The sequence below is a fragment of the Diadema antillarum genome, unplaced genomic scaffold (genome assembly GCF_040938485.1).
Source record: "Diadema antillarum isolate AM-2024a unplaced genomic scaffold, OU_Dant_1.0 seq00000550_RagTag, whole genome shotgun sequence".
NCBI lineage: Eukaryota > Metazoa > Echinodermata > Echinoidea > Diadematoida > Diadematidae > Diadema > Diadema antillarum.
The window spans coordinates 134-67648 of NW_027271495.1; the positions used below are offsets into that span (position 1 = coordinate 134).

Here is a 67515-nt window from a genome sequence, read left to right on the forward strand (position 1 = left end):
ATACAATGTGCTTTATTTATTTGCGAAGATTCAGTGGCTACAGCTCATATTTTTTGCATCTCTGAAGATTTCTATTTCATTACTAACACTGACAGAGGATACAAATGCCAAAGATGAAGTTTGATGTATTTAAATAATTCATTGTTATTGGGGGGGGGGGGGGGGGGGGGTGGGGGAGAAAAAAATGCTAGCAATATCCTGGCTCCTTTCAGAGAGAGGATAAAGACTTTGATCATATACTTCTGTAATAGCCATGATAATATCTTTTACATGTGATGTTGGCTACAGACATAGCTTGAGTAGGCCTACTGTATATGCCATGATATATTCACCGAATCTAATTTTTTTTTGTGAATCAGGATTTCGTGAGAGGTTGAATTTGAAATCCTCGAGTACAGTAAGAATAGAGAAATGTGTGTGTGCATGTCACATTCATATCAGGGTCGGGAGTTACTAATTTTGCATGTTTTTAAATGTGCAAATAGAACACGACTCGCAACATTTGTGAAAATGAAGGCCCTGCGAAATGTATGGCATGAACAGTATGTACGTACACATGTATGTTCACAGAGATAACAGTAAACAGCTGGTATGCCAGTTATGCTGCAGGTGGCATTTGTGGGCCTAAAACTTGTGGTGAACCAGAGCAAAATAGGAGATTGAATGTAGATGCAATGCTGTTTGATATGCATATTTTAGAGAAGGATGTATGGTCCAATTAGTGATGCTTAAATAAGGGATTGGGTCACTGGGTTCTGTCTTTGTATCTCAAACCATTAGATTACCTTCTCTAAGAGGGTTAGGCTGATATTTTTTGGTGTTTTGTTTGCTCGTGTGTTTGTTTGTCTGTTAGAGATGCATCGCTCCAAAAAGTTAGGGATTTTGTTGAAATATTCAGGATAAGTCTGTTGCAGTATTAAAGGGTGAGGTGATATGTTCTTGGAGATGGTCATGGTTTTATTTATGTTTGAGGAGGCATGCACAGTAGTAGTTCTGTGACATTAGTGATCTGATGTGCACGGTGAAGTTTCACCCATTTATGACAATCACAGCATCAGCCGTATTCTCAGCCAAATATTTTGTCGATCCCCGAGAGCTGGTACTCCTATGCAAAGCTTTCACTTTGTTAATTGTATTTTCCTTATGAGATATCATTTCTTTTTACATTTTGAGAGCCTCCTTTGTGATGAACAGAATTATTAATCACAACAGAAGCAACCACATTTGGTACGTCACAACAAATTCTTTTCTCTGTTTTTTGAATTGGCATTATTTTGTCATGTGACTACCAAAAGCTTGCCAATCCTCCCTGAGAAAGTGCCTTCTTATCTGCCACATATTTTGCAGCCATCTTCTATATGTTGAACCAAAGTAAATAGGGTTGAATTGATGATAGACATATGGCATATAATTTTGCTTTTATGTGCATATATTGTGTATATGTCGAGTAAAAAGTTCTCCTTTTATTTCAGTTTTGATTTGTGAAGTCAGAGGCCTTGATTTCTATGACATCTTTTGTTTGTCCCTTATGACGACAGTCGTTCAATAGCCGTTGGCCTTTCTCACATTTTTGTGTGTCTCAGAAACAACTTATAGGACCTATGGTGTGCACCTACTGGATTCCAAGTAATCATATTTATGCAATATCTAGTACACTCAGTATGATCAAAATAACTTGTTCCTAGGTCCTCGGATGAAAGATTTGCATTGATTTTGATTACATTGGTAGAATGGTCCATTTGACGTCACAAGTGTAATGATTACAGAGTCCCAAGTGCACATAGTACTATTTTTTACTTTACTCATAGTCCCATGCGTGCGTATATTTGTCTTCACCATGTTACCTATCCATGCTCTTGTCGGTGAGGTCATGCAGCAACACATATAGCCTTTTGACAAGGCTTTGTGCCTCAGATTTGACTTGCGCGTTCACCCATGATCTTGCAGTTAGTCCCATTTCAGCCGTGCCAATCAGTGGCAGATATAAACCTCAGTCATGAGGCCTTGGCAATAATATACAGGGATCATCTCGCTTTTTTTCACCACTTGCTCACGCTCTCACAGAACCTGCAACCTCTAAATACATTGGTGACGTCACATGTCTCCTCGTGATGATTCTCAAGATGAAGAATCATCAGATTTTTTTTTTGGGGGGGGTCTCCTTTTTTTGAGGACATAAAAGGATCTTCAACAACTGTTTACTCTGAAAACTTGTGTTGTGTGTACAATAATGACAATGTGTGCAAATTGTAATGATACATGTACATTGTAATTAGCAGTAGTGTAATGCAGTGACATTTTCTCCTCTCTCACTCTCTGTCTGTCTCTGTCTGTCTGTTTGTCTGTCTGTCTGTCTGTCTCTCTCTCTCTCTCTCTCAGATGTTTGCAGTGCAGGGCTTGTATGATGGCAATGTTTACGAGAATTCATCGTCTGCTGTGTACATGTCTACATGGTTAATCTGTTATTGTAAAACTGGAAATATTCGCGGCATGAAACTAATTTTCACGAATTGGAGCCGACAGCCTATTTTGCGGCATGAAATTTTCACAGATTGCCACTGGCATTAACTGCTGATCGTGCAGGTGAAGCCTTTCATGTGAAAATTTTACTTTTGCAAACCCTGGGTCCTAGCAATTAAATTTGCAAAACTTTCACGCACATGAACATTTCTGGTTTTACAGTATCTGTGTGGAATTTTGTAGTCGGTGTTGTGCAGTGATGAAATTATATGTCATCAACAAATGATGTGTTTGTGGAATATTGTCATGAGGAAGTATTCATGAATGTACTACAATGTAAACCATTTATTCTCTGATAAAACAGGTGAAGGTCAAGGGAAATATATCTAAACAATTGGTGAATTTCTTCCTTCACTCCCCCCCCCCCCAAAAAAAAAAAAAAAAAAACCAACACTCTGCCAAATTATAAATCCGCTGTGGTATTTGGCATCAGAGTAACACATGAAAACTTCACATTAGACAGGATGCAAATGTCGAAAAGAAAAGAAAGTACTGTATGTGTAGTTTCATCAATTCAAGACAAAATAAAAGTAGAGAAAGAATAATTTGAGCATCGTCCAGTCACAGAGCAAGAAGGTAAAATAGTACCAGGTAAAAGTTGAATTGCCATCCCAAATCATCTGTTTTTGTATCTTTAACCACATTAACTTACATTACTTTAAGCTGCAGTGAATGCATTTCCCCCCCCCCCCCCCCCAGAAAAACAAAAACATAAGGAGGGCAACTGATTAGCAGGACCTCTGTGAAATGAACTGTGCAGTGTACTCCCACTATAACAAAGCCCTTGGGACCGGCAGTCTCCTTTTGTTAAAATGAAATTTTGTTATAACTGAACAGTGTAGTGTATAAAGATATAGAGATGATAAGTTAAGGACCTGAATTTTGATGTTGTAACAACAATTTTGTTATAACTGTGTTCGTTAGGACGCGAGTACACTGTAATATCTTCTGTCTCCATTGTGCATTGCAACTCAAAATTAAATCCTGTGATATCCCCTATACTCAATGGCATACACGTAAGAACTGCACTGCACTATACCTGTTACCTGTTTCAATTTGGTAGTATTACATTTCTTTCTTTCTGGAAAGAAGGAAGGAACTTCATTTTCCAAAGGTTTATTCTTTGGGTTGATTCCCCCCCCCCCCCCCCCCCCCCCCGAACTTCTCATAAAGAGTACAAGCGTGAAAGAGATTGTTGTCGAGAATTCTATTCCTATTTTCTCCAGCTGTTAACATGAAAAGTGTCACTTTATTTTCCTATTGGTCGAGTTTAGTGAACTTTACATTTCCTATCATTCTGCTGAGTTATTTGTAATTTTATTGTTATTTGTAATATCAAAGGTGCACATGGACTGAATACACAATGGACTCAATATGCAGCACATTGCTGTCTTTCGCACTTGCATCTCATTGAATGAAACATGCAAAATTTTTGCTCTGCAAAATGTCCCACGTTTACGGTCTACACTGTCCTTTATCAGCAGGACATTGGCAGGTATGGTCAGAGCAATGCAAGTCTGAATCATAATCCTGTGTTGACTGGAGTGGGAAATGAATTTGTTTCAGAAAACTGTTTTCTTACCCTGAGCTTCCAGAAGAAAGTTGTTAAAAACTCTTGTGTCGCCATCACAAAGTGCAGAATTCTTCCAGCAGTGGTTCCAGATTTTGTGATATTCAGAGGAAATGCCCAGTGTTTGTCTCTTTTCAGATTCACTTCAACTCGTGTACAAGTTATGTAATACTGTATTTCCATGATGTGTGTGTAGTTGACGAGTGTAGTTGCTATGTCTGACGGTCGAGAGTCAACTACAAGTAATACGTGAAAATGAAATAAACTGCAGATTTATACGAGAATTTCAGTGTCTACGTCACCTGATTCAATTGCTTTATTGGTATATGAGGCCAGTGATGACATAACAAAATAAAGTCTATGCCCATATTTATTACTGGGAAATTATGTACATCTATTTACACACATACACACCATAGCTAAGTTTGAAAAATTGTTGTACATCATTAAATAATTGTAATGCTAATTTTCTTGCACATTTTGTCACAACATATATACACTGTACATGTACATACAGAGCTGCAGTTCTTGACTTTGGAAGAAATCAATTGATATAAGAAAATTATACAACACATAGGCAGTACACTGACACATTTTCTTGTTACTTTGGTAGCATTTCAAAATTATGACTATGAAAAGAAATAGTCTACTCTTCCATATCACAGTCTTGTAAATTACCTTGGAGGTGCAAAAATACTCAAATATCCATATCACAAACATAGAGCTACAGTGAATGAAAATCACTTATACAGCTAAACCATGCCAAAATGCATGGTGTTACCGACATTATGCGTCACACAACTTTTAGCTGGTGCCACAAAACAAATGTGTGCTTGTTATATTGTTGTATCTACACTTAAATCTCCATTCTTAGGAATTTTCCAGATTTTTTTTTCCTCATGATCATCTTCACTTTGATATTTAAACAATGAAAAAAAAAAAAAAAAAGATCGCCACAGTCTTTGGATTTTGGTCAATTATATACGACGCACAGAAAATTATCTGGCCCCTATTCTTTTCTCTCTCTTTTATTTTAAACATTGTTCTTCACAACCCGGCACACAGCCAACAGTACTGCTTCAGCATATTAAGAATCACCGGACTTGGGGTGGGGGGGGGGGGGGGGGGGGGGGGGGGTAAGGAGGGGAGGATTAACACAAATGAATAGGGCTGCAGTTTGGCTGCAGAAAAAAAAAAAAGCAACAAAACAGCATTTTCTTTTCTTCAGAGGAAGGATCAATTATGAAGCAGATGTGAAAACTGATCATGATCTGGACAAATGAAAAATGACACAAACTGCAAAGATCTGGCATCACAAAAAGACAAGAACAAGGTGCATTCTACAAATGTCAATAATGGGTATGTGAAGAATGTGCTACAGGCAAGCTACGGTTTTTGAATACCGGTATAAAATACTTCATCCAAGTTTCAATCCCAAGCCTGGGTACGAGACTATGGATGTTATTTCACATGGTATCTCCTTTTATCCAGACGTCAGATGACATTTTTAAAATAACATATCAACAAAAAGTGATATAATTATGCCAAATGCTTCTTAAGGTATAACAGCAACATCTTGGAATATCACCACAATTTTTATCACACTTTTATGAGGCAAAAGGGAGAGAGGAAATACAAATAAAGACCACCAAATTGAAATAAGATGTCATTACAAACCTAGAATGATCATTATAATCACAAGGACAGTACTGAACTAAAACTGGAAGTTTTACAAAAATCATTTCATCACTTGGAAACGGAACTAATGCATGGTAATCAGATAATCCCTCTCTTTACATATATGGTAAGGCAGGAACATTATTATCAATCTATTCCTCCTAAAATTAACTTCATGTCCCTATGCAAGTTGACAAACATCATAATTGTTTGACATTCACTCATAATCTATAATCTCCAGTCAATTAAATTATATCAGCACTGAGCAGTTGTATATAAGTACTTTTTAAAAGCCTACACAAGTAACAAAAAGTGCAAAATGATTAAATACTGCAAATTAATCTGGTATTTTAAATAGAATACTACCACACAAAACTGCGACAAGTACCTTCTATTTCTGCATTTGTACTATGTACAATATTGCTATGAGGTGAATTACGGTCACACATCATTTGTCACTACACATGATGAAGCACAGTTAGTCATACACATTAACACATGAAGGTAAAGGCGTGGCAGAAATATTGCACATCAACAGTGATGAGACCGCTATGAGAGTGACCTTTGACCTTTCAGTGCCTGAGACTGTCAAGTGCTGAGGACCAGTCACCCATTCTGGCAAAGCATCATGGGATAGGAGAGTTTATTCTGATACCTGCTCACTTCAAACATGGAATGACTCATATAACAGTGCAGATATTTGAATGTTCTCTCCTTACTAGGGTGAGACGTTACATGCAAATGAAGAATTACGTATGCTCATCCTTGGGCAACAAGCATTACATTTCTATGAAGCTTTCAGTGAAGTCACAAACAAGGGGAAAGAGGCAGTTAAAAAGCATTATGCTTCTTCTAGCCAAGCAAAGTGATGGTTTGATCTCCCCGTTTTGTTGGTACTTGGTACTTTCCCTCTCTTAAATGCTCCTCAAGTTCTGCTTAGCGCAATTTCACGATATTCAGAACTGAAAGAAATTCTTGTGATCAAAAGAATGAAGCATTTCATGGATTTCCATCAATCAAGTACACGATAGTAGAAAATTGTATTTGTTTCAATTCTATACTTTTAGCTACTTCTTATTCTACACATATATTGCATTTCTCTCTTCTTTTTTTTAATACCTGTAGACACCACAGTTAATTATGCAGGGAGCGTCCTGCAGAACCCGGGAGAGAAGACTTGGTATTAAGTCTGAACCTACAAGTTTCGGTGTCTTATTTTCTCTTCCTTATCTCTCACTCTCTATGCGCCAAGCTGCTGAACCTATCAAACGATTTGAGTTGGCACAGGTCCATCCAAGAATGACTGGTTCTCTTCTGCCCTCAGCCCTCCAAGTCCCTCTCCTGTGGCACCACATGGGGGCGCTAGATAGCAACAGCAAATAGCTCACAATTACTTGGAGTGTGGCAGACGTGTGTATATACTAGGTGGAATGCAGCCCCACCCACTCCCCAAGTGATAAAGTACAGTGAACGACACATCAAAGAGAGTCTTCATAATGTCCATAGCATGGAGTCAAAATGCAATTAGAATCCATTCAGGGTTACATGTACACAGAATAAGACTAACAGTCTGTGTCAATTCACTCTTTATGTGCCATGGTGGAAACCCCCTGTGTGCCACGTTATTCTGAGACACGAAGGTAGTCATGCTTCGAGAAAGAATTCGGTTTTTCCAGTTTGCATAACTTCTACAAATTTCTGTTAAGGTAGACACAATAGTGAGTAAAGAAATTAAAGAGGAATGCCAAACTTTGCTTCGATATAAATCGTATGACAAATTTATTTTCAATTTTTCTTTTGCATGACCAGTTGCTACATTACTGTAAAGGCATGACTTTTGCACATAAAACCGTGACAGAAACTTAGAATGTACACACAAATTTAGTTGTTAAGACCGCTTGATAGTCAATCACCACATAGAATGCAAGCCGTATGTGAGAGGAACAAAAGCGTGAGAAGCGCTTTCATCGTACTGCGGGATTAGCGATTTATCAATCGGTTTAAGCGGCTTTGTTTGTTGAGCAGAATATGCGAAGTTGGCATGCCGCTGACTGAGTCGGACGTGCGAACGTGGCACATTAAGAGTTAAAAGTGTGCCCCTCCCTTCACACATAGGCGCACAAGGAGTAAGTGGCATCTTATAATGTAGACTGTCTTTATAGACTTAGTGTAGATCTTGTTATGCATCTTTTATTTAGTCACCTTACAAATTTATGCATAGGGTGCTACGCGCCCACCTATCCACTTTTTCTCTCCCTTTTTTTTGTCTTCTTATGCAATATCTAAAAATCCGATTACTTTTGTGGCATGTATTGTATTGTATGTCAACCATCTATAGTTCATGTTATCATGTATGTTGTATATAATATCATACTGTGCTATTAGTAACATTTACATACTTTGCACTTGTTTAATGACAGAAAACAAATATCATGAACGTTTTTCATGACAACAATTTATCTTGAATCCTGAATCTTGCCCAGTGCAATGGTGCAAAGGAAACTCATTGCTGGTATAGAATGTGAGTGCCCAAATGCCTGTACATGCAAGGGGAGATTTGTTTCTCCTTCTTTTTCTTAAGTGAATATGTGACCCTGCATCACAAAACAAACAGAAAGTCGCCAGACATGAAATTTTAGTTAAGAGCATATTCTGAAAGAGCAGACTTTAAGCTTTAAAATGATGGATAACTCAAATCAAATGGACTCTCCTAACCTATCTAAATACTGGAAAGAAAGCACACACTCAGGAAAAGTGTGAACTGAAAAAGAGGCTCTGACGTACAGTGTCTATTCAAGCGCTTAATCTTTACCAAGCCATGCTGGCTGTGCGATGAATGGGACAAAAAACAGAATGTAAACCACTGGAGTAACAACAATGAAGGGATTATCACATTAAACTGAAGTTGAGCATGCCTTGTTAACACATTTTGTCCATAACTAATGCCAACTTTCAAAGCAGTAGCAACATCCTTTCAAAAGTTATTAGAGTTGAAAGTGAAGAGTGTGTACAAGGTTTTTAAGACATGAAGAGGGGAATCTAAAGACACACTTAATCACACTATTCTACCAAAAAATGTTCGAGATAAACTGCTGAAAAACACACTTTCCTGCCCGTTTTATGATCCCAAATTTTAGCATAACGTAGAAGAAGATTTGCTCTTTCAGAAAATATGAAAAAGTAAGATCGGCTCGGTTGATCCATTTCACCTACAAGTATTTTCAGTCATCACACAAAATCAGTGTGTGCGACTTTTTGTTCGTTTCGTGATGCACGGTCACATATGTATTTTTTTTTTTCAAGTGCTCTCATGAGTGGAAGTCATTTTGTCACATGGTGCAGTGAGAGCTTTTTTATAACGACTTAGCAGAGTACTTTGAGTCATGCCCAGCAGTGAAGTACATTGACTGAGGTAATCTGAAGCGCTTTACATGAGATACAGAAACACTGACTTGTGTTACAGATTTCAGATCACTACAGTGCATGATTTGTCTGGAAAGCCCAATACATAACAACAAGAGCTATGGGGATAAAAAAACAAACAAGCAAACTAAAAACAAAAACAATCAAACAAACAAAACATCCAAAACAAACAAATGAATAAACGAACGCATTTATGCAGCTATAAGCAAGAACAGAAAGTCACAGGAGCAAGTGGTGGAAAAATATATGTATGATGCAGAAATATGTAAAGAATGCAAGATACAGTAAACAAGTCATGGTGTAATTTTTCATATCATTTCAAGTTCTTTTCAAGAATGCTGTACAAACAAATTGCATCTCATTAAAATATAAATCTATACATTCTCATCATAAATAAATAGATAAATTTGTTACCTAGTAATGGTACCTACCAATGTACAAAACAGCAGTGAAAAGAGACCACTATAACAGTCTATTCCTCTCATTCAAGTTCCTTCTTTTGCAAAAATATATCACTAATTTATTATTTAATCAATGCCATTTAATCGTATTACTGTTATGGTGGATGATAACAATAATAGCCAATACATCTTGTCCATTTCATTTCACTAGAAAGAAGCATACAAATACACATTCAAAATGATCACACACTTATAAAAAAGAAAACCAATATACTGTAAAAGTGGTTTCTTTCGCGTACAGATACGGTACTTTCGCGGTTTCCATCGGTGCCACCTTTTTCGCGTGTGTCTAAATTCGCAGTCAGCAAAAACTGTTTTATTTTGCACATGAAAACCCAAACTATAATCCAATTATTTTTTTATTTATTAAATAGAAATTAAAATTAAATGCAGGCTTACCTGAAATTCCGTCTCTCGAGTACTTTATAACATGCTTGTACCTACAATGCGCGGTATCGCTGTGTGTGTGTTGACCATCAATACACTCAATGCGCGGAATCTTTGTGTGTGCATGTGCGCAATATTAGCGTTGTAACAAGCGGCGAGTTCAAAACATTTCCTTGAATGGTTAATTTTGCGCGACTTTTCAAAACATTTTCGCATGATGTTAAATTCGCGGTTCAACCTCAAAGCGCGAAAATAAAACCATTGCGAAAGAAACCACTTTTACAGTATTACAATACAGAGCTGAGAGAGGGCAATAGCGATTGTGAATACTAAGGGCGATAATCAATGTAACTGAACAAAAAACTGATAAAAAGAAAAATAAGAGGAAAGGAAGAATACATGACATTCAGTCCCTGAATCAAATGCAACTGTTTGCATACAAATGTTACTGTTTTCTGAGAAATCCGACAAAGTGTAAATTGTTGTTGCCATGGAAACCATATTTGGGAAAGGGTTGTCTGTGTTGCATCTTTTTATCATACCCTTTACAATTCATTGCTACTGTTTCATTAGGTAGAGTACATTTTCTTGTGTAAATACAGTCTTGGCCTTGGTTGTAGGATTACAAGTTCCTCTCAATTGTAAGATTTATCATTGACCCTATATTGGCAACACATGAGAGAAACCTAAAGTGAGTAAGTATGACTCAGATTTGAATATCTTCATATTCTTTTTTCCCCCCAGTTTTCATGAATCAAACCAGTTTCTTCTAATCTGTCTTCAATATAAGATACAGTGTATCAGTGACAGTCAAATGTGTTTAATTCAATGACAAGTTGATAATTTCTACAGCATAACTCTCCAGGGATTTGATGGGTTAAAATGTCATTACCTGCACTTGTTGACCTCTGGTAATTTTGGAATCTGGGAAATTTCTAACACAGCATTTGGTACAAAATTGTCTTTTTTTTTTAAAGATCTTTTCTTCTTCTTCTTCTTCATTTGAGGGGTGTCTGATGGGTGGTTGTGTTGACAGAGTTGGAAGAAGTTAATTATTATCACAGTATCATACTAGTATCATGACATCATTGAGTGCTTTAAGTTAATGTATTTATCTTTGAAATTTGCATTAATAGTCTGTCTCCATCCATAGCCAATATGCTGCTGTTGACAAAGGTAGGATTTTACTCTCTAACTCTATCATTGCTCGCAGGTAGCTGTGTGTAGTATAAATGTAGCACAAGCTGTGACCTGTAACACACAGCAATAGATACTACAGAAATCAAGGATAATTGATTTTAAAAGAATGATTTTGTAGCACAGTACATGTGTAGCAGAAGGAAAAAAAAAATAGACAGACTGAAAACAAGACTAAACCTCCCCATGGACTTGCTTGGCATCCATGATGGTAAACTGTGCCATTCACAAAAATTAAACATTTCTGAAAAATATCAAGCACAAACCTAATTTGTTTAGGTTTCTGAAGAGTGTACTTTTGATGCATTACTTCTAATTTTTTGTTCTCTTTTGTTCAAATGCCATCTCTTCTATTATCTTTGGTGAAAATATTCAATATCTACCAAAAGGGAGAGAAGGTTAGGGATAGTTGGAATCGAAGCAACATCATTGGCACATGATGGAGAAAGAAAGCACACGGCACATATGCTCAACGTCTTTTTTTTTAAGGACAGACGATTATTGTCGTCAGTAGCCCGGATCATTGTTTGGAATGAGCTCGGAATTGAGGGCATTGATGTCAACCAGCTCCGACATGGGGTGGTAGGAGTTCTTACATTTCCTCTCCCGGGGCGGCATGAGGAAGAGAACGCCCAGTCCCATGCACACGTGCCAGGCGCTGTGCACCCAGTGGTAATTGTCGTCCCGCTCCAGCGTGGCGTTGAACGTGATGCCTGCCACCGCCAGCAGCGTCCCCGGCACAATGAAGAGCAGCCATCGCCGCGGTGACGGGTAGAGCTTGCGCCGCTTGTATGCCTTTTGAATCTGTGGGTGGGGGGTGGGGAAGGAGGAAGGGAGGAAGTAGGGTAGGGTAGTTAGATGGGGGATAGGAAATAGGGAATATTATAATGATAACAATGTCATCTAATCTATCTGGGGCAGCCGTTCATGTGTGAGCACAGTATTCCCAGATGGTCCTGCTGTTATTTATATCCCAGGATTGCTTGGTACCTGGCTGCCCTTTAAGCGGCGGCACTATCTCTCCCAGAGGATTCCTGACATTATTATCACCCAAGCATTTTCAGCCATCCATTTCAGCACCAGGAACTACGCTGTACGCCAAGGTGATGAGAGACATACACACTAGCATGGGCAGTGCATTACAGTCAGTGAACTTAACCAACACAGGGCTGCCACCACTCTACATATGCAGCCAAGGTGTCACACAGGCAATACTTTAAAAGTTTAAGTTTTGAAGTCTGGCCAGTCTGACCTTAAACTTCATGAAAACTTCTCATGAAACTTCCTACTAAAACTAGGAAAATTTCCCAACCCCCAAAATCTTCTTTAATTTGTGCAGTCTGAATGCATGCAGCTGTAACTTCGCGAAGTACGTCACATAATAGTTTACTTCCTGTCTGCAGTCCCTCTGAAGCGGTTGGTGGCATGCATTTTCTCCTTTGTTGCGCATGTGCATCGGTGACCAAACTTCAACTTCAAGAAGTTATTGAGAAGCAAAATTTTGCGAAGTTTGGCTGAACGTGTAAACAAATGATATTTACTTTCTGTATAGCAAGATAATTTTGCGGCATGAAATTTTCACGAAATGGAGCTGATGGCCTTTTTCATGGCATGAAATTTTTCGCAAATTGCCACTGCCATTCAATGTTTATAGAATAGAGAAGAACTTTCCCGTGCACTTTAATGGCATGCTTCTTGGCTTTCACAAAGTTCACAAAATTAAAACGCCCATGAACATTTCTGGTTTTACATGTATGTATGACATCACAACCCAACGGGTAAGTACTCACCCATGATATAAGGAGAATACCAATGCCTGTACCAAGTGGAACTGCTATGGACCATAGACTGAATCTATCCCACTGGGCAAAGAAGGCTAAAACATATACTCCTACAAATATAAAAGGAAAACAAGATCAATGTCAATACACAGACGACACATAGATTAGAAATGCAAAGATTATCTGTAAGGTACATTCCAATCACAAGCATGGATGTTGGTCCTTGATAGAGATGGAGATTGAGAAAAAGCAGGCAAAACTTTTGACAAATCCCTTAAAAAAAGTTTTTAGTGCTTTTATGAATACAGTCTCAAACATTCTAACTCTGTATTGTGCATGTGTTCATACACACAAGACCACCATGCTCTTTCCAATTAACTCTTTCATTTAGTACAGAAATTCCATCTTGTAGGTGTCCACATCATTGGTAAGAAAATTACCCTGTATACTACAAATGAAGAAGCAACAACAACTACAAAACATATATTTTATTAATAGCACTGTAGAAATGATATGCAAACACACATGAAATGCAGTCATCGTACAATGACCACATGCAAAGAAAAAAAAAACCACACTAACAATACCCGTCCCAAAACAGTCACCTACCTACAATATGAAGGAAAGATTTGAGTTGCTGCGGTACCCTCGCCATGGCGATGAGTATAAGGAGGATGGACATGAAGGAGGCGAAGAAGTCACAGAACTGCAGCGTGTTGTAGTTGGTGATGCAGAGACAGCTGCCGGTGGGACAGTCTGTATCACACGCATGGTACATCTACAAAGAGAGAGAGAACATGTATGGTAATATGCACTGTGCCTTTAAGGAACGTGACTGCCTATACTCGTGGCTATTTAAAGGGGATGGCTAGTAACCGATCAGTGGGAATCAGTGGGAATGCTGAGGGATGATTGTTCCAATCCTTGTGGGATTCATTTAAGAGTACATTATATATCTATTGTTGTGTGAAAATTCTTTGCTTCAGAATGGTCTCATATTCAAGCAATGTGCAGTTTAATGTTTCCAGGTTAGCATGCCTGGTCAGTGACAGGAACATGACTGCCTATACTCGTGGCTATTTAACTCATTGAAGACCACTGTGAAAATGGACATTTTCTTGTAAGCTTTTGGGCTCATTCACGTAAAATGAATATCACCATGCTTTTAATTCTGCTGAATCACAATATGCAATTTATAGTAATATGTTCATAGAGCACAACATTTGTGTGTTTTTATTTTTATGCTAGTTTCACGTCTCGCGAAAATGCACAAAAAGTTCCACACTGCCAAATATACTTTTACAGTAGTATACTTGGGCAGGTGTCCATGGGAAATGCATGTTGTAACAAAATCAGCTGATGCTCAACAGCTTAATGCATTATCCACAGCCTCAAACTTTGCTACTACACTATTAAGCCTTGGCAAGCTGGTGGGTGCCTGCTCTATTGCAAAGGAGACAGAAGTAGCTGCAACAAGATATAGTAGTCCATCATTGTCATGAAATTCACAGCAGGGGAGAAAAAAATCATATAAAGCTAACATAGAGAAAGGCAGAGGGGTTGACATAAAACATACTGTTGGAAAGGACAGGCTACTTAAAAAACAAGGCACTGTATACGCCATATATTTCGTGAGTCTAAATTTTTGTGAATCGGGAATTCCCGACAATTTCGTGAGTGATTAAATTCGTGATCATGGAGTCCTGTACTGAACGGAGAAATGTACATGCATACGTCACATCCACATCGGGATCAGAGTCAATATTTTTGCGTGTTTTTAATTTCGCGAAAAGCACCCGACTCGCGACATTCGCGAAATATTCGGCGTATACAGTAAGTAAGAATAGTCATACATAGCTGCAACACTGAACATAGAAAAAAAAAAAGATACATCGCTACAAAAGCAAGGGAGGAATCAGCATCACTTTGAAACTCACTGTGGAGAAGAAACAGGTGGCGACAAAGGAGACTGACTCGGGGAAGTGCCGGCGGTGGATGGCCAACAGGGCGTCGACGAGGAAGATGAGGTTGCTGAGGGTCAGGAGGAGGACTTTGAGGAGGTAGTTGGAGAAGGCGAGCTGGCTGTCATCAGTGCAGCCCCAGCCGACGTAGCCTGTGAGGATTTGGAGGAATATCGTCACGGTGGCAACAATCATACAGGAAGCCCAGTTTGCTGTTGCCATAGTAACAGACAATAGGAACTGCTAGGTACTTTTCCGAAAGTCTCAGTGTATAATTCCTAGCACCTCAATGAGTTGTAGACGTGTGAAGGACAATTTCAGATCTTACACAACTTTAAAACACACGCAGTCTTCTACTTTTGGCTCTTTTTAGCCCTTCATATTATTTGCTCACAATAGCAAGCAAGAATGAGAGTCTGCATATAATATACTGACCATGTCAAGACAGTAAGTGATCTACAATAGTCACATGTAACTAAACTAATGATAAGCTAACTTACTGCTTTCTGAAATAGACATTCTTTATCTTTCAACAAGTACTAACAGATTTTATTTTGGAATATTTTCCTCTTTTTTTTCGAAATTATGTGCTCTATAAGGCTCCTTATGCCTGTTATTACTGAAATGGGTTATACAGAGTGATAAGTTTGGCCCTTTTGTCTACAAACATTACTACTTTACATGTACATCACCAGATATTCTGGCCCAAATTCACGCAGTTTGAACATAACTTTGTAACATCACAGGATGAACCAGTCAAGCTGCCTTACAAAGCTGCTGTCACGCTGTCAACACTTTGCAAAGTTTTAAGTTCTCAAAAGTTCTCAAAGTTTGGCCAGTGTGACCGCAAAACTTCCTGAACACTTTTTGATAAACTTCCCAATCAAACTAGGGAAATATCCTGAACCCTCGCAAATCTTCTTTGTACAGTTCTACACGCTCGCAGCTGACATTTGGTTGTCATGTGACCAGTCTACTGCCTGTTTTCGGGGGTGCCTCCAAAGCATGCGCACATTGGAATGTACGTGTGTGCATTGTTTGCATATCAAAAAATACCTGTAAGACGGCATGCACTTTCTTCTTGGTTGTGGATGTGCACCAGTGAAACTTTAGGGACTTTGAAAACTTTAACCCTAATCAGGCCGGGCTTTTTTGGCTATGCTAAGACCGGAGGGGGGCAGATTCCGCCACCCCCCCCCCCCACCCCCGAAATTTGGCATGCGTGACACCCACATCATAATCTACAAGATTGTGCCATAATATTTTTTGAAACAATCAATTTTTAATTTTAATTACACTGTAATTAATTATGCAAATTAAGCTTAAGATCATATTTTAGCCTAATTAAAAGCATTGAGAGCCTACTTTTTGGTCTGTAAATCTGTTTTGGCATATTCAACAATTGTACATCACAAAAACTTCCAAAAGTCACTTCAATTCTTATGTATTTAATTGTTTTCAGAATTTCTTATGTATTTCATCGTTTTTCAACTTTTGTTTTTTCTTTGTTTTTTTATTGTAAATTGTCACTGACCACTTTTCTACCATAATTAGCATAAAATTAATCAATGAAAGTAATCAATTGTAAAAATAATCCGGTTTTTATGACTTTCATGGCAGAGCACTGTTTTCCATAGGAAATGTACACAAAATCACAAAATTGTGCCCGTTTTGGGGTGACATGCCGTTACAAAAATGGGCGTGGCTTCGTAAAAATATGCGCGGACGTTGCACATTTGGTCACAAAAGTTGCGTGAGACTTGAACAAAGAAAGTCAAGAAGCCTCGCGATGAGGTCTTCTCATGTTACAGAATTATAGCGCGAAACGTTGAGGGGGGCGGATTCTGCCCCCCGGCCCCTTTAGGATTAAGAACTTTGGCTGCCAGTATGAACAAACAAGCAAACTTTATGGAAAGTTCTCAAAGTTAGTCTTCAAGAAATTTTGCCATGTGTGACTGCGGCTACGGAGTGTCAGGGGGGTCATACACCTACCGTTCTTACAGCTGCAGGCATACATCTGGATGCCATCTTGGGTGTGGAGTTGACACTGGCCGTTCTCCCCGCATCCATTGACACAGGGCTCCATGAACACGCCCACCACCAGGCTCATGTTGGCTGGGCAGGGCACCGGTTCGGGAGAGCCCGAAGAACTGGATATGGGAGTGGAGGAAAAGAGGTCACGATAATGATAATAATACTGGCAGGGCCCTCCGCTACAATGGTATCAGCACTGAAGAGGTAACCCTAGATAAAACTTGTTGTTGTTGTTACTCTTGCTATTATTATTTTTATTACCCTTATTATTATCATTATTATTATCAATACCTCATCATCATCATCATCACCATCATCATCATTATAGGAGTTGACTCTGAGCTTAAAGCCATTTACCAAATGCAGATGAAACAAAAACCCTTAAATCTTTAGTGCTTCAAATTAGTTCTAAAATGTGAGTTAAGGATAGAAACAACCAATGTAAAAATCTTGATCAGCATAGTCAATGTTAAGTATTGATAGATATACAAAATGTGAACAATAGTTATAATAAAATTGCTTTTAGAATAAAACATCTATGGTTATAGCTTATTGAGAAAAAATAGTGATATCTCCTTACATTTTAGGCTTTACTGCAATTTTTTTTATATGGTAAGATGTTTTGTGATACAACTGATCTACAAATATGCATCAAATCTGAAAACACATTTTTTAAATCACTGCTCCCAATGATAAACAATACATGTAAGTTTTCTTTATAGTGAGCTGTCACGCATTTTGTAAGTGGTTTTACAAAGTGTAAAACCTCCTCTTTACAGCTATGATGTAACATGTTTTTAAAATAATTTATTTTCTGGTGAAACTTTCACTATCTCAAGTCAAGCTCTGTCCCTTATATCTCAACCCAATGTCCCATCTCCACTTCCTTACCTACTCCAGGCTGTGCATGAAGCATACAAGCCCACATGCCAGAGTCCAGCAGGCGGGAAGGGGTAGTAGAAGGGGACGACTCTGTTCGTGCTGACATCGCTGGTCACCATGAGATCCCTGTCACAGTCCAGGGACCTTCCATTCCAGAGCGGGGGTGTGCTCCTCTTCAGACACATGATGGAGGTGACATTTTGGTCCTGCAGAGATAGAAATAGGAATATAAACAAGTTCATCTTCCTTCCTTTCATTCATTCATCCTTCCTTTCATTAATTAATTAATTGATTAATTAATTAACTAATTAATTAACTAACTCATTCATTCATTCATTCATTCATCCATCCATCCATCCATTCACTCACTCACTCATTCATTCATCCATCCATCCATCCATTCATTCATCCATCCATTCATTCATTCATTCATTCATTCATTCATTCGTTCGTCCATCAGTCTGTCCATCTGTCCATCCATTCATTCATCCATCTATCCATTTATTCATTTATTCACTACAATATCCCAGGTTGACACCACTGTTAGACACTTACAGTGAAGCTAATGAGTATGGTATCATTTGCCTTCTTTTAAAATCAAAACACAGTTCTCAGAAGGGCTCAAAATTCATCTTCTACTATTTGGAATTTGTCTGCAAGACATCAAAAGGAATTACCAAGAAACTTGTCCGGCTGACGCAATTTGCCAGGATAATGAGCTGTTTTGGAGCATTTTGAGATCAAATGTGCAAAATAATTTAGATCAGATGCATATGACTTTAACTCATATGACATGCCCTTGCTATTCAATGTTTGGTAGGTAGAACATTATATGATGCTAGATCATGCACAAGCAATCACATTTTCTAACAAGCCGCATGCGTTTCACTTTACCATGGAAGATCGGTGGATACTGCTGTGGCTCGACTTGTCAAGTACCGATAATTGATTATAACAAATTACAAAGCAACCTTGATTGGGTATGTTCTCAGAATGTAGTACTTCTAGCGAAAAATGTTTTAGTTCATATTTCACATTTTCCTCATTACCCAACTGAAATCATATAATCATGGCATTATTTCACACATTTCTATGCATATGAGTGAATTCTAGAGCAAAATTTAACAGTTATGCAGGCACATGAGAACTATAGTTTCCCTTTAATTGCACGAGCAGGATGAACCACTTTGTCTGGTTTTGCTCTGAGAGCAAAAACTCTTTGCAAACAGTAAAGCAATATCCGCTATGTGCGTCTTTAAGCTAGGCAGAGGCCTGCACAAACATTTCATACATGTATATATGAAATACATATGAATTATATTTTACTATACTGAGCCATTTATTTTTTGAAGTTTCTGAAACTATCAGCTTTTTCTCCTTAAAAAAAAGAAAAAGATAATTAAACAAACACCAATGCAGAGTGTACAATAGAGAAACCTGGGAAACATTCTGAACTAGTGACAATGGTTTCACTTTTTTGTTGTTTGTTTGTTGCTTTTGTCTGGCTTTTGCAACTTACTGGAGGTGCTTCGTCAAATATGCTGGACCGGAGCACCAGCGTCCCCCCGATATCATCCACAGCAAGGTCGAAAGAGGCGATGAAAGGAACCCCGTTCTTCACGGTGTATACCATGTCCGAGATGTTGGTCTTGGAGCTGAAGAAGGCCTTCGACACGGAGCCTCCGTAATAGTCTACCGACAGATGATCGATCTCCGGGCAGAGGTCGACGTCGTCTGCCGCTGCGCTCGCCGAGGAAAGAGGGATGGGCGTGGGCGTGGAGTCCCCGATGTCTATGACTGTTTCCTCCGTGAATTCCCCGGTGACTGTGACGGCGCTCTCCACCTCGGGGTTAATGGCGTCGCTGAATTCTCCCGGTTCGGGGAGGAGGGTGGAGGTGAAGGCGGTCAGACTGCTGACCGACGAATTTGGAGAAGGGAAGCACGTTTCGTCACCTCTGGATGGAGCTGGCTCAGAGCAATACATCGACTCATGGCACACTGGAATACGGTAGAGTTGGTAAGGAGGAACGAAGGAGAGAATGAATGGAGACAATAGAGAGAGAAATATAAAGACACGTCTTCAATTTTTCCTTGCTAGCTCGCTAGCTCAATCTTAAGATTCCGAAAATGATGAATGAGAGTGTGAAAGCTTTACATACAGTACTCGTGACATGGCCGAAGATGGCATATGAAAGCAAGCAATGAATGAATTCTCCTATGGGAATGGACACTCATTTAAATAAAACTCATGATTCTTTCCTTTATTGCCTTAAATATAAATATATCATTTAAAAAGAAATATCAACACAAATCCAATTCATATTTTATTGCTATGAAAATGAAGATATATGACTGTGTATTCTGTGATTCAGGGCATCCTCAATAAAAGCTTTCTGTGAGGTGTCATCCTCCATACTAATACTAATACTTAGTGCATTTCATCACATTAAGTGTACTTTCTGAGAAGAAATGTAGCAACGCTATTTAGATGTTGTTTATGCTATGTAATTTCACTGTATTGAAATAATAGAATAGTTTAAATTCCACAGGCAACATAGATTCCTAGCAGTGCAGTACAGCAAAACTAATGTGATGGCTCACCTGTAAAATCAATGGTGAGGTTCCCTTCGACATTAAGAGAGGAATCGTTGCCAAGTTTCCTCAGGGTCACATAGTACCACGTATCCCTGATGACAGGTGTGATGTCGATGGAGCAGCCGTCAAACTCTTGATCTTTGCGCAGACAGACCCTCGTTTCCGACTGGTCAGAGGGCAGCTTGGTGTCCTCGACGTACATCTGCAGCGGGCAGTGGTTCTGCAGTGACTTGTTGTGTGACCAGGCCTGGCACTCGTCCAGCTTGAACGACAACGATGATGTGCTGGGCTCAGCGAGGAACCTGGCACATGACATGCAAGATTGATAAAATATTATGCATAGCAACAAAGAAAAGGCAATGATGACAAGTGGTATCATGATGTTGTACCCATGCAGTCATACATTCACGAAAAATAGATAAATCAATGGTTGAAATGAAAATGAAAACGAAAAAAGTAATAACTAGAGAAGCACTCTGAGAGCGCAGACCTCCATCAAGCATTCAGCTCATTTCCACCACTGATCTTGTTCTTCCATAGAGATATCAGTGATTTCCACCCATACGTACTTATACTATAGCATGCTGAAAGTGTTTATAATAGTGTGCTGAAAGTCTCCCGATTTCCCAATATAGAAGCCTTTGTTACGTCATAGAGCCTCAGCTGCACAGCGTGCCTCACGCTAGCAGAAACTAGAGCACACACTTTGGTGCGCGCATGCAAACCTCAAATTCGCGCAGCCTGAACTCCCAAGTTCAGTGACCGTACCTGCCAAAATATCAAAAATCCTTCATAAATTCCCCCCAAATTCTCGGATCACTACCAAAGGTTAATCGTTTGTTACTTGTGTCATTCTCAACCTTTCCTGCAAGTTTCATCCCAATCCGTTATCTACTTTTTGAGTTATTTTGCGCACAGACAAACGAACGAACGAACAAACAAACATATGAACAAACCCACGGTAACGAAAACATAACCTCCCCCCCTTGGTAGAGGTAATAAAGCAATGAGAATAGTAGTTATAGCAGTGGGGATAGTAGTAGTAGTATCAGTGGGAGTAGCAGCAGTGTTCATAATAATAATAAATCATACTAGTAATGATGATAAAAGTCATATATTGTCATCATCTTTATTATTATTTTCATCAAATTTTGATAAAAATAATGATTTATGATTATAATAATAACAAAATTAACAATAATGGATTTGCTTTTGAAATCATTCTCAGGTTTACACTGAGACAAAACAGAAATCTCTACTGATGGCTACCTTTACATACAAAATGTATATCACATGATTTTCATTTCATTCATATAAGTTTGCTTACAGCAAACAAGGTTCCATATCCTATAAACGGTGCACATTGATCCCCTGAAAGCTCTAAAAGCTATTGATTCATGAGATTACATGTACTTTAACTCTACTGTAACATACATTGCATGCACTATGATTGTGTTGTCAGCATGGCGGACATTATGGTTGTCATGCGTACCCCCATGTTGCTGAATTGTGTTTCAAAAGTGGTCTATGGCATCAAAGCCAACACACCACCTGTCCATGTATAAATGCCACCTCTTTGCTTTCCTTGGTTAGTCTTTCTGGACTTAATTTTAACTACAGTATACGCCATGTATTTAGCGAATCTAATATTTAGCGAAATGGGACAATTTCGTGAGTGGTTAAATCTGCGATCATGAAGTACAGTACTGAACAGAGAAATGTATGCATGCATGTCACTATCATGTCCAGATCAGAGTTAATAATTTTGTATGTTTTTACATTCGCGAATAGCATCTGACTCACAAAATTTGTGAAAATAACAACCTTGTAAAATATGTGGCGTAAACAGTAATTTGTGGTTGGTTAATTACTTGAATATTGCAGTGTCCGAGTTGACTCCCATAGAAAAAGCATTCTTCCCGCCACTGCCCAACGTCTGGACAAAGGACAACCTGGTGTAGACCAGCCCCACCTTGGTTGAGTAGTGGCATGTGGTAGACAGGCCCTGTAGAGAAATTGAGGAAAAGTTATTTTTTATTTCTCTTATAAAGTCACTTGCTTAGCTTTAACAGGATGAAAATGTAGTCATGTACATACCAACCCAAATTAACAAGCAATGTTGCAATGTTTCAGCATTCTTATAAAGAGTTACATAGAATCTGTGGTTATTTACAGATTTAAACTCAATTCAATGTACAAGTCATAGATGTGCGCTCAGTGCAAATTGCATTTTGGTTGATGAATAGTTCCAAGTGGAATAGTGGAGAGCATTTAGTCACAAATTGAAGTGATTCCTACTTGTGTTGAAAGTAATATTGCTGACAAAATAGAATTTAAAGGACAAGTCCACCTTAATATACATGTGGATTGAGTGAATGCAACAATATTAGTAGAACACATAAGTGAAAGTTTGGGGAAAATCGGACAATCCGTTCAAAAGTTATGAATTTTTAAGTATCTGCGCAGTCACTGCTGGATGAGAAGACTACTAAAGTGTATGATGTCATATGCGTACAACAATATAAAGAAAATAAAAAGAGAATTTCACAAAACTTCACTTTTTTAAATAAAGTTCACATTTCTTCGACTTGTTACTGACATGTTAAGGGTAATATTATTCCCCCTGCCTTCTGAAAGAGAGAAGTCAAGTGTTCTTTTGTTATGCGAGAAAAGTGAAAATATGTTGAATTGTCTTTATTCTTTCTTTATATCGTTGTACACATGCGACATCACAAGCTATAGTAGTTTTCTCATCCAGCCTTGAGTGAGCAGAAACTTCAAAAATTCATAACTTTGAAACGGATTGTCCGACTTTCCTCAAACTGTCACTGATATGTTTTACTAATATTGCTGCATTCACTCAACCCAAATGTTTGTGAAGGTGAACTTGTCCTTTAACATCAGTGGTATATGAGATTCTGGCACTCAGAGAGTTAACTTCCCCAACCATCAAAGCTGGTAACCATAGAGGATATCAGTGAAAAATCAGGTTTCATTACCATGACCCTCTCGTTAACATGAAGACTGCATTTACCAGTAATACAGTTACCAGGTCTGCAAGTTACCTTCTCTCAGTATAAGTTATCCCATACATAATGCACTCTGCTCTCAAAGTCTTGATTTGTTCTTTAGTTATTAGTAGAAACAGGTAAACTGTGTAACTCACTATTATTAAAGGTTCTTGGAGAAAATGTCCCACAGATATTCTTGTATTTGTGTGTATTTTTTCATTTTTTTAATGAACATATTGTATTCTTGTTTTTGTTTCTTTGATATGTTTGTTATTGTGCAATGTAAGATGATGTATAAGTGATTTTATCGGGCACGGACCAGCTGAAGAACAGCCATTGGCTGAAACAGGTTCTGTGCGAAAATAAAATAAAATAAACTGAATGAATAAATAGATATTGATTTCCATACACAGTAACTCAGTAAACAATCCTACTATTCTGTGAAGTGTATCTACCTCCTGCAAATTCCTTCAGACTGGGTATGACTGCTTGGGGGCAGAAAGGGGAGGAATTACCACACAGAACCTCACCTTGGACTCTTGGTGTGCGTCAGTACCTACGGCATCCCGTGTAAATTTTTAACATCCTACCCACATTTAAAGCACTTCACTACATTGGCTGAGCCGGTATTAGAACTTCATTACTGAGTAGATTGACTGACAGCATCACATAATGCCATCAAAAGTAGTTTCAATGGCAGCCTTGCAATTATTATTATTATTATCATATTTTCTTGTGCTGTCTTCTAGCACCTATACTGATTAGAGGCTTCAATTTTTGGCTAAAGCTGTTACTATGATATTGATATTTGAACAAAGCTTTATTTCTCTGCATGCACAAGACTACATGATAGTTTTCTTTCAAAAACTGTCTCCTTTATAGGAAGGATGATGGAGGGGAATTGTTTGGAAACACCTGGCACACACTACAAATTCTGGTGGTTTTCTTCCTCTTTCATTAAAGGTCTACGTCCATACAATAAGCCTGCACTGAACAAATTTCACAGCATTCTACATGTTTCTACTTGAAAGTGCTAATTAAAAAGGCATCAGCCACATACATAGACTGTGTCACTGGAAAGGCAATCTTATGTATATTTTGAGACTTTAAACCAAAAAGTTGTAAGATTCAGAACTCCTGGTATGTGGAGGCAGGGTGGTCCACAACTTGAAATTTTACCATGTTGCAAGCTCAGAATCTGAGAATATTGCAGAAATTGAATATGCGCGGAGCGCACACGATGAGTACGTAGTACGCAATATTATGCTGCTTACATTCAATGTTCTCTCTCATGTTTTGCACACAAATATCTTAAGTACATGTACCTGGTAGTTTGATGTTTCTTATGTTACGCACATGTTTTGCACATTTTTGAATACTTTTACTTTGAGCTTGTTGCAAATTCTTGAGGATGTTGCATAGCATGTTGCTGGCTTTTTAGGATGTTGCACAAGAATTTTAGCATGTTGCAGCGACATGCTAAAACCCCTCGTGGACCACCCTGGGAGGTAGCAGAATGGGTGGGTGAATTTTTTGCTCCTGGATAACACAGTTTGGTGTTTTGACCCTATAGTATATAAATCTCCTGCCACTGTATTGATATGAATTGTCAAATGCTGTCATAATATTAGTTATTTTAATATGTGGCTAATGTCACATATAGAGATAAAGTATTGTGTGAAGGGATATATAACTTGTTTTGGTGCAGTGAAGACGTGTGCAAAACAGCTCATCTGAGTTGTGCACCCATCCTGATTATACTTTAATAAGCAATATGCGCACCTGCCTGCACACTTTATTCAGAGTAGAAAATAGAAGGAACTGATAAGCATAGATTATTAAACATGCTGAAAAAACTATGTCAAGTGATGAGGAAAATAAAGTGTAATCATGGACTTCCTTACGGTGCTCAGTTTTCAAAATACCATTCCGTGACACCCAAAATTGTGCGACACGCGATGAATTGATGTGGTGATCATGCAACCCAAGTTGGACACAAAGCTTTATTAATAACTACACATTGCGTAATTTGGCCTTTGACCTTGTGTACAGTATCATGCCGTGCCGTTTTGATTTAAATTTTGTGATTCACTGAACGTTATCAATCAATCATGTCCAGCTGCACTGATACAGCATAATTTTTTCACAACTTTCGTGATGCTTTGCTCATACATGTAAGTGCCAATGTTGGCTTGCATCAAATTAATTAACCCTTTCATAACCACAATTTTAAATATGATGAATAGCTTAGATGCACATGATGGCTGTGCAATTTGGGTGTTTACGCACCTTTTGCTGTATCTTGTTGTTCTGTTTCAGTCTGTAAACGGCAATAAACCAGTCACCCGGCTGGATCCACTTTCCCTCCAGAATCAAGGAACTCTTCTTGGGGGGAATGGGGAAGACTTTCGCCCCATCTGTGGGAAGTATTGTGTCCTCAGGGAAGGTGAAGTTGTAAGGATTTATGACTGGTAAGCTCCCTGCCTCCACAGCTCTGGAAAAAAAAAGTGACAAAATAGCAAGATATTTCAAATGAATTTGCAATTGATCTACAAATTGTTGAACTTGGTGCAAACAATTAGAAACCATGTCATCATTAATCATTAGCTCTTTTCAGCAATGACAGTGCTCATTGATTTAGATGACAATTTATGTACTCATTAGGCATCCTACAGAAAGCACTATGCAGTAAGAGTAGTATTCACAATGTCCCTTGATTATTAACATCGCAGATGCATGAAGGACAACAACTCCTTTCCAGTGTTAGCCTGGATCATATTTCTTGAAGTTAAAAAAGGACTGTACAAGATGTGACATGTAGTCATATTCTAAGGATGGCAATCTACGCATACCATAATGGAATAATAAAGCCCTATTGACATCTCGATCTGACAACACACATCATGACAAGGAGAGTACATGTACTACCAATATTTCTTATTTCTACATGTACCTGTATGGTGTATGTACCATCACACAAAGTTTTCCCCCAAAATGTAATTCCATGTACTTTTCTTTGTGTCTGTATGACTGCAGGGCACTGCTGGGCAAGGACTGTGTTTTTGCTATTTAACAGTTACATGTACATGTACTCATTTGTCACTAATAGTTTTCAGAAAGAAAAAAAAAATGCTGAATTCACCAGGGACAACATCTGTGCAATTTTTAGCTGGGTTCATGCTCTGTAACAAATCATCACTAGATGAAATCAATGTACAATTGTAATATACAGCAATATATTGCTGGCCCCTGCATGCACCCAGTCACAACCACTGCATATTACATGCAGGCATGATGATAGTTAGTCTACTGATACATACAGTTTGTATCATGCTTCACTAATTATTGATACAGTGGACCAGATAGTTTAGAAGGAAAAGTATTGAACGTGTAAAATGCATGTCTATTGCATTCAAACAGATGAAAGTCACACAGAGAATTATATTCAAAGATGTCCATATGACAGGAGTAATTACTTCCTTTTTTTTCTTCACCACAGTGTGTTTAAAGCAAAAACATAATAAGTAAAAGTCTTCCTTTTAACAGCCTAGCAGTCCCCTTTATTTTCAGCATTTTATTTTTCAATTTTATTTTCTCAAAGATAAACAATACATTATGGCAACACAAAATACATATCATGCACAACAACATTTTGAAAAAATCTCACAAAAGAAATTTAATATGCAGTAAATGTTTCACTGCCCCAGCTGATAAGAAAATTGTACATTTGTATAAAAGAGCAGGAAAACAAAACAAAAAGGAATCCTACTCATAGCTGTGATAAGCTAATGATTTCTTCTTAAACTTGACATAACGTTAGCAGGACATGCGATATGCCCCTAGGGGAAGTACGTATCAAGAATTCTGGGGTCTTTGGGCTTGCATCAACCGCTGCCAGCTGGCAAAACATGCAAACTTGTGGCTCGCGTGTGTCCCACCACAATTGAGTCACAGTGAGGGAATCGGTAACCCACTTTAAACCTGCCATCACAGATGGACAAGTGTATTTACAACAACAACAAGGGCTTAAAGCCCCTATCTGCCATTCTAGAGAAGTATATGACACACATACACAGGCACACGCACACACATTAACAAATGAGTTTAATGTCCACATAATCTGAATGACAAATAAGAAAGTATGTACCAGCACAACACTATGTTTTCATCACCACTGTGAATTGACCAAGTCTCCTTTGGACCCCATACATCTGCCCTTCTGAGTGCTAATTAGAGCATGGGATCACACTCTGCCATCTGTAATGTGTGATCAATTGGTTTAAGTAGAATCCATTTTTATTTTCAAGGGTCAACAAATTACCACATACAATTAAGTCCAGATATAAAGATCAATAGCTCAATAGCTGGACGCTTTTTAAGCTTAACGCTTAAACGCTTAAATAAAAACAAAGATAGATGAATGGATACAATGGACAATTACATTTTCTTCTAAAAAAGTAGTATGATTTCATATTGTCATGACATCAACCTTTATGGTCCTGTAACCAGTTCTACAGATGAGTTTACATGAATATCACATGAGGTTTCATTGTTACCTATTCTGTATTAAAGTGCAGGGTGAATTTTTACATGGAAGGGTGAGATTTTTATTTCAAACCTTGGAAGGGATAAAAAGGCAAAAATCTGCATGTATCGATCCAATTTGATGGGTAAAAGCTTCCCTGAAATACAGTGGCAAGCTAATATTGAAGCTTTAATTATGCATGTTATTATGGGGGTACAATGTACAAATCAATGATATGAGTTACACACAAGTGTCTATACAGTCACTGAGCACATGTACTGTCCCTACCATGACTTAGCTGAGCACTCATTTGTATTATGATGTACAAAGTGCAGCATGAATTCTATTTTTGTATCTTTCCACCTGTAAACAGTGCTGAGCGCCACTACATTATGGTGGCATTATACTGCAAATTTCCTTGCAGCCCCCTCTGTTTCCATGCTAAAAACAAGATGCGTGCATGAATTTACAGTATGTGTATACTGCTGGTTAGGCTGGCACTGAACACTATCACATAATATACTGAACATATTGTATGTTGTCAAACAATCAGAAGCAACACAGTCTGTTGAATTATTGTCAGCTTCGTGAGATGTGTATCTGACAATACTGTATACCCTATATATTTCGCGGGGGTTTTATTTTCGTGAATTTCGCGAGTCGGGAGCTATTCGCGAAATTAACAACACGCGAAAATATTACCTTCCAAAATGAATCCCTTGCCTTGATGATACGAACATTTCAGTACTAGAATACCATGTCATGGCTTACCGAACAGACCATACTGGCTAAGCTTGTTTACGCACGTCCATGTCTACTTACGAATACTGTAGAGAGCCAATCCATTATCGCAAGGGGACCAATCGTCAGAAATTTAGCGCGATGGACTTAACCACTTCAAAAATGTTGAATTCTAACTTACTAGTTCGCAGAGTTTGGCAAGTCTTTTTCATGCAGTGTATAACTAGTATCATTCTTATATGCTAGTAAGTTGAAAATTCACACTTTCTTTGCCACTTCATATTTTCTCTGGTCCCCCAATCGCGAATTTAACCACTCGCGAAAATGTGTGACATCGGCAATTCGCGAAAATTTATGTACGCGAAAATTATAGCGTATACAGTATCTGTTTACAGCAACAATTATTTCATATGACACAGTGAAATTCAAGGTTTCTAATCAATGCTGGGATCCACACTACATCTTTGCACTTTGATACCAAAGGTAGAAGATTTATTTCCCCAAGCTCATTATACAAAAAAGTGTGTAGAGCTTGAGCATGTCTGTGTATGCAGCAATTTAGCATATTTTGCACTTGGGGGAAAAATAGAATGTCTTGATGCAAGACTACCTGAGAGCATCTCAGCACTGTGCACAATGATAGGTCACTAATTTCCTGGATAGCCACTCATTTCCTAATAAACATGATTCTACAACCAGGAATGTCTGTAACAGTATATTATTGCAATGCTGTGTCTCATTGATGAAGGTTACCATACTTGTGGTCAACATGATCATGTTGAGCAGCTGCGATTCCCAGAATTTCGCATCAAACAGGATCTGTATGCATTAAATCACAGGGTCATGTTTTCTTTACATAGTACAAAATGCATAGGTATATGGATGTAAACTTACTGGATGAAAACCCTTGTATTATCCTCTTTGACCTGACTATATCACTGTCCCATTTTCTTTGCTCACTTTTCAAGTAATTTCATTGAATTATATTTGGAATAAAAGCTATTTTCCCTATTCCATCTCAAATGAACTCAGCTCCACAACTGATACAGTAATCGCTGTACAGTTGTATGTGATGATCTCTTTTGTGGAATCTGGGAGAATATATATAGTGGATCAGCTGTTATATTTTGCGAGGATTTAATTTTTATGAATTTTGTAAATCACAGTTGGACAGCAAATTTAACAACATGCGAAAATTTCACCATACGCAAAGTAATAGTGTGCTTTAGATGGCCACTGTTTCAATTCACGAAAACAACATCTTGCAATGGCGGATGTCTATGACCTAGTCCTCCTCATTTGCGAAAATATCTGTACTCAAAAATAACAGTCCATACAGTACCTGGTACTTTAATCTACTATTAAAAGGGAAGGTTATAGTCCACTCAGTCCACTCAAATTGAAGTTCACTACTGAACAATAACAACAAAAACCAACAAAGTAAACATTGGCAGTAGACAATCCTTTCTATGAAGATCACATACAGTTGTATAATCCTTGTTACACCATGGAGCTAGAAATCTAACTGTCTATGTCCATGGCAACACTGACAACGCTCTACGATGACTAAACGTGGTATGACTGCTTTGTAGTGGGTTGTGATTCACCGAACACGGCGCCTTGTCTTCCTCAGTCGCTACAAACAGGTTGTAACATATTTGCATTAGGTGCAAAGCAGGGTCACAAAATGTCAATGAGTGCGCAGTCTGCAAACCATGATGTGTATTTTGTTTACCACTTCATGCATGCTTGTACAATGTACAAATCTGATATACTCTGTACACCTTAACTGCTTTTCAATGATTACGGTGAATTGCTTGTCGTAGGTCGTGTAGAATGATCTTAGCAATCGAGGTTTGCTAAAGATCATTAGATTTATAGAATACATGTGGGACCCACACACATTCTGTCCATAGTTGGGGTTTGTGTGATTAAAAAGAAAAAAAAAATGAAACAAAATCTGGGTATATGGTATATATAGCAAGTACAATAAAGTGTGTAGATAGAACATATTTGCTGTGTATATCATAAAAAGAGATTATAAAAACATCCTATCAAAACTAACATACCTGATTATTATCGATTCATTCATTTTTTTAATCACACAGACTCCAACTACAGATGGAATATGTACAGGTCCCCCGTGTACTCTTTAAACACTAATCTAATGAACTGTAAAAGGGCACTAGGACACACATGATGGAATGAAAAAGTGCAAAGTACGCCGAGATGCAATTTGCTTTTTCCACCTCAAATTTGTATATACACACATTGGATCCAATTTTTCACAGTCTGTCCATTTCCTTGTTTTCCCTCCCTCTCTCTCTCTCTCTCTCTGTGAGTGTGTGTGTGTGTGTGTGTGCGCTGCAAAATCACTCCATTGCCAGATACTGTGATTTCCTTTTCCACTTTTATTGCTGAATGTATAACAATCTTTTCTTCTTTTTTTTATGTGTGCAAACAAAAAACTTTATGAAGGAGTTTAAACACTTTGTTTAAACAAGAATCAACTGTGAAATCATTGAGCAATTTGCATGAAGATTCATTTTCACACAAAAGAGATGAAAATTCACCATACTGTAAAAGTGGGTATTTTTGCAGCTAGAGTAATTTTTCATGCTCTGCCAAGTAGGATGAATTTCATATGTCTTTAATTCTACGAAATCAAGACATTACACTGTGGTGCATTGATACATCAACAAGCAAGAACATTTGCATGCTTTTATTTTCATGATAGTTTCTGGTCGCATGCTTGTTTCTGATATGCATGTAAGTGTCCACTTGTACAGTTACTGTATTTCGCTAAAAAAATGGGAGAAAATTAGAGTACCAGTAGCTCAGGCATATCAGTCCATGGTCATACATTGCATGGTTTTAGAGTTTTCTCATGTACACAAAGACATACTGTGCACAATATTTTAGCTGGAAGTATCTAACATATCTATTTGAAGAAAAAAAAAGCCAAAATAGCAAGATCCTAGTCAATGAGACAGTAAACCATGCTGAACTGTCTGAGTTTTGTCTCTTTGATGCACATCAGAATACTGACTCAATTTTCATGCCATCATCACATGACATGATGAGAGAGCTATCATTTGAAAATGTAATCACTTGATGCTACTTAATCCTGACTAGACTCCAGCTTAAATTCTTTTCCCCTCTGGTGATAATGAATGGCTTCCGGTGCAATTTGACAAGAACCATGATTATCTTAAAGGAAACCAAAGCCAAACTAGAAATGTGGATTGAGTGACAGCAGCAATATTAGTAGAATGCATCAGTGAGAGTTTGAGGATAGATTTAATCAGACAATCAATTAAAAATTAATGAAATTGTATAAGTTCTGGTGCTGTCATCACTGTACAAGGAGATGACTACTCTTCATGATAAATTATGGACAATTACATGTATAAAGAATTGACATACTTTCACTTTTTGCCCATAATGAAAGTACACATTGACTTACCTCTTCTACATAGAAAGCAAGGTGAATAATATTACCCCTAACAATATGTCAGCAACAAGTGAGAAATTCTATTTTCTCTACACATTACAGACATACCTCCAACCCCCAACCCCCCCCCCCCCCCCACACACACACACGAACATGTGCATGCATGCATTACACAGGTATAAGACATAAACAAAAGCCAATAACCATTTTGCAAGAATTTGTACATTTGTGGATGGCATAACCTGCAAAATATTGAACTACATTGGGGGTGTTTGTACATTTCTGGGCACTGTCCAATTCTACATTTGTGGGTAATTTTCTACATCTCAGTGGTTGGTATTCTCCTACATTAGTGGGCATTGTGATTGTTTCTACATTTTTGTGGGTTTATTAGGTGACTAGTGTATTTTGCCCATTTCTCATGTATAATGTAGAACTCCCAAAAATGTATAATATTATTCATCACATTGTAGGCATGAAAATAATTTGTGTGACTATGCATAGGCCCTTGAAGGGGATAAAACTATCCCCTTGTTCACACTAGTCCCCACAATGCGGGGAAAGTCCTGCACTGTGGGACTTTCTCCTCAAAAAAAAACCACCATAATGTGAACCCTCACTGGGACTTGTCCCCACCCACGACCCATCCCCACAAAGCAAGTCAGATTGTGGGGGGGGGGGGGGGGGGGGGGCAAGATTTGGAGGAGAGAGTGACACAATACCTTGGGGTATAATTGATAGTGTCAGCTGTGGTCATCAAATGTGCTCATGTGCAATGTCTGATTTCAAGTGGCAGAGCTTGCCCCAACCCCCAACAGCTCGGGGGCAGTTAAGATAGCAGTGTAGACGGTCAGTCGGGGTCTAGTTAACGCAGGGACTATTTATAAAGACATATATGGATGGAGTAAATGCAGCTATATCAATAGAACACATCAGTAAAGTTTGAAGAAAATTGGACAACCAGTTCAGAAGTTATAAATTTTATAATCTCGGTGCTGCCATCACTGGATGAAAAGACTACAACAGTTTGTGACATCATACATAGATGATATTTAAAGAAAATACAACAACCAAAAATTCCAAAAATGCTTGATTTTTATGAAAGTATGCATTCTCTCCCTTGGCTTGATACAGACATATGCTTGCTATTATGTAATTTCATTTCCTTTATTTTTGAAACATAAATCAAGTGCTTTTCATTATGCTAGAAAAATGAAAATGTGTTGAATTCTCTGTATAATTTCTTTAAATTGTTGTCCATGCATGACCTCACGAAATGTTGTAGTCTTTTCATCCAACAATGGAGGCACCAAAACTGTATGAACAACTCTTAACTTTTAAACAGATTGTCCTTTTTCCCTCAAACTTGACTGATTTGTTCTCCTAATATTGCTGACTTCACTCAATCCATAAATATTATTTGCCTTTCATTTTCCTTCAATATACCCAGTGCACATTGACAGTGCGCAAATTGCTAATTATTACCAAAATGTGTCAAGACATGTAGTTTCTCCAAGGAGAGTGAGAGACACTATGGCAAAATCATGAAATAGGCCCCACTGCAGTGCGTGTGCATCCGTGCGTTAGCAAGCAGGGTTAGTTTAGGTTCAGGGTTAGGGTTAGGTTTAGGGTTAGTTTAGGGTTACAGTATATCTATGGTTAAATTAGTCGAGGGACATCCGCAAGTCTTTACGAGAATAATAGGGAGAAAGAAAAGAAAGAACAAAGAAAAAAAAAACACTTTCTGTGGAAGAAAGCCCCACTGCTGTGCTTATGTACCATTAAATGCCACACAGTGGGACTGAATTCACGAGTATTTTAAACAGGCAAGCCACCATAGTATTAGTACGGACACGCAGTGGTGGGCCTATTTCACAAGTATGCCGACACTATATCGTAGAGAATGTAAAAAGAGAAGGGGTAATTTCTTACACCATCATTGTAAGATCTTCACAGTCCTCCGGGTGGTTGATGAACTTTCTGACGTACCATCTTGCGTACGTCACCTGCTCCGGCAGGCGGAAGCGAAAAAGAGCCACATTGCCGTAGTCCTCATACTCCCTCACCAACTTTTGACCGTACTGCTGCTCTCCCCCGAATTGCCCTGGAAACAGTGGATTCATACACATTAGCACAGTCCAGTGCAGCGGTCAATGCAGTGATTCTAAAAGAGTTGATACAACTGTATTATTGATAATGCTGCAGTGCAATGCACTTTTGATTGTGCAAATGGTGACCAATATTAACCCTATAAAGCCTAAGCTAATTTGACCCCTTCCAGGCCCAAAGGGGGGGGGGGGGGGGCACATTGTCACATTGTGCCCGCTATATGTAATTTCTTTAATGATGTATCACCATCATATTTGGCACATGGGTAGAACAACTCATAGTCATACTCTAAATGACCAAAGATCTGAAATTTCTCGAGGTCACCCACTGATGGCATTATTTACCAAAATATAAAGAAATACATGGGAAATATGCTAAAGTAATTTTTCTTAAATTAGAATCTCTTTATCCCCAGAATATGTTCTGATTTTATACCAATCATTTCATATTTGCCACTATGGTAAAGAAAGTCAATCTTCAATATTTGTTATAGTTGAAATGTCTAAAGGTCAACACATGGGGTTGCTACTCATTAAAATGTAAAGAAATATATGAGATCTAGATGATGTATTGTTTGGGATCTAGGTTCATAGGCCCTCTTGTTATCACATTTCATATTTCAATAATATTGGAATTTTAAGCTTGCAGATTGATATATAAATGATAAACAAATGATACCACAGGCAAAACTTGTGTGAAAATGACACAAAATAACAGGGTAGTCTTTGAAAAATGCTGCATTTTCAATTATTTCTATTACCTGGGTAGATCTAGACTAAATTGTTTGATGCCCATGTCATATAAAAATTAATAAGAAGACCATATCCGTGTCATTCACAACCAAAATTACTTTACATTTTGGTCTTTCAGCAAATAATACAGCCAAAATAATCCCTATTTCATCCATCATATTGTTAGAAAGCCTAACTGAAATTGGAACAGAAAAAGTACACGTATTTATGGTAACCCTACTCGTACATATCGACCGCCCTTATTGAAACCGACCGCGTAGTATTGACGCACAGAACGCTTAGTACGCACTTCACTGCGCGCAGAGCACATAAAAATGGATTGGCTTTGACTGTCAATGAGAATGTGTGGGAAAACGCGAAAATTCACTGTTCATTAATGGTTTGAATCAAGGACAAAATTTCGAGTGAATATTTTAACCAAATCGTAATGTAATGTCTATGGAAGTTTCTAAAAAGCTTCGTACAACACGGCGCGGTGTTCAATACAACTCCAACTCGTTTGTGTGCATTGTCAATGCAAAAACAGCGGTCGATCTAAATAAGGAGCGGCACCGCGGGGAGCTGAAACGAGGCCATGCAAGTTTGACAGCGATATTTTTGCACTGAAACTTCAAATCGAAAAGGGATCAACGGCATTTGATAGTGCTCGATTTTCTAAATCAAATGGGTAAAGTTTTTACGTAATTTTCAGTGGTAAATATTCTTATCAAGCAAATAAACATTAGGCGGTCAATGAATAGTTACTGTAGCCTGGTCCAACCATACATGTATACAAAATTTCACAGACATCGTTGTCAGTTGACGGTTGCCATGGCAACCAGCAATAATATCATGGGTCGCACTTAACTTTTTTTTTTAACTAGCCAGGCGGACTACTTAGAATCAATTTTGACACTGAAGCAATATTTTGGCTAGCCAGACGGACTAGAGTAAAATATCCAGTTTGCGGCAGTTTAAGCATTGTTACGAGTTTTTCCAACTTGTAAACAAATCAGGCAAATTATTTTCAACCATTTCATATATCATAGACAAGATTATTCATTAACGCAATTGTTTTCATGAAAGAAATTTACCATTGACCAACGCAGTTTTCATGATTTACCAGGGCAAAACCCGGCACAATTTTCGCCGATAAGGGCGATATGCGACGTAGTATTTCTGCTTGCGGCACGATGTACAATCCCTATGCAATACGCGCGTGCTCCGCGATATTTAGCTGAACGCCTTCACATGTCTCGCGAACATTGCGTAAGCGCCAATTCCCATTGCGAAAGCACGTGAAAATAGCGTGCGCACATGCATTGGCCGCAAACAAGATCGCACTTCTGGCGGTGTTGTTGATGTCTTTCTCGTGTTTTTCTCATTTTTTTTCGATGGTAACATCCACTTTCTGAAAAAAATGGCGGCCCACATCGGCTCGCGAAAATTCTATTTTACGTGAGGATATGTTTTCAAAATCCATGAACATCGAGAAAACGACAAAAAATCCAGTTTTTTGGACCATTGTTTCTTAACTGTTCTGTTAAGAAGTACCGAAAATTTCATTTTGGATGCGATATGTTGTCATTTAGGTGAGAAAATTTCACTTTCGTCAGAGATCGTGCCCATTTTATCGGTTGGTTTTTGTTGATTGCTAGTGTGTTAGTATATGTGTAGTGTGCATGTAACAGTGCAATGCTGTGTTTAGCTGTATATTACCGTGTATGTTGTACCTGCCGCGAACGGCTGCACGGCCGCTTACTGACGCAGTTACTCTAGTTACTTCAGAATTTTATGATTTTTAGCTAGTCCGACATGATTTTAGGTGGCCAATGGCCAGCGGACCATCGCCAATTTCGAACCCTGAATAGTCTATCAACATAGCTAAATTACATATCAAAAATGTTCACAATAAAATTTTAGGAAAAGTCATCAAATTTGCTTGAAATTGGGTAAGGGGCGTAGAGGTGGCAAATGAAAATATATGGTAGGGGGCATAGCACAATGTGCCCCCGGCCGCGGCCAGCTGCCTTGGCTTGGTTGGGCTTTAAATAACGTTAGAGGTTCTACCTACTTCAGTGCTTAGTTTAGGGTTATCAAATCAAATGCAGAACAATGCTACACAGGCAATTACTCAATAATGTTTCAAAAGAGTGAAGATAGAGAAAAGAGAAAGCATAGTCGGCATTCACTTTCTGAAAAGTCGCATTTAGATCAAAGACACACCAATAAAGCTCAAACAAGGCCAAGACAAGGGCCTCAAAAATACACCTTACAACCACCACACGGTAATTAATATACGGGACTGTCTCCCAACAATGCAAATGCAAGCGACCATGCCAGCAGCTGGCTGGACGAGATGCAGTCGCAGCGCAGCAAGCCGCGCCGCGCCTGCACGGAAGGGATGTCGTTATATCATACTTACCGGTGCAGTGCACTCGAGTCCCACTGACAATCGCTAAAACAAACAATAATCGCATAAAATTATAAAGCACCGGCGCCATCATCTTTTTCTTCGACCATCAACGGTTATTCTCCCAGAGCAAGAGCTGAATGCACTTTGTTATTGAGATTTATAAATCCCCAAAATTCCGAATATAATGTGGGTTAGGAGTGATCTCTAATCACCCGCTGCGGCCTGGCGCCTGTGTCTAGAGGTGTGTCGTGTACGTACGTACGTACGTCTGCTGGGCCGTGTGGGCTGTTATGTTACCGTCGCACTCGCGCGATCGCGTCGTCGCGTACGTATATCCGGTAATGTACTGTCGAACGAGCGTCACGTCCGTCCGTCGTCCAAGAAGCGCAGCGCGGCAGGAACAGCGGCAGCCAGCTGGTGATAGATGGGCATATGTTTACATGGGATGGGGGTGTTTGTAGTGGTGGGTGGTAGGAGAGTCAGAGGGTTGGTAGTGATATGATGATGGTAGTGGTGCCTGGTGGTGTTTGTAGGGGCGGAGTCTGGTGGGGAGAGTTTGTTGTCGAAATGGGCAGGTGTGGCAGTGGTGTCAGAAAGGGTGGGCTACGGGTGGAGTGGGACAAGTTTGGTAGAAATGGGGAAGATGGTTGCTGGTGTTGGTGGCATTTGCAGGGATGTCAAGTTAAAAAAAAAAAAAAATTATGAGTGAGATTTTCATGACTCGGCATCTCGGCTTGCGAATGTGCGCGCGAGCAAGGGTGTGGGAGGGGTTGCCCCCCCCCCCCCCCACCCTGTGGCCTGAGTCCCACGGTAGGGAGCTTTTTCAATTTTTAGCTCTTAATGGTGCGATCAGGTGCATACTTAAGTGACTTTAAGACAAAAGGGAAATATACCTTCATTTGTAACTATAACTTTAATCTTTTGAGCTATGCTCATTATCATAGGTCCAAGTTGCAGACTTCGCCTGATGCGTGAGAAAAATGGGTGCCATGCGTGAGATCGTGAGATGGCCCCTAGATGCTTGAGTCTCACGTACAATGCGTGAGACTTGGTAGTTCTGCATTTGTGGGTCTGGGGTGGAGAGGGTTTGGGAGTGATGCGAGGGTGTGTTGGCAGTGGTGTTTGAAAAGGGTGGGATGGGGGAGGTTGTCATGATCGAGGGAAGAGAAAATTATGTTTAACTGGGTGTGTTCTGTCAGTCACACTTAATTGCTCACATGCCATCTCATGGTCGATCAACATCATTCTTTTTTTTTTCAGATTTCTTTCCTAACATATTCTTTGTTATGATTTGTTTTTTAAATATAATGCATATATTTTGCCCACAGAATTTCAGAAAGACTACTGCTTGTTCAATGCAAATTCGTGATAGGTGTGATGACTATGAGAAACACCAACACACTTGATTACATTGAGAACCTCAAAAAAGTATTTGATGAAAGATAAAGAGCATATCTTAAACACTGAAAGCACAAAATTGAACATCTTTTACAGGGATATGCCAACCTTGTAAAAAGCATTCCAGTGTTCAGAGAGCTGAAAAGGCATATTTTTGGAGGAAAACAGTATTTTCACCTTTCTTCCAATAGACCTGCATAGTATCGGTAATACAAGCTTGGAAAAAGATTTTTTTTTTTCCATGAAATCTGCAGTATTTTTTATTTTTAAAAAAAGAAGGAAACAGCATAAAATACTGCAAAAAAAAAAAGAGTAACAGTTGCCATCTCTGCTATTTCATCAACCACCACTGTTGTGCCTCTTCATGTCGATGGAATTTTCGAACTGTGCCACACAGACAGCAATCATGTCATACTGTAAAAATGGAAATTTTCGCGCCTTTCGCGCAATCTGAAACTAGCATGAAAATAAAAATACAAATATTTTTGCTTGCCATATGTTCCAGTAGTTGATGTCTTGATTCCATGGAATTAAAAACACGCAAACTTCTTCTTGCCTGTGGCCGAGCGCGAAAAATTAGTAGTGCAAAAATATCCACTTTTACAGTATTTGCTGGTATGCACACACACTAAACATACCAACTTCTGGTCTGTACAGCTGCACTGTATGGTCTCCCAGTAGTGTAATGTCCCTGTGCCTTTGACCTCTTTACTGCCACTGTCATGAACACAGCTTGCAACATAGAACTAGGGCATAGCATTCATGCAAACACAGACAATACAAATCATTGTACATATATCAGCAACACACATTTCCCACATACACTGTACATGCATAATAATTCTCTGGTACATACAGTTCAGCCAGCGATCAAGTTCCCCCTAGATCGCGATCATGGGCGATCAGTGATCGCATACGTGATATGTCCCAATCAATTGATTGTATGCCGAATTGCATACAATCAATGATCGCGTATGCGATCACTGATCGCCCGTGATCGCGATCTAGGGGGAACTTGATCGCTGGCTGAACTGTACACCTGTCCATTATACACATTCACACATATACCAAACACAGGAACGAGAGCAAAATTTACAGAGTAGCTCCTAGAGCTTCATGATTTTGTCTTATCAAACAGACTTTTTCACAAATACATATTCAAAAAATACATAAAACAAAACTGTGGACATATTACACAGCACAAACTTCAATAACCAGCAAGGTGAGACTTTTAACACATGCATACTGTTGTTGATAATAGTACCCTGCATGTGCAGGATCATTAATACTGAAATGAAGTAATCTGAAATAAAATTTGTGATGCCTCACTAAAACGAATATTCATGGAAAGAATAATAGTCTCTTGGGCACCCAGCTGGTGTTGTGCCTGCTTCAATTTCCTGGTGTGAACCAGCCAGACACATTTTACAAGTTTCCATGCATGACTTCCTCATACGTAATGAGTTAGGACCTACCAGGGTTTAATGACATGCCAGTTAGGGTGCTGTCCTTCCATTCTGTAATGATGCAGGCTTTCTGTCCTCTCCCAAAACAGACAAATAAAAAGAAAATACGCACAGAAAGCATTTTTTCATTTTGACCTCAGTTTGGTGCAAAAATCTTGGGAACTGGGAAGGCAGGGAAAACTGGGAAACAGGTGTGAGATGTCTGGTATCGGTGGGAAGAGTCATCCTTGGCGAAGACTTAATGATGGCTCTGTCAATCTGATTTAACCCCTAGCATACCAGAGTATGGTGCCAGTCCACTGGTGATAAATCTTGCCATGGCAGGTTTACTTCACTTTGAAGCAGGAGAGAGAGAGTGATATGTTCACTGGTATCACCGGAATCCTCTAGATACACAATATTCCCCTGGACCCCATTTCATCATTTCACAAAAAGCTGATATGATAGCAACTCTTGCAGGAATGGCAAATGTCATGGTAATGACAAGAATCCAGCTTCCTGATCGGCTGTTGCTATGGGAAGTTGCCACTTCAGCGAGAGTTGCTATCCTAACATCTTTTATGAAATGGGCCCTGCTCTGATTGAGAATGAGGCCTGATGAGTGATCCTTAAGTTGTGACAGAAGCTAAAAAAAAAAAGAACTAGAAATGTTGGTATGGCTAATGTATGCCTCCGCCATATTGCATTATTCTCCCCATACAACTGTGGGTCTAAGAGTACATATTGCCAATAAGACAACAATTTCACGTGACGGACATACAGACAACCTGAAAACAAAGCCTTCGGCGACACCTTCTGGCAGAGGCATAAAAAGAATATTCTTGGGAGTGAAGCGGATCAAGCAACTTGTATGGGAAAGATGGTAAGTGTAAAAATGGCACCCTGCTTTGGGAATGGAGACACATATGTGATAGCATAAGGGTTAAGACATTGCATCCTGATTGGGCAATGTACACGTCTAAGAGTCAGACCTAGATTGACACACAGGGAGACTCTTAGAACAAACAGCAAATAGCACTGCTGGGCCCCATTTCATGAAGAGTTGATATGATAGCAAATCTTGCTGGAATGCCAATTGTCATGGTGACAACAAGAATCCAGCTTCCTGATCGGCTGTTGCTATATGGGAAGTTGCCATTCCAGCAAGAGTTGCTATCCTAACATCTTTTATGAAACGGGGCCCTGGTGTGATAGATGCAATCTATACCATCTTTGCAATGGGCTACATAGCCATTTAAAGATCACTGACAAGGAAGATAAACTGCTGTTGCCAATGCTGTTTCCGTAACTGTCATTTTACAGGACACAAATGTATGATATACATAGCTTGATGCTTCTTTTAGTACTAATTCCAATACAAAACTCCCACATAAACCTATTCCCTGACTCTTCAAGTGATTATATTCTGTGTTCAATAATACCTTATTCTTTTATAAAATTGTGAACAAAGTGGTAATGATTACACAATGCAGAAACTGGTACAATCAAGGTAAACCATGTAGACTTTGTAAAGAGCTCATATTGCACAGGAATATCAAGTTTGACTCATCACATCGAATACAAACCATGATGTTTCAGATTTGTCGGGCCAGGCAACCAAACATAACAATAAACTTGCACTAACAAATCTTCTGAGTTACACAAATGATTTAAACACTAAACATGAAACAGTTCTCTTGTACTCTGCTGATAAAGAATTCATTCATCGATTTTTCCGTACTTACTTACTGGTTCTCTGAGCCTAGCAGCAGACACTAAGCTGAAAACATAATTCTTCTAACAATTGACTGTTTATACTAGTCATGATCACTGTAGTATAGTCAGCTTACACTTGAACATACCAACCATCTGGCTGACAGGGGTGGTGGCTAGTTCATGCCTTCATATTGTGCTTGTGTGCATATGTAATGTAGCTTGCCTGAGGCATCACCCTCTCCTCAGATTTTTCCAGGGAAAGAGGTGGTTTTATCATTTTGCATTCACACTCAGGAATTAAAGTAGAAAATTCTCCATTGTGGGGTTTACTTTCATGTTCACAGAATGGGCGAGAATGCAGTAATTATGCACATCCTTACACTCATATCATAATGTGGACACACAGATGCTTTTTGCGATGTCCAAAGATAAACTTAATGACATCACTGAATACCCTGACCCTGATATACAGAGAACTTTTAATACTCTATTCTCAAGAAGGGATGTAAGAAATTATGTGTGATGGTATCACCATTGATCAAGTTTTTCAATGTACCATACAAGAAGAAGAAAAAGAGGACGACAACCACCACTTCTGCAGAACTTAGTGTGTTTTTGGTTGCAATCAGAAAACACTGAAGATAAAGAATTTTGTATGGACAAGTCACTGTATATTGAGTGATCATAAAAATAACCTGAAGCTATCTGAACTTTCCTAAGAGCTGCCACGGCATGACTGCATGCTTCTGCGATCAGCATACTGGTTTGAGCACATGATTCCACAGCATGTTCCCCTTAAAATCAAGGTGCAATTGGCATATTTGACCTTCTATGCCTAGACGTTGGACTTGTTGGCATACTTTGGGGCATCCACACAAATTTCCATAGATATTTCATCCATTGTTCCCTGGTGAATCAACATCACATCCAACAGTCTTAATGTCCACATCACAGTCCCTCTTAGCTGTTGAGCCATCCTGCCTTCTCATTTCCACAAATAATCATGCCCATCTTTCAAACTGAACACTTTGATATTCTAATCTTTTAGAAGTTCACATGAAGATTCATAGTTTCCTCGCCACACACATGCCCCATTCTGTCAAAATCATGTTCTTCAGTCTGTTTTGTCTAGATTGAGTATCACTATCTCTAAAAATTTTAAATAACTATCCAGACTGGAGAGGGAGAGATTTTTCTCCAGCGCATCGACTGTCGCTATCTCCTAAGCCTGAGGAAGAAGGCGTGGCGGCACTCCTGGTTGTCTTCTGGGTAATACTTGTCGTAGAAGTCGAGGAACAGCTCCTCTTGCTTGAAGCCAAACTTCTGATAGAGCAGCATGGCGGGGTTGCTGGCTGACACGTGAAGCGTCACATCCTTGCCCATGCAAGTCTACGGGAAGACATTGAAATCAGAAGACATTAAGGCGATATGATGCGACTTGCGTGATACACCAAACACACAACACGAAATTCCTTCTCCTTGTGATGAAATACTGGAATGAAAAGCAATCATTAATGACCATTACCTTCTGATTAGCATACCTGCTGGTGTACTTGTATCACTATTAAGCACAAATATTCAGAGACCAATAGCTAAATACATGGAATGACATAATCCTATTAATCCTTACAATATTTCAATGACTTTAAAGGCAGGACAGTCCTGTTGTTTCACTCTACTGGGTTTGTCTAACACTTTGGCCAACTTGCTGCCATTGGTGGTTTTGTTTTGTTTTCTGCTTTGTTTTGTTTTGGTTTTTTTTTTTTGGGGGGGGGGGGGGAGGGGGGAAGGAGGGTATGGGAGAAGGGAATTACAAAATGCAAATAAGAATTATGTGGCAAAGTTATTGTCAAATGCATGGGCAAATATAGGGTTAGGCAAGGCCCTAAGCAGTCACAAATCTTTGTCAGAGCATAGCTGGGTCACTCACCTGTATCAGGTGATAAACCATGAAGGTCCCAATACCAGCACCCCTCCACTCGGGGTGGACGAAGAGGAAGGAGATATAGGCCTCATTATACTTGACATCAGGGACCATGAACCCGAAGCCGATGACGACCTTGCGGTAGAGGGCGACCACGCTGAAGTCTGGGTAGTGGAGACACTCAGACACTGCAATGGTAACAAGAGGCAGAGTTTTTCTGTTTTGTTTTGTTTTGCTTTTAGCCAGCTGTTAAACAAATCTTTTCTACAAATTTCAGGAATAATAATGCTTTTCTGTGTAATTGAAGAATACTGAAAAGATCAAGAGTTGCATAGGAGCACACAGCAGATATCATGTCATTATATCTTCTGTTTGATGTTAAGTAGTTCATGAACCATGACGGCACACAGGTTAAATGTTGTTTTCCTTCAATGCCCCATTCCTTAAAAGAGTTCATCATCACCTGCACTACACGACATGCAATGATCCTGATTCTCATTTATATGACCTACATGAAACTTAGCTTACTATTGCTCATTGTTTCAGAAATATGTTTGTACATAACTACAGAGACATCTGGTTCAAGATTATCGGGTATAAAAGACATTAATTTGAAAGTCACAAAACTTGAAAAAGGTGAAAGCAAACACACACAAAAAAGAAGGCTTCTTTAAAACTTGACAAATCTGACAAGGAGACATAAAATATTTTCACTTATAAAATATATGAAGAAGAGGGGTCTAAGACAGAGATGCCAACTTTTGGAAATCAGAATTAGGAAGGATTTGCAACCAACACCAAATAATGTGCGCGAAGCGCATATCTCGAGCGCGGAGCGCTTGACACTTGCGGCGGGGTCCAGGGCCCGCCTTAGGGCCGTGGAAGCTCTGGGGTTCTAGATGCTCTCTAGTGCCCTCTGAGCCTTATTTTGGAGCATTTAACATGTTAAAAATTCCCACTTTTTTTAAACAAAAAAAGGGGAAAATTGTGCACTTTTTAATGTTACATGTATGTAAATATTAGTAAGTTAAGGGACAATCAAAGATTAACAAGAAGCACAAAAGAAGCAATATTTTTCGTACCTTACTGGCTGGTACTACTGCTGCTTGCTTTTTCCATGGCAGCTTTGCTGAGTGACAGCTGTGTGGCTTTTTTAGCCCTTCTGATAATGTCTTTGCTGTATTCTCTCTGAAAGCAAGGGGTGCTATGAGCTATTTTTTCAATTAAGAGCGCTTCCAAGGTTTTGACACTCAAATTGGGACGAAATTCAGTATGATTCTTCCGTACAAGACTGAATGCCCGCTCACATGATGCGTTCGAATGAGGAATGACCAAGATTCCCTTCATTGCTTTGCTCAAATTAGGATACTTCTTGGCACCAATGCAGGGATCTGTGAGCTGTGAAATCCGATGCCACTGCTCATCCACTCTCACCGTCTCAGTAGCAATTGTAGCTATGGAGGCGTCTGCCTGGTAGTGAGCAAATTCACTCTCAAGACTGTCTATGTCACTATCACCGCCACTGAACAGACAGGGGAATTTCTTGATGAAAAACTCCACACAGTCAAACCCCACTTCTTGGTGTAGCTTAACATCCAGCACCTGAGCATGCTTGGCTAATTCATCATCTAGAGGCCATGTTTTGAAGATGTAATTGTAGGCTTTCACATAATATGAGCGAACTGCACTGAAGAAACCTTGGATGTCTGACTCACTCAGAGTGAAGGTGGATTTCTTGAGACTCCTTTGTTCCCTTATATACAGTTTGGCATCGTTCCCAATCATGAGGTCCTCATCATTCTTCTGATGATTTCTGTCAGAGAAGGGTACATTTACCAAAGCAACCGATGACACTGATGATGGTTTTAAAAACCGTACGAAGATATCTTTCAGAAGACCATTCAGTTCTCTGTGCAGGAGATGAATACAGGGTTCGTCTCTTTGGAGCAGAAGATTCCCCTTCTCAAAAAGCTTGTTAGCATATCGAAGGAAGAAACAATAGAGCTTTGTTTGTGGGGACAAGAACATCCTGTTGACACGTTTTCTCTAGATTCCTGCACAGTGTTTGAGGAAGATGCGCTTTTAGTTGTAGAACTCATAGTACACTTAGCCGCAGGGCGATCACACTTGTGTTTACTGCCAGCAGAAGAGGTCAGACTCGTAGTACCAGATCCAATTTTACGTTTGAGGAGAGAGCTTGAGGTAGGTGCAGCCAAGGATTCGAAGGTTTTGCTGAGCTTCTATCAAGTGTGATTTGGCAAAAGCAGAACTTAACTTGGGTCCTTCTTTGCCTGTAGATGGGACTACAGTCTTTCTCGACTCTGAAGGGATCTGCTTTGTAGATGAACGTGATGAAGGGCCGGTGATGCTACCTGCTCTCATCATTGGTTTTGGTGCTGTCCCTGCTGTCTTTTTCGCAGCAGATACTGCAGTGGTAGTGGTGAATGCCGCTCCACTACTGCTTGATCCTGCAGTGCCAGTACTGGCAGCAGATACAGTGCCGTCCTTCTTGCTGGTTGTTAGAGTCTTGGCTACAGTCGGTTGCATTTTTCTTTGTTCTTCTTTGAAGAAGAGGCGAAGTGGCTCCCACTGTTCAATCAGCCTGTCTAGGCACTGACCTAGGGACAGCCACCTTGTTGTGACATGCTTCAGAATCTTGTGTGTCGGAGCATCACAGAGTTCTTGCAGTGCTTTCACTCCTTTGACGCCTTTACTACTTTTGTCCAAGTAGTAGTAAATATCGATGAGAAAGTCATCTAATTCAATGGGTAAGGCCTGAGCCACCTTCTTGGCCGTATTGTGCATCATATGGCAAGGGCATCCCATGATGTAGCACTCTGGATTTTGTTTGTGGATATAAGCAGCGACTCCTTTGTGCTTGCCCACCATGACAGAGGCATTATCAGCACAAAAGGAAACACAATTTCCCCACGGAATTTTCCTGTCACTCAACTCATGATCAAGCAGTTTGAAAATGTTTTCTCCAGTGGAATCTTGTTTGCACGTAGGCAAACTTAGCAAACCTTGCTTCACAATCCCAGCACTTGTTGTCATAGTACGAAATCAGGACAGTATAAAGATGAGCCTCACCACTGTCATTGCTACCGTCTGTAGTTAGGCTAAATGGAGCTTGTCTAGCAGTATCGGCAATAGATGAAGCAGTAACATTTGACAAGTCACCAATCATTGCTGAAGTTTTTGCTCTTGCACATCCATACTTTGAAGCAACTTTTGAATCTGGAAACATCTTTTGAAATAGAGGTCCAGCATGATCTGAGACTGATATGGGCAAGTTATGTTCCACAATAAATCCACTAAAGAGAAGTTCCGCTCGGGTAACATCCTCTTCCTCGCTTGTCCCTTGTTTGGTGAAATAATTCAGAAGTGCACCGGTACTCGTGCTCGAAGATCTCTCCTTTGCAATGTCCGTGTGCCGTTTGCTTCCAACGTGCTTCCGAATATCATCGCGACCTCCGTGTTCAACTGAAATATCAACGCTGCACACTGTACAATACGCATGATGAATTCCTCTTTCGGACTTTCGAATACACGGGTATTGGAGATTATATTCGGTCTTGTACTTCTGAGACCATTTCTTGGTCTTTGTTTGCTTCTTTTCCGCCATTTCGTAATCAACATCGAGGGCTTGAAGCATCGGTAACTTCGAAGTCGGTGTTCCACAGCTGCAGCGCGAATCATAGAACTCTAGCGGCTGTTATGCACATCGCACGGTGGTCGCGACCGCCGGGCGGGCTGCTGGTACGGGGCCCAGCTACTAGCTGCATGCAGTGAGCGTATCGCATGCATACACTGTACATACATACCGCATGCACTGTATTGCACACATACCGCATGCACTAATCTCAGTGCATGATCGCATAAGCGAGATCAAGACCCAATGTTACGCTGCTCCTCATTTGAATTCGCAATTTTTTACGTACAATTTGGTAGCAGCGAACGTTATGGAGTTACCACATGCTATACGTAGCAGATGATGTTTTTCATTCAATTCTCATACTGGTACATTCTGATTAGTGAACAGTGCAAAAATATCGAAATTTCAGGAGGATAAGGATAGTGATCGTAAGGGCGGGAATATGGGTGAATTTTCGGGAGCCTCCCGATGAAATCGGGAGGGTTGGCATCTCTGCTAAGATTCAATGACTTTGGGCTTTATGCTCAATAAAAAGTAAAAGGATATCATCATGTTAAAAAAAAAAAATGCAAGCCTCAATAATTATGATGTTATGTGCATTCTAATGAGCTTGAAAGGGCAGAAAAAAAAAAAGAGGAATCACAAACAGGAAAAACATATATCGTAGACACTCACAGTCAATGCCTGGCCAAAAGAACTCCCTGCACAGGGCATTGATGGACGGGATGTGCTGGGGTCTTACGTAGCAGTAGTCGACCGGGGCTAACGGGGGCGGTCTGAAGCTTGGCTCCACCCTCTGGCGGTGCTCCAACACCTCTTGGAGTAGGCGGAGCTTGAGGGGTCGCGACTCCGTGTCCCGGCGGATGAACGGCTTCAGGACTCTGCCACAGCAAGTGATATAATGTTTGTGTGTGAAAAACAAGAATCCTCTTTCTCACACTGACACGCAGGAGATAGGGGTTGTTTACTTGAGATAACTAGGTTATGAAGAAAGGATATGACTGCCATATTTATGGCATGGTCAAACGCTGTGTGGCACATTATGTTCAAAAACTCTTTCAAAACTAAACATTTGGAGAACTTTCTTTTGGGTTTGCTGTAATTTCAAAATGTTTTCACTTGAAGTGACTTGAAAACTGTAATGTGTTGTGTCCAGACACAAGTACCTATTCAAGTAGCGTCTCATGAAACCTTGTCATGTCACATGCTAATGTAGGAACATGTAAAAGAATGCAGTCACAGTGATGTTTATGACAATTTGGCTAAAAACCTGAATAATCACTTCGTTACAACCTTTGTGCCACCAACTCAAGCTGCTTTACAGCTTGAGGCTGCCCTTCACTTCCAATCAAAACACTTCACAGATGACTAAAAGCCAAATTGAGAATTAGTAACATAATGTGAAAATGAAAGATTTCTGAAAGTTGCTTTAATGACCTTCTGCTTCTCAACCTTTGATATTTATAACCTTTTACCCCTGGAGATTTTCAGATGTTACCTGGCCGTGTAGGGGCTGATGATGCTCTGTAGCATGGCAGTCTCATCACAGCCAATAAGACGAGCCCGAAACGAAGTCTGCTGCTGCTGGACGGTGGGCGCTGTATAGTGAGACATCTTTCCAAGAGATGGAGAAAAAAAATTTGGTGACAAAAATTATTCCTATACAGTACAGAGTATGCTCAGTTTGTTAGAAAGTCTACGAAGTCTACTGTTCTGTGCTGAGTAATGTTATGTTTACACCATGTTCCCAGCAGCCAGGGCAGCCATGTTTGCCTGAAACACAGTGTGCTGTGGGTAGGTAGGATTTTCTCCTTTCTTTGTTTTTTTTTCCTTTCACATTCTAGTCTTGTTAATTCCAGTCCTTGCTACAGTGAACATGTAAGCCATCAGACACCATGAGTCTGGTCAGGCTGCACTACACACACTTCCCTTTGTGTCTCACTATGAACTGTCTTCAAACTTTCTTATGGTCTATTACGTGGTGTCATGTTTGGTTGCACACACTTTGTTTTACTACTGCCTACCAAGTTTTTCATCAGCACAGTGGTTGCCATGGCAAATTTACTGACAGTTTGAAAATTTGACACGGCATTCACGGTAGTCATGGCCTGTCACGTTTGGCCATCCCGTCCTCCTGGGTTGTCTCATGTCTGTCTTGTTTTGTCCACGGTAGCCTGAAATGTGATTGCTGTGGCTTCTGTGAAAATGGCGTAGATGTAGCATAAAGACCGAGCCTCTCGTTGATGGAAATGTCAAGGGAACACAAGAGGTCATACCTGGTATCTGTCTAGAATCCTGTAGTCCCCCTCCTGCCGGCCCGACGTGATGTACTGCATCCCCACCCCCTGGAGATTGGCCCCTCCTCGGTGGGGGCTCTGGCTGAACATGGTGCGGGCCATCTTGGACGGGGTCATGTGACACCTCCGCTGCAGCATTTGCTGGAGCGAGGCATCGAGGTCAAAGAGCTGTTGACCCCTGGCTCTCTTTTCCTGGAGAGAAGAATGACAAACTGCCACATGTCTAGTCCCTGCATTGTTATCAGCAAGTCCTATATTATACTAATGATGCACAGGATAGAGTGTGTTAGTGAAGGTGCGGCGCGCTCGAGAGCATTGACAATGGTGCGACATGCACGAGGCGCAGCCGAGTGCATGTTTGCAACCGTTGTCAATACTCGAGAGTGAGCCGCACCTTCACTAACGCCACGAAATAATCCTGTGCATCATTTGTTTTATAAAATGGGTCGAAAACTAACAGCATTATTCACGTACCTTCGTGGGTCAATACCAGTCAGCTACATGTAGTACTCGCTCAAAAGTCAAGATGTCCGAAGATGTTCGTCCCAAACATTTACGCACGTCGCACTCGGAAATCCCGCACATAAGTACTGTACGTACGTATAAGAGTATACGTACGCCACGTACTGTTATGCACAAGAAAGGCCGCCGGCTGGCTGTTGTGGCAGCCCGCGGCCCGAACTAGAAGTTGTTTACAGGATTGACAGCGCGTATAGTAGCGCGTGACGCACTTGTATCAACTGATTGAGTGCGCACTGCTAGTGTAAAACATTGTGACGTACGTCAGGCCAGGGAGGTGGAAGAGAGACTCGTCTTAGTGCATACCTGAAGAAAATAATGCACGCACACGTGACTGATTTCAGCGCTTCCTATTGGCTACATTCTTGAACCCATTTTATAATACTAATCATACTAATATAACTACAGTAACACTCTCTCATTTTTAGGGTTACAAATTCTACTTGCAGACACAGAGTGATACAAGATACCGTGGTGCGAATTTGCCTATTCTTATTTTCCTTTACTTGACTAAAATAAGTTTATGGTGACTCTTCTTAAAACAAACTTCTTGGTACCACTATGTTCCACTGAAATTTTATCATATCAGGGTTTTAAAAACAATAAAATGTATTGAGACTTTACATTCTGATATATGAAAATTACTTTTTCATAATAAGAGTATATTGTATCAATGTTCTTTATACATAGGTTCCACTGTACTTTATCATGACATAAAAAAGACCTGCCATTTGCCCTGTCAAACGGCAATAGTAAACTAACTATAAACTTATGCTATATACAGTAAATGCAAAACAATGCTTTCTTCAATGGCATAAATGGGGAAGGTGCAGGCCTTTATTTTAACTTTTGACATCTTCCTATCTTAGGCCAATAACCTTCACCCAACTGTGCCCAAATAAAATTTTAAAATCTTAAATTCTAAAATTCTAAAACTACTGTGCACAAAGAAAGTGAAATTGAGGGGAATTAGACTTGACCTTCTTGCCTACAAAGATCATGTCTTGCTCCTTTAGTAAATAGTGATGCTGTGCAATGAACACTCACTTGTCTCAGCAGTAGCTTCCTCCGGAGGCGCCTAGCAACGGGATCAGCATCCACCGCATCAGGACACGACTGGAGGAGCTTCAGAAGTTGTCTCTCCTCATAGACGCTCATTGGGAGGAGCCTTGAAGTGAGGGGTACATGTATTAGAAATGGCACTATTTCAGCAAATCAATCCCATAATACAACTGCCAAATCGTGGTATCGCCAATACCTAGGTGCCATGTAGCGAGTAGCGTTTAAGATGCATTATGGGATAGCTCAGGGGACAAAGTTGCATCCGGTTTCGTTGGCTGCACATGCATTCAGGTCATGTTCCATCTTAATATCCAGGGGTATTTTTTGTTGAAGATTTCTTCACTTTCTACCACGTGACCAGCACATTGAAGCCTCACAGTAGCAAACCATGACTCTGGTGACCGCAAATCAGTAAAAACTCTTTTTTAAGGTTAATTCTGACCGAAGAAAAAAAGGAGCGATGAAAGAAAAGCAAACAAAAATTGCATTGAATCGCATGGGAACTGAGAAACTAGCAAGACAACCAGAAGCGACAATGCTCCCAAGGAATCCCACAATGCATCTGTGACATGCAGAAGTTTTCTGCGCATTGGCGATACCAAGAATTAGCGCTTATCTTAGTCCAGTTCAATACATGCTGCTAAGTATAATTCCACACTTTGGCAGCAATGAACGAAACATTTAGCATCATTAATTCACCTGACACAGTGACATCATGAAAAATTCTGGATACGAGCAAGCATTAAAATATTTTGCCAACTTTCACTGATAACCATTCTAAAACCTACACTTTTAATAATGTTGATGACAGCATGTGATATTACTCACTTGGGCTTAAACGTGTCCCCGGTACCATCATCTTTATCTGCCTTAGCCTTTGCTTCTGCTTGCCCTTTGACCTTTGGCTTTCTGATCTTGACCTCTTTGGCTATACTCCCCTCCTGGCTGCCTTTGGAGTCATCGAGAGTCCTAAAGGATACTGAGAACGGCGACACTGATGCTTCGTTGAGGTTCTCCATCTCAGTGTCACGGGAAGACTCATCGCCGACCTGGTGACCCACAATGATGGGAGGGGGCGGAGTCGACATGCTGGATAACCCCTTGCTGCCACTAGAGGGCAGCATGTCCTCTTCATCACCTGCCATCAACATGCTGGGTAGGTTAACTGCAGAGAGCATAAAGAAGAGCATGACATTCATATAATCACAAAAGCAGAGTCAGTGCAAGATTCCCATAATTTTCATGCACATGTGATTCCATATTATTTGAAAGTTTTATCAATTTTTAATCACTTATGTTCATCACCTGCAAATAGGTCTTAACACACAGCGTCTTGACCAAATGATTTCACTTACCACTTTAGACATTAAAATTACACACAACAGCTACTTCTTCCTATGATTTCACATAATTATGATCTTTCCTTAATTTCTGATTTATCTCTATTTTCCATATCTTTATAGTTGAGGATTGCACTTCTAGCACTCAAATGTAGATATGATGATATCAACATTGAAAGAAAAAAATATGCCGCAAAGATGTAGCATATCTTAAAAAGATGATGTCACAGAGAATAATGGAGCAACAATATAAGACTTAACCCATTGAGGACAGTTTGATTCTGCTACAAGACGTATTTCCCATAGATGCTTGCCCGAGCATACTCAGGACTCGTCCTCAACAAGTTAATGTGGGACTCACCTTCAGGAGTGAGGTCACTCTCATTGAGGAGGTTGGAGGTGAAAGAATCCGAGCTGTTGTCTCCACCCAGGAGACTGAGGATGGAGGGAGAGTCAGGGACGGCTGTGGGCTGTGCGAGGTTCTGAAAGATTCACAAATATTAAAATAACTGTAAAATCTCACTGAATTATATAACATGCATAAATGCGGAAATATTCGGGGATCAATTTTGACATATTTCATGCCACTTTGGCTGGTGCAAATTATAAAACCTACAAAAAATATCATTGCACTTTTCTCTGCACATTTTGAAAAGGTTGAATTGCATGATTTGTCAGTATTGCCTCCCTGGTATGAGTGTGTGTGTGTGTGTGTGTGTGTGTGTGTGTGTGTGTGTGTGTGTGCACATGTACCCTACAGTATTCATTTGAGCGCATGTGTGTATGTAGTAGTTTCTGTGCAGGCCGTATTTTCAAATGGACTGGGCAGCACATCAATTTCCACGTAGGGAAATAGTCAAATCAAATTCTGTCTCTGTTCTGTTTTGGGTGGGGGGGGGGGGGGAGGGGGGGGGGGAGATAACAGTATTCCCCATCTCACCTCGCTGCCATTAAAACTCTCCAGGCTGCTCTCCTCATCCTTGGCTTCCTTCTGCTGCAGCTTCTTGTACTCCGCCTCGGAGGCCTGTTTGGCCCGCCGGATGTCCTTCGCTTCCTGGGTGTGAAAGGGTATGAAGTAATGGCAGGAACAATTAACTTGGAATACGGTAACTACTAAAACGCTGGCAGCCAAGTCTACAAAACTCCTCCACTGTTCTGGCCCTGACTTGAGCTGGAGCTGCCAAAATTTCCCCTGGCGAGAACAGAACAAGCAGGCAACATTCTGTCAGACATAACCCTAGGCAGTGGAATCTCTCATCCTAACAGATCAAGTTTAAATCTCCAACCACTTAGTGCTCAGATTATACACCATGGACCAGATGATAGTATGCTTGTCAGTGACCCCGAAAAGCTACATTCTTTCCTGCTACCGCATAACTTGACTGTGGTCATCATACGCTCCAAGGACACACCTGCAGTGGTGCATCTGCTGTGGCCTTGATCATGCGCTGCTCTCACAACTCACTTCAAGCTACTATCTGAAAACATTCACCATCTATGTGAGATCAGACAATATTTCCTGGTTGTCAATAACCCATGATGATATCATGAGCCACTTCCGAGATATGGAGGAAGAAGTCAAATTTAGCATTTTCACTTCACCTTTGACCTTTTGGCCAAAAAACATTCCCAAAGAATTTCTAGTGGGTAATACATGTATACACCAAGTTTCAAGAAAATATCTTCAGACATTGGATAGATATTGGGAAAGAGTTGAAATTTTGAGGATATTACTTTGACCTTTGACCCATGACCCAAAATTCCCATGAGAATTACTGCCAGGCAGTGCATGTATATGTACTAAATTCCATGAAGATACCTCGAACCATTTCTGAGATACGGAGAAAAAAGTGAAATTTAGCATTTTAACTTGACCTTTACCTTTGACCCTATGGCCAAACACTTTCCCAGAGAATTTCTATCTGGTAATACATGTATACACTAAGTTTCAAGAAAAAAACTTTCAGGCATTGCATAGATAAGGCAGAAATAGTGAAATTTTGAATACTGGACCTGACCTTTGACCTTAGACCTTGAACATGTGCCCCAAAATGTAATAGGCACAACTTTGCTCACTCATAAATGATATATATGTCAAGCTTCATTAGGATACCTCAAACAGTGTTTTAGCTAAGCTGTCCAAAAAATTGATTATGGATGGACAGACGGGCAGACAGAGGGATGGAAGAACAGATGGATGGACGGACAACCCAAAAACATTTACGCCTCTGGCAACACTTTGTGGGGGAGGCATAAAGAAACAAGAGACCCGCGGGTCTAGCGCTCACCTGAGTATCGCAAGTTCACCTTTCACGCAGTCACTAATCTAAATTATTCACAGCTCTACCAAACTTTGACCAGGCATTCTCAAGTAGAAGATGAAAATGTACAATAAAGGCCCAATTTTTTTTAAGATTCCTTAATTTGGGGGGATTGGGGCCCCCTGGGGCCCTCTGGGTGGGGCATGGTGCCCATTTTGATAAATTGAGATCCTGACCCCCTAGGGATGCTACCTGCCAAGTTTGACAAAAATCCATCATGAGGTTTTCAGGAAGAAGATGAAAATGTACAATTCAGGCCCCTATTTGGACCCTTCCAACCACCCCCCCCCCCCCTACCCAAGAGGGGCACCCCTGGATCTCCTATGAACAAACTTGAAACTACAGTCATTAATGTACTCACTCATAGTATTATCTCAGCTCTATAACTTCTGATTCTAGAGAAGATTTACAAAGATTCCTTCATTTGGGGGGTTTGGGACCCCTGGAGGCCCCCTGGGTGGGGCATGGTGCCCATTTTAACAAATTGAGTTCCTAACCCCCTAGGGATGCTACCTGCCAAGTTTGGTGAAAATGGGTCATGGGGTTCTCAAGAAGACGATAAAAATGTACAATTTAGGCCCCATTAGGACCCCTCCTCACCCCCTCCCCTGGGTCCCAAGGGGGGCACCCCTGATTCTGCCATGAACAAACTTGAAACTACAGTCATCAATGTACTAACTCATAGTATTAACTTAGCTCTATCACTTCTGGTTCTAGAGAAGAAGATATTTACAGATTCCTTAATTTTGGGGGGTTTGGGCCCCCCTGGGGGCCCCCTGGGTGGGGCATGGTGCCCATTTTAACAAATTGAGTTCCTAACCCCCTAGGGATGCTACCTGCCAAGTTTGGTGAAAATGGGTCATGGGGTTCTCAAGAAGAAGATGAAAATGTACAATTTAGGCCCCATTAGAACCCTTCCCCACCCCCCTCCCCTGGGTCCCAAGGGGGGCACCCCTGATTCTGCCATGAACAAACTTGAAACTACAGTCATCAATGTACTAACTCATAGTATTAACTTAGCTCTATCACTTCTGGTTCTAGAGAAGAAGATTTTTACAGATTCCTTAATTTTGGGGGGTTTGGGCCCCCCTGGGGGCCCCCTGGGTGGGGCATGGTGCCCATTTTAACAAATTGAGTTCCTAACCCCCTAGGGATGCTACCTGCCAAGTTTGATGAAAATCGGTCATGGGGTTTTCAAGAAGAAGATGAAAATGTAAAAAGTTTACGCACGACGCACGACGGACGACGGACGACGGACGACGGACGACGGACGACGGACGACGGACGCCGGACGAAGGGCGATCGCAATAGCTCACTTGAGCCTTTGGCTCAGGTGAGCTAAAAAGTAGGTTAGCTGCTTTAATGCCACACCTGGGTTCGTGATCTCTTTTCCTTCAGCTCAATGGCCGATTCTACAGATGTGCCTCGTTTCCTGTGCCGCAGGCCTTCAACCTTGATGGTGGGCTCAAATGCTGCTCGGGCCTTTCTCCCTGCACACTGCTTAGCTACGGAAGAGGATAAACAGACGTGAATGTAAATAGTACCACAGCACTCCCCACTGAAACCATTTGATTGCATTTAGTTCTCAGAATGGATCCATAAGTTTTTAAAGGGTTTGTATAGTCGGGGTGAGATGGGGATTCAGATTTTAACTTTTTGCGAGATAATTAGAAACCTCTTACATAATGAAATATTACAGAACATACAATTTAAGAGGAATTCAGAGATGATTTGATGAATTTTTTTTTTTTTGAAATGGATGTGATATCTAGAAATAAAGAGGTCCAATTAAAAGGTGGGGCCCCCATCCTTTATCAGGACTTCTTTGCTTTTGGATATCTCAGCCATTTCCAAACCGATCTTCATCAAACAAACTTTAAATTCCTCCCTTTAGCATTGGTGTCTGATGAGGTGTCGGTCTCTGAAAACTTGACAGAAATGCAGAAAAGTTTGATCATCTTAAAAACAAAACAAAACAAATGAGAGAAAGAGAGTGGGTTTTCAATGCACAGGACACATACTCTACTAGCCTAAAAAATAATATATTTGCTTCAGCAATTTGGTCTTTTCATTGACAAGCAATAATTGTTAACAGTTTCATTTTACTGCATCTATTTGAGAGGAAGGTCTGCCTTCACCAGTAATAAGCTGAACATTTCCAACCCAAGCAGTCCGGTCTGGTACATTCTAAATGAGCTAAATACGATTTTTATTTCATTACTTTTTTTTAGGGGGAGGCAGAATCTTGCCTGACTTCTGATAATTTTGTAGTGGCATATGCTGAATGGAACTGATGTAACAATTAAACCAACGCTCATACTTAGCAGTCAAACAAACCTTTTAGTGATGGCTCTGGCTTCAGTGATGGCGGCCTATTTTCAATCAGTGTCCACCAGCCAGTCTCATTGAATTCAGTGGCACCGGACTTGAACAGCTGTTTGTTGCCCACTGACAGTACTCCAGCTACAGTGCCATGCCAAGTATTTGTCTTGATTTTGCTGTATGGAATACAAAGTAATGATGGCATGCGAGTAACACCAGCCTACACAGACTTACCTGATGTACTTGGAGACTTCCACTATTGCCAATGTTAATCAGAGAATTTTGTCATCAAAATCAGCTACAGAAGTTGAAGAATGTTGTTTCCTATCGTCATCTCAACTAAATCTTGTAGACTTCAAAGAGGCCTCATAAATCTTTCATACTGCCAAATGAAATTAATGTTCATGTCACTGAACTTTAAAACAAAAAAGATACTGTGCTTGCTTGATGTAGGTGCCTCACTATACCCTTGAGTGGTTGCTGAGATTGTTGTTGTCATTGTGCTTGCTGATGTTGGTTGGTGGTATCACAATTGGTTTTGGTCTTAGTTGTGATGGTGGTTGTGGTGGTTGAGGTGGTGGTGGTTGTGGTTGTGGTTGTGGTTGCCTCAATGATGGTGGTAATGGTGTTTTGTGGAGGGGGAGGGGGTGGTCTGTTGTGATGACACTGGCCTGTGTTAACTGTATCTATATTGCGAGAAAGTAGGACTCCATTAATACAGTGGACTTCCGTTATAACAAAGTCCTCGGGATCGGCAGTTTTCTTTCGTTATATCAAAATTTCGTTACGACTGAACAAATAAGCAATAAAAAACAGAGAGTGGATAATGTTGTGGTCTGAATTTTTACTTTGTTGTAACTGGAATTTCATTATAACGGGAGCACACTGTAGTGATGCATATGACATAACGGCAAAGTAGTGGAAGCTCACTCACTGTGCACCAAAGATGAGGTTCCAGTGGAGGGAGATGAACTCACAGATGTCTTCCTTCCAACGGAAGAACCCTCTCCTCCCACTCTTCCGCAGTCCGAGGTTGTACAGGGTGAGCATGACAACCTGTTGCCTGCACAAGAAGAAGAATGACATTTTAACCACCACAATGTATCATCACAGATATTGCCTGCTGGGCTGGATCTTCCAGGTTAAGTATAAACAATGAAGATCATTGGGAAAGACTTTGGCATTCCCATGACACATTTCACATGGTTTTTCTTACAATGAGATGTATACAAACTATTTTTGAAGCTGAATGGCCTTCCTCCTTTACCCTTATTTCATCTCCTTTCCTCATATCCAAATACTTTGATTTGTATCATTATCAATCATTCATGCAATCACCCTTCAACTTACAGCTTCCCAACAAAAAGAGTGCCTTCACATTTGATTCAGACGAACATATGGCACTTTACATCAGGATGATTATCAAATGTAAATCACTGCAACAATATCGCATCAAACAAAGTTATCTTGTGGTTCATTGGTTGCTTACCATGTCAGCCTGATTCTCTCTACTGTCTCCTCCTCTGGAGCGTTGCAGTCAGAACATGTCACTTTGAAGAAAATGTCTCCCTCTAGGGTTGTTGGTTTGCCAGTCTTCAGGCAGGCTGTTACAATAAGGAATAAGGAACAGAAAACAGGCTTATTATGTACATTGTTTAGTACACTCACTTTGTACGATGTATGGCATGAATGGAAACACAGCACCTAATTCTTCAGGACTAGATTTGTGAGGAAAGCATTTTAAAATCATGTTGTATCAGAGTTAGTTTTCCCTGCATTTTTTCTTGTCTAGACGTCATGAATGCTTTTGAAATGTCACTCTCTGTAACTCTGTATTGAAGGCAAGTACGTGTGAGACTGTCCAAACTCACCGAGGTGGAAGAGATTTTTGCACTTCTCGCACGGAAGGAGGGTGCCCTCTCCCTGTCCCTTGCAGTAACACTTGTCCCCCTCCTGCTCCTGTTCAACCACTTCTGCTTGAGGCTTTCCATCACCTTCCTCATGGATGATGGTGATGTTGGACTCTGCCGCTTGGTTGCTAGGCACCACAAACGTTGCCTTATCTTCACATGACTCTTCATGATCGTCATCAGTGGTGGCATCCTTTGTAGTTGCCACAGGAGATTTGGTGTCCATGGAGACAACGTCAATCTCATCATTTTCTCCCTGTAGATGCATGAGCAAAGTGGGGAAAAAGTAGTTAGTTGTGATCCTTGTATTCAAGACATATCTTACAAGAGGAAAACTATTTTTCTCTCAGTCAGAGCATTAGCACAACCAACCATCCTTTTCAATAAATTGTGTCATATGTTTAATGCTGGTGCCTAGTAGAAATGTGGTTACAAAGTAACATTTCTTTCTTGAATACCAAAAGTATGAATGAGATCGCACTTTGACCAACATTATAAAGTATAAAAGATCTCCCTTTACAGAATTCCTGGATCCATCCGTACTGACTAATTTCAGGCACTCAGTCTGTAGCCAAACCATTCATTGCCCTTTCCAAGTTTATCCTCTGAGTCTGACTGGGCTTGGCTAGCTGGTCAGCTGGCTGGAATGCCCTTTTTTTTTTTCTGCAAGGCACTCGCATTCTGTTTTCATACCTTGGAAGTGGGCAGTGAATTTATTTGCAAATTGGTGCATGCAGGGGCGTCACTGTCATCTTAAAATGAAATTAATATTTAAACTCTTTATGGTATGCTCTGCGCAGAAAATGTATCAAATGGGCAGAAAAATATCTCTTGACTTTGGCGAGATTTTCTTTTTTTTTATAGTTTTGACTTTGGTGTTACGTTGGTATTTCAGTCCGGGAAACCCGCTCATGAGGACTGTCCCTCCTCATGAGGACTGTCCCTCCTCATGAGGACTGTCCCTCCTCATGAGGACCTCCCCCCCCCCCCCCCATGAGGCCCCCCGGGGAACGCCTCATGAGGCCCCCCATTCACTTCTTATTCATCTCACATCTGACGTATAAATTGTCGCAACTTTGCACGGTGATTTTTTGTTACACACACATGTCCACTATCCATGATGAAAAGAAGAAAAAATCCCGTCTGTTTTTTTTTCTTCAAAAATCGAGTTTTAATCAACCGATGCAGAGCGCCCATCAAAACACGGGCGCCAGCGTGTTCGCACAATGCAAGACTGCCGCACCTAGCGGCCTGATCCGACTAAATATTTTCGATGCTTTTTTCTGCGGCTCTCACCTCTCCGCGCACGAATCAGCCTCGTGAAGCTGAAGTCTGACATCTTTTTACACAAATTCGTAACGAGAAAAATTAAATCAGTACTAACCTGATCTTGTCCATATATTCCAAATTACTATTCCACACTGATAGAGTAGGTGGGTAGATGACATTCTCCAGTTTGTTCACTGAGTTCACTTTCTTCGTCAATTCCGCCCACGATTCCGCCGCCCGCTTACCGTTTGGGCGCTTTTTCTGGAATCATCCCGCGACGCGACGTATGTCGCATCACATCACGCATCCAGCACATACCAGTCTGGTATGTCAGCTTCACGAGGCTGATTCGTGCGCGGAGAGGTGAGAGCCGCAGAAAAAAGCATCGAAAGTATTTAGTCGGATCAGGCCGCTAGGTGCGGCAGTCTTGCATTGTGCGAACGCGCTGGCGCCCGTGTTTTGATGGGCGCTCTGCATCGGTTGATTAAAACTCGATTTTCGAAAAAAAAAACAGACAGGATTTTTTCTTCTTTTCATCATGGATAGTAATTAGTGGACATGTGTGTGTAACAAAAAATCACTGTGCAAAGTTGCGACAATTTATACGTCAGATGTGAGATGAATAAGAAGTGAATGGGGGGCCTCATGAGGCGGGGGGGAGGTCCTCATGAGGAGAGACAGTCCTCATGAGGAGGGACAGTCCTCATGAGCGGGTTTCCCGGACTGATTTGTTGTTTCGACATCAAAATCTCTCTGAATCTTCATCTTATGCTATCTGATTAAGCTATGTCAAACTCACAATCCCTACCTAGCCAAATCATACTTGTAGGATATTTGTAGGTAAATTAAAGCACGTGCATAGCAGACAGAGCTCAAAAAATGAAGTCGGAAGATTCTAACGTGTTATTGAACTGTTATGGGTTACAACGGTCCCATGTGTCCAAATTTCTGTCTGGCTCAACGACACTGTCACTGAAGTGAACATGCAGAAGTGCACGTTTGGAAAACTGACAATATTAATTTAATAAAGCTTTTAAAGGCTTAAAGCAAATATCGTACATACCTGGTCTGGCTCGTTGTTAGTTGACATCGTTTTTCAAAAAAGCTGAAAACAACAACTCAAGCTACTGTACTTGATCGGGATTTTTACGAACAAACCACGCGCGTCACGTTTGTTTTGTTTCACATGCCACAGGTACTAGGTACAGTTTAATAGTATATTAACGTAGAGGGCGCATACGACATGTGTACCACCGAACTGTTATGGATGTCACGTGGTTATCAGAGAATTGTGGATCAGATTACCTTAGCTCTATCTTTTTCGGTTTGACAAGAGAAGATTTTAAAAAAAAAATCAACATTTTAAGGAGGTCACTCCAAAACGAGTGAAAATGAACATTTTCACTCAAAATTCACTCCAATAAGTCCAATTTCACTCTAAATTCACTCTTTTTTGTATTCACTCCTTTAAGAGTGAATATTTTCACTCGAATTTTTTTAGAGAGATACTACTTGATACTACTACTACTGCTACTACTACTACTACTACTACTACTATTACTACTTAATTACTACTGCTACTACTAATTAACTACCACAATTCGTGTTATTATTATTATTAATAATATTATTTATATTATTATTATTATTATCATCACCATCATCATTGTTATTATCACTTATAATAACAATGATGATGATGATGACAATAATAATGATAATAATGATAATAATAATGATAATGATAATAATAACACAAATAGCAATAATGATAATGATAATATTCACACGAATAATAATGAGAACAATAATAATATTATTATTATTATTATCATTGATATTATTATTGTTATTGTTATTATTATTATTATTATTATTATTATTATTATTATTATTATAAAATGATAATGATGATAATAAGTATCTCACTTGTAATGTGCCATTGATCTAGTGGCTTATATTATGGGACAAATAAATGAATATATCTTGAATTATACATTATACACTGTAAATTCATCATTATGGTAGTGGAAAGAAGAAAGGAGAGTTGAAATTATCATATTAACAAGACCTAAACAATCCAACAAGTATTCAACCCAAAGAAGATGAGAACACGAATGACTTCAGATGCTTTTTAAATGTTTCTATAGATTCTTCTGATCAAATCCTCCATGGCGGATATATATGATTGTTGTTTGAAATGGGTTTCTATAGAAACCCTATGGTATGAATGATATTAATAGTTCAAAAGGTAAAAGAATAATTACCATTTACACTGCATGCAGCAAGTAGTCTTCATGATTATGAGTGTACAACATGATTATAGTCTTTGTTTTACATTTCCATTTTGCTACATACAAATACGCAAGCCGTCATTTTCATCAAGCTGCGAATACGCGTGCTACGCCGATGTTTAACGAACCTGCGTTTTATCTTGCTATACACTATTTCCTACAAATCAAGTCATTCATTGCATTGTAAAACGCAAATTGCAAAGAGAGAACAAGAAAGGCAAATTTACCTCACATTAAAATTGCTCATATTATATAAGAGCCTACATTCAGGGATCATTAATACATCAGGTATATTACCAGTTTACAAAACTGTTGTATGGATGATCATGATTACATACCCGATCCAACGAGATTGCCAGTGTATAGGCCTACGGATGTCTAGACAGAATTAAGTTCATTAAAATGTGGAACTGCGGAAGCACTGGTCCTGGGTCAGGAAAAAAGTTTCACAGCTGTATTTTCCTTCCTGGGGTTGATGTACATAGGGAAATTGAAAATGGCGGGTGAGTGGTGTCGAACATTCTGAATTCTGAGCCCGCTAACACGGTGCAATTAGGTCATGCCAAGAAACACTATCAAAAGTATACGCCTTATCTCTATAATACCATACAAGTCCATTCCTGCTGCATGACAAAAGATTTGACAATACGTGTAATAATTTAAGGCCACTCAAGGGTCGATTGATGTCACAACAACTTTGATAAAGGGCCTGTATAAGATTATCAACAAAACACTGATGGATCGGTCGCTTCTATTATAGTGCGCATGATGGCTGCTAAATATAAAATGAATATGCCTGCATGGATACTGAAATCATGACAGGTTATTCCATCCAATACTTGCAAGCCTCTGTATGAATTGAACTAGGATGGATCATATTTATAATGAATGAATCAATAACTCACTATTCTTATACTTTGTAAATGTGTTGGTCCTATAGTTATACCTCCTTTTTGTCAATACTTCTTTCAAAAAGGGTAATTCTCAAAAAAGAAAAAAAAATCCGAATATCCAGTGAAATTAATCTCCAAAAGTGGTGGCATATAGCAAACTATAACGTTAAGGATGAGGGGATCCAAACACGCAACAGGTCTCGAAATATTGCTGTCCGAAATACATTGAATTTCGTGAAAAGTGCAAACAAAAATTACTGTATTTTCATTTAATCCGGGATGATAACGAAACCATAAGATATCAAACTTCCATGAACATCACATACTCATGGAACTAAGAATGATGTTCACATAGCGGGACTAATTCTTCTCCTTTTTCCTACATAGGCACTGTAATTATATAGTTACATCAAACAAACCGCCGTTGACGTATAGTAATCTTGATAGTTACATTATCGTATACTATAATGTGCTCGTCAATTTAGTGTCCGGATAAAGAGTGCAAAAACACCACACTAGGCCTCTACAAATCTATATACAATAAAATTAATGTGCAATAGGCTTCTTAAAAAAGCAAACAAAACAAAACAAACAAACCGCCAGACACAAACAACAGCCCAAACAAACAAACAAAACATATAAACGCAAATACAGACAGACAGACAGACAGACACACGCACACACACATACGCACACACACACACACACACACACACACACACACACACACACACACACACACACACACACACACCAAGAAGAGAGTCAGTAAAAACTGAGCCTATATACTTGGTGGAAATCTCTAAAAGGAGGGGCTGCGTGCCAGCATGGCAGGGTCAAAAATCCAAAGAGATTATCTTTTGAGGTGATCCCTCAAGCGCAGCAGACGATGAGGCACTGATTCCCACACAACATTTACTTACATGAGGTGATTTTTTTCTTTTCTTTTTTTTTTGATTTGGCATTAAGTAAAATAAAAATTGTTTGGTGTATCCTTCGATTCAAATTGCCGTTTTATTGAAAGTCCTGGTATAATGGAAATGGCAGAACATTTCTGACTGCAGTATTGCTGAATAGTAATGTAGAATCAGTAAGTATTATCAACATCGACATCTCTGAGTGTGAAAACAGTTCCATGGGAGAGTTGTGAGATAACATAACTTATATACTGTCAATAAAATGTATATTAATAATCTCATTGCGGTGCTTGCAACCAACATACCACTATTCCTATAAAGGAAATGTAAATCAGTGTAGTGTGATGGACTTTCTGATTTTGTTGAATTGACTTTTACAATAATGTATATATTTTTTCTCTCTCTCTTCTTCTGTTAACTCAAACATGGAGTGGAATAACAAGACACGGTGCAATAACACATGGATGCCAAGTCAAAAAAAAAAAAATTATGAGTGAGATTTTCATGACTCAATGTCTCGGCGCGCGAATGTGTGCACGAGCGAGGGTGTGGGAGGGTTCCCCCCCCCCCTCCCACGGTAGGGAGCTTTTTCAATTTTTAGTTCTTAATGGAATATTGGTGCTATCAGGTGCAGACTTAAGTGACTATTTTTTACTTATTTTGAAAGATAAAAGGAAATTTTACCTTCAATTGCAACTGTCACTTTAATCTTTTGAGCTATGCTCATTATTACAGGCCCAAGTTGCAGACTTCGCCCGATGCGTGAGAAAAATGGGTGCCATGCGTGAGATCGTGAGACGGCCCCTAAAAGCTTGAGTGTGAGACTTGGTAGCTCTGAATAACATTCTTCAAAAATCGAGTGCTTCTGGAAATGACGAGTTCATCTGCACATTTCCCACCCGCTGTTCCTGGCGGAACTTTCCTGGAATATTATACCCCATAACTATAGCAGCACCCGTGGAAATCCACGGGTCTGAGGGGTTTAATTTTTTTTCTCATAATACGATTTTGCACATTTTTATTGAAGAAATAAAAAGAAAAGTCTTCTCATTCTTTTGTTAATTGTGCTGTCTTCTAAATGACCACCCTTCCCAGAAATTTTATAATACATTTTTGTAGTATATGCCAGGCGATCCGGTCCATTGGTAGGGATCATTCCCGCCACTACTTGCTTTTATTATAGAACTTGAGTTTCGAGGGGTTATTTGCACCCGTTGAAGACCAACAGTTGTCTTGTTGCCCCTCACCCCTCCCCCCCCCCTCACGCACACACACATTTCCACCTCCGCAGGGCAAAAAACAAAAACATTCAGGGAAAAATTACCAAAAACGCAAATGAGATTCCCCGAAAGTTCTGCCCACGGGTTGTTCCCGTCGAAACGGGAAGATATTAACACTATGACTTTGATTACCACCTGCTCTTGCATCCACGCGGGCACCCGCGGGAATCCACGGCTGGTCTCAAGGCCTCGGTTTGTTTTGTGGTTTTTTTTTTATGTTTCTTTTCCCCACGTTATGAGAGAAAAATAAGATATATCTTCATAATTTTGCTCCCTCCTTTTTGTTTTTAATCACCAAAACTTGGCTTGATATATCATATTAATATAGAACTACATCTGCTTCAGATTGTACATTATCATAATTAATATTAGGCCTACAATTATTACTCCTATTATTGTTATTATTATATCATTATTATCATTATCCTTATCATTATTATTATTATTATTATTATTATTATTATTATTATTATTATTATTTGGGGAGGGGGAGATCATAGTCATCAGGTTTAATAGGCACCCGTGTGAGTAGGTTCTCACGACCTCGTATTTTTTTTCTTTAATATTTTTCCCATGTTATAGTGGGGTGGCTTAGTGAAATTATCGTGACACGGCGGACAAAAGCATGATTTTTTCACCAAAGGTACTTCATGATGTACCTTCTCAAAAAATAGGGTGCTCCAAGAAAATTGATGCTGGGAAGGAGGTCAGAGGTCAAAGGTCAATGACCTTTATTTGTGAAATAGGTTTGTTGGCTATTTCTGAGGTCAGGAATATCCAATCTGGATAAAACTTGGCAGGAAGAATATTGAGAACAAGTAAAATATTTTGATTGAATTTGGGGTGAATTTTCCAAAGGTCAAAGGTCAAAGGTCAATGAACTTTTTCTAAAAATCATGTTTTTGTTTATTTCTCCAGGTAGGAAGATTCAATTTTCACAAAATTTGATATGAACGTTGTATAGAAGGTACCAAGAGTATAAACCAGGGGTCAAATATAATTGTTGATTTGTGCGTTGCCATGGCAACCCAAAACTAGGGTTTTTAATTGAAGTTAGTTACAGGAGGCTATTTTCCAGTTTGGAAGAGATTCCATTTGAATAGGTACAACTGACCAACGGGATGTATAGAGGTTTGAAATACTTTTCATTAGTGTTAAGTGGTATGTTGCCATGGCAACTACATATATAGATTTTGGTTAAACTTAAAGGAGACTTCAGAACTTATGAATTTGAAGAGATTTCCATCAGGGTTGGTATAATTGATCAACAAAAAAGTCGCCAGACAAAGATTTGTCACCTATATAGCATGTGGGTTGAGTGAATGCAGCAACAATAGTAGAACACATCAGTGAGAGTTTGAGGAAAATTGGACAATCTGTTCTAAAGTTATGAATTTTTGAAGTTTCTGCTCATGCAGTCGAGGCTGGATGAGAAGACTACTATACCTTGTAATGTCACATGTGTACAACGATATAAA

General features: G+C 39.7%; 2 protein-coding genes across 2 annotated transcripts; both read right to left on the minus strand.

Moving 5' to 3' along the window:
• Nucleotides 1–11742: 11742 nt before the first annotated feature.
• On the minus strand, nucleotides 11743–37659 carry LOC139734864 (post-GPI attachment to proteins factor 6-like). The gene is made up of 12 exons (XM_071645645.1): nucleotides 37485–37659; nucleotides 34152–34323; nucleotides 25789–25993; nucleotides 22360–22493; nucleotides 20495–20790; nucleotides 19413–19891; nucleotides 17903–18099; nucleotides 16970–17127; nucleotides 14954–15129; nucleotides 13626–13794; nucleotides 13026–13126; nucleotides 11743–12039 (listed from the first exon to the last, which is right to left on the minus strand). Exons 1-12 carry the CDS (start codon nucleotides 37564–37566, stop codon nucleotides 11743–11745), a joined length of 2466 nt encoding a protein of 821 aa, XP_071501746.1. The 5' UTR covers nucleotides 37567–37659.
• A 5590-nt stretch (nucleotides 37660–43249) lies between these two features.
• Nucleotides 43250–61819, minus strand: LOC139734831 (cysteine-rich protein 2-binding protein-like). Its single transcript, XM_071645618.1, has 15 exons — nucleotides 61717–61819; nucleotides 59346–59640; nucleotides 58964–59078; nucleotides 58409–58537; nucleotides 57490–57650; nucleotides 56524–56657; nucleotides 53772–53885; nucleotides 53193–53313; nucleotides 52320–52656; nucleotides 51477–51597; nucleotides 49890–50102; nucleotides 49112–49227; nucleotides 48289–48494; nucleotides 43965–44146; nucleotides 43250–43423 (listed from the first exon to the last, which is right to left on the minus strand). Exons 1-15 carry the CDS (start codon nucleotides 61741–61743, stop codon nucleotides 43250–43252), a joined length of 2445 nt encoding a protein of 814 aa, XP_071501719.1. The 5' UTR covers nucleotides 61744–61819.
• Between the last annotated feature and the right edge of the window lie 5696 nt (nucleotides 61820–67515).

Coding starts and splice junctions, on each gene's coding strand:
- LOC139734831 (XM_071645618.1), bottom strand. CDS start 61,743: ATGTCAACTAACAACGAGCCAGACCAG. Junction 59,641..61,716: donor CTAACAACGAGCCAGACCAG/GTATGTACGATA, acceptor ATGCATCTACAG/GGAGAAAATGATGAGATTGA. Junction 56,658..57,489: donor GCCAGAGCCATCACTAAAAG/GTTTGTTTGACT, acceptor CCTCTTCCGTAG/CTAAGCAGTGTGCAGGGAGA.
- LOC139734864 (XM_071645645.1), bottom strand. CDS start 37,566: ATGATGGCGCCGGTGCTTTATAATTTTATGCGATTATTGTTTGTTTTA. Junction 25,994..34,151: donor GAAGATCTTACAATGATGGT/GTAAGAAATTAC, acceptor TTTTTTTTCCAG/AGCTGTGGAGGCAGGGAGCT. Junction 18,100..19,412: donor TATTTGACGAAGCACCTCCA/GTAAGTTGCAAA, acceptor CTATCTCTGCAG/GACCAAAATGTCACCTCCAT.